General features: G+C 43.3%; 1 protein-coding gene and 1 long non-coding RNA gene across 4 annotated transcripts; one reads left to right on the top strand and one right to left on the bottom strand.

Moving 5' to 3' along the window:
* Positions 1-861: 861 nt before the first annotated feature.
* Positions 862-5204, bottom strand: LOC307220624. The gene is made up of 3 exons (XR_013841002.1): positions 5188-5204; positions 1116-1239; positions 862-873 (listed from the first exon to the last, which is right to left on the bottom strand). It is a non-coding gene; the product is annotated as an uncharacterized lncRNA (long non-coding RNA).
* A 142-nt stretch (positions 5205-5346) lies between these two features.
* Positions 5347-56970, top strand: CYRIB (CYFIP related Rac1 interactor B). Of its 3 annotated transcripts, none has more exons than XM_079984484.1 (13): positions 5347-5496; positions 34940-35016; positions 37903-37936; positions 47333-47415; positions 49721-49842; positions 51158-51263; positions 51679-51815; positions 52492-52569; positions 52685-52801; positions 53400-53479; positions 55156-55282; positions 55713-55783; positions 56124-56970. In XM_079984484.1, exons 4-13 carry the CDS (start codon positions 47343-47345, stop codon positions 56185-56187), a joined length of 975 nt encoding a protein of 324 aa, XP_079840610.1. In that variant the 5' UTR covers positions 5347-5496; positions 34940-35016; positions 37903-37936; positions 47333-47342; the 3' UTR covers positions 56188-56970. The 3 variants fall into 3 exon arrangements, with proteins under 3 accessions (XP_079840610.1, XP_079840611.1, XP_079840612.1); XM_079984485.1 differs by lacking the exon at positions 5347-5496 and adding an exon at positions 5921-6085; XM_079984486.1 differs by lacking the exon at positions 5347-5496 and adding an exon at positions 20318-20414.
* The last annotated feature ends 3978 nt before the right edge of the window (positions 56971-60948 follow it).

The raw sequence follows: 60948 nt of genomic DNA, 5'->3' as shown, positions 1-60948 counted from the left end.
GGCACACTGCCCAGGCTTGTGCCCCAGAGGCTTGCTGACTTCACCCCAGGAGGCACACTCCATTGTCTCTCGAGACAGATGGATGCCAACAACTGGTAGCAAAATTGGAACATATCCATCGGGTTTCGTAGCCATTCATAGCCTGGTCCTCCCTGATTCTGCCCAGTCCTCTTTTAAAGCCGTCCAAGGTGGCGCTGCCTCATCTTGTGGGATTAAATTCCATAGATTTATTTGGAAGTGCTTCCTTTTCTCTGGCTTGAATCTCCTACTACAGTCACAAAAGGTAAAGGGACCCCTGACCATTAGGTCCAGTCATGACCGACTCTGGGGTTGCAGCGATCATCTCGCTTCGCAGGCCGAGGGAGCCAGCATAACTAAGCCCCTTCAGGCGAACCAGAGCAGCACACGGAAACGCTGTTCACCTTCCTGCTGGAGCGGTACCTATTTATCTACTTGCACTTGGACGTGCTTTCAAACTGCTAGGTGGGCAGTAGCTGGGACCGAGCAACGGGAGATCACCCCGCCGCGGGGATTCGAACCGCCGACCTTCTGATCAGCAAGTCCTAGGTTCTGTGGTTTAACCCACAGCGCCACCCATGTCCTTATACTACAGTCATACCTCGGGTTAAATATGCTTCGGGATGAATATTTCCGGGTTGCGCTCCGTGGAAGTAACGGAGCGCATTACTTCCAGGTTTCGCCGCTCGCGCATGCGCAGATGCTCAAAATGACATCACACACATGCACAGAAGCGACGACCTGCGCAGACACGGGTTGCATTCGCTTCAGGATGTGAACGGGGCTGCAGAACGGATCCTGTTCGCATCCAGAGATAGCACTGTATTCTTCTTCATTGGATAACCTCGGGTTGTACTATTATCCGAGACAGAAAAATGTCCATCTCACCATTTTTTAAAAGACAAACCCAACAAACAAGAAAGTCACCCAAACTGTCCTTTTAAGGGACTTGATCCAGCCTTGATAGTTTTGGTTGCCCACTTTTGAGATATAAACTACAACTCTCGTCGTCCCAGACCATTGGGCATGCTGACCGGGGCGGAGGCTGATGAGAGTTGGAGTCCAGTGACACCTGGAGGGCCACAGGCCACCCACACCTGGTTTAGAAATGTCAAGCTCAGCTCCTCGGATTGTGCCATGTCGCTGGTAAGCTGCACAGTCTCGTTTCCGGACGCCGTTGGGTGGGTTTCATCATTGTGACCTAGTTGTAGCTTCTGCAAACTGGCTGAACATGGAGAGTAAGGGATGAGGAGATCAAGGCTTAGCCTTGAGGGCATCTTGCAAGTTCATGGCTGGGGTGAAATTTGAACGGGTGTGGAGAGGGATTCCATGCCCCTGCAGTTAGCATCTCTGCTGCACCAGTTCTCTCATTAAGTGCAGAAAAGCTCTAGAAGGCAGCCCAAGCCCCAGTGGGACTACTTTCCTAATGCCATATATGTTGGAGACAAGAGCGATCTTACAGAGATCAAAGAGACTGACTAATCAAACCTTGGAGGTATAAAATGAAACGAAATAATGCTGAGCCTGTCAGCTGCTTCTGCATAGTAGGTTTCCTTCCTTTCTTTCTAGAACAGGTTGCGTTTCCTCACTTGTTCTTGCAGTCATAAAGCTCAATTTCCCTCTCTCTCTCTCTCTCCCCTTTTATAACAGCCAGTAATGTTCATAACAACCAACAAGTTTCCTCTGTTCCCTTTTACTTATGCATTGGGGACAATGAGAGCGTCCCCATTAACCACTGTCCAGGCACAACAATACGCCAGATTTGCAGTTGCTCTGTAGTAATAATAATAATAATAATAATAATAATAATAATAATTTATTATTTATACCCCGCCCATCTGGCTGAGTCTCCCCAGCCACTCTGGGCGGCTCCCAATCGAGTGTTAAAAACAATACAGCATTAAATATTAAAAACTTCCCTAAACAGGGCTGCCTTCAGATGTCTTTTAAAGATAGGATAGCTGCTTATTTCCTTCACATCTGAAGGGAGGGTGTTCCACAGGGCGGGCGCCACTACTGAGAAGGCCCTCTGTCTGGTTCCCTAGAACCTCACTTCTCACAATGAGGGAACCGCCAGAAGGCCCTCGGCACTGGACCTCAGTGTCCGGGCTGGGCAATGGGGGTGGAAACGCTCCTTCAGGTATAAAGGATCGAGGCCGTTTAGGGCTTTAAAGGTCAGCACCAACACTTTGAATTGTGCTCGGAAACATACTGGGAGCCAATTCAGATCTCTCAGGACCAGTGTTACGTGGTTCCGGCAGCTCTGTAGAAAATATGGATCAGCCTCCCATATACTCACACATAATATCTCCTTATGCTGTGTTTATTTTTGCGGTGCTCCTGGTTGCTGTTCCTTAAGCCAGTGGTATGAAGCCTATGGCCCTCCAGATATTATTGGACTACAGTTCTCATCATGCCTGGTCGTTTGACATGGTGATTGGGCCTGATGGGAATTGGCATCTAACATTTGGAGGGTCACAAGGCCCCTGCCTGTGCCTTTTAACTGCTTTTCAGTTGGAGGGTGGGTTACAGTGATGCATTGCAATTGGTGCCTGGGCCTTCTCTCTCTCTGACCCCGTTTCCAAGTACCGTTGGTGAAATCAGATCGGAAATATCAAATATGCAGTTTGAGCCGGGGGCATCTTTCTGATTGAAAATTGTAGAACTACAAGCTTTCTTGGTGCTGCACCCAGAGAAATCTCCCCGTCTGAAGATAATGAGGTTGCTGGGTCAGTGAAACTATTATCGCCGGCCACTGGTGCGATATTGCACCAGCCATTTGGGATTTGCAAGTTATTAACTGCAGGAGATACAAACCTAGAAAGCATCTTAAAAAGCAGAGACATCACCTTGCCAACAAAGGTCCGTATAGTTAAAGCTATGGTTTTCCCAGTAGTGATGTATGGAAGTGAGAGCTGGAGCATAAAGAAGGCTGATCGACGAAGAATTGATGCTTTTGAATTATGGTGCTGGAGGAGACTCTTGAGAGTCCCATGGACTGCAAGAAGATCAAACCTATCCATTTGGAAGGAAATCAGCCCTGAGTGCTCACTGGAAGGACAGATCGTGAAGCTGAGGCTCCAATACTTTGGCCACCTCATGAGAAGAAAAGACTCCCTGGAAAAGACCCTGATGTTGGGAAAGATTGAGGGCACAAGGAGAAGGGGACGACAGAGGACGAGATGGTTGGACAGTGTTCTCAAAGCTACCAGCATGAGTTTGACCAAACTGCGGGAGGCAGTGGAAGACAGGAGGGCCTGGCGTGCTCGGGTCCATGGAGTCATGAAGAGTCGGACATGACTAAACAACAACAACAACAACTGCAGGAGATGCTTGAGATGCCAGCGGAGGGTTGCCACAGTTTGACTCCTCCATGCCAGAGTTCCTGTGCCGTTATCAGTAGCAGGGTAGGTGGAAATTAAACAGGTGAAGCAATGCTCAGCCTGGCGTTGAAGACATCACCTGTTTGATTTTCCGCCAAGCTCACCTGTCAAAGAAACAGCAGGGATGTGGCAATCCTAAATCAGCCAATGATGCCCTGATTTATTATGTATTCTTGAGATTTATTATTCACCAAAAGGTCTGAGGGTGGGGGCGAAGTATCAAAATACAAATAAAGCCACAATAAAATCACGAGACATAATAACAACAGCGGCAAATCAGTGTGGCACAACGGATGGAGATAATTCATAGACGAGGCAGCCAAGTAAGTACTGTCACTTATTCAGAGACACCCTCTCATGTGGCGCTTTTATAGCAGAAGGGGAAACTCGTGACCCACTAACCAGCATGGCCGATGGTCAGGGATGATGGGAGTCCAATAACATCCAGAGGGCCACCCTATCCTTGGGCTAAAACCAGAGGCTGCTTAATACTGTACCAAACATGCAGATGTGTGGAATAGAGCCCTGGTGCCATTTGATTAAATGAAAAGCTGTTTGGGAGAGAAGTCTGTTTAAAGTTTTGCCAACTGGGCAAGCCTGTGGGAAGGGATGTAGCTTTCGCCTATCTCTCTCTCTCCCCCGCCCGTCTTCTATGTTTGGGGATTCTACCACTCCAAAGCATCCAGCCCTTAGCCCCAGTTCACCTCCTCAGTGAGGACTAGCCCCTTGAAAGACCTACACTGGCTCCCAGTACGTTTCTGAGCACAATTCAAAGTTGGTGTTGACCTTTAAAGGCCTAAACGGCCTCGGTCCAGTATACCTGAAAGAGCATCTCCAGTATATCTTCCCTTGCTGCGAGAAGCCAAGTTACAGGGAACCAGGCAGAGGGCCTTCTCGGTAGTGGCACCCGCCCTGTGGAACGCCCTCCCACCAGATGTCAAAGAGAACAACTACTACCAGACTTTTAGAAGACATCTGAAGGCAGCCCTGTTTAGGGAAGCTTTTTAAGTTTGATGCATTGCTGTATTTTAATATTTTGTTGGAAGCCGCCCAGAGTGGCTGGGGGAAACTCAGCCAGATGGACGGGATATAAATAATAAATTATTATTATTACTTGTTGGGGTTAGTCTTGTGGCTTCAGGTGGCAAAAGGCGCAATGCATCTTCAAGCTGCCCAGAAGAAGCAGGTGAGGGGTCTAGCTGGGGAAGTTTGCCTGGCATGTCAATATCCTCAGAGAGTGAAGTTTTTTTGTTTTGTTTTTCCGACGTTACCTCCTTTTCCAAAACCAAACCAATCATCGGTAGCACTTCTCCTTGGAACATGCCATGAATGAGGCTCCTGGCTGGAAGATGCTGGCAACCCAGGAGACTGCGCCAGCTTTTGCCATGTGCTCTCTGCACAGGCACAGGAACACACGTGTGTGCTCTCCAAACCGTTTGGAAAGAGGGAAAATTCAAGCTATAAATGCAAGATATAGTTACAAAGATTTACCCACACGCGCAATTTTAATTCTATTAATGTTTCAATGGATTTTTTAAAATGATATTTTTTTTGGGGAAAAAAATCTTTTAGCTGTTCTTTAGGCAGTGCATAAATAAATACGAAATATTATTAATTTTAACCATATCGTTCAAATCCTCTCCGTTTCAATCAGGTGTTGGAGGGTGTGTGTGGAAAGCCCCAGGCGATTCCCTCCCGAAATCATCCCGAGATTTAACCGCTTTTAAGAGAAAACGGGTTAGAGGGACTAATCCCGCCCGCCCGAGCCGAGAAACATAAAGATCACCTGCGGGCGCGTTTCTTTTTTATGTTTTAGGTTGCCGCGCCGAGCGAGCATGCGCAGTAGCGTCGGCCGCCGGCGGCGACCCGTTGCTGCCGCCGCCTCCACAGCGAGCCCGCCCTGCCTAGCCCGGTACATCCGGGTCACTGCGCGGAGTGGGCGGGGGGGGGGCCGCGCGCACGCGCGTGACGCACGCCCGGCGGCGGTTGTCGTCTCCTCAGCCGCCTCCTCAGCCTGGTCCCTGCGGGCGCTGCTGCTACCGCCGCCGCCCCATTTCGGTCCCTCCCCTCAGCTTCGGGGGAGGGGGGCAGCGCGGTGAGTATTATCCGTTAACCGTGGGGAGGAAGGGGGGGGAACCCTTCCCTCACAACCGCCCCCCGCCCCCCCGCCGCGCGCGCAACCAACCGCCACCCCCCTCAGTGTGTGAGCTGCGCTCGCTCCTGATTGGCTCGCTTCTCAGGGAACGCTGCGTCCCGCCCCCTCGGCACATGGGCTGGCCCCGCCCACCTTCCCTCCCTGCGCCGATCGCGCGCCTCTTCCTCTGTCTCCATGGAAACCGCCTCCTCGCCCCTCTCCCGCCCTCTCGCTTTCCACGTGGGTCTGTTTCGGATTTTTTTTTTCTCCGCCTCGTGGCTCCGCTCCTCTTCCTTTTCCTCCCCCCCCCCCTTCCAATCCCTGATTTTCTCCTACGCGCTTTCTGCGTTACTACATCCCTTGGCGGGCGGGGGGCATTTCTCAAGCGTACTTGTTCATAGGTTTCCCTTCTAATGGAGGATACTGGAATAAGTTAGTAGAACCTCTGCAGAAGAAAGAGAGTCTTGGAAGCCCAGCCTTCTACCCCCGATGGCTTTTTTAAAATGATGGTTACCTGGGTTTGTGTCAGAGGATCTGAAAGATAAAGGAGGCAAGTGCATAACCGGAATGTGACATCCAATGCTCTTTTAAAATGCGGGTTGTTGTTTTTTGGGGGGTGTTATTGGGTTGTTTTGATTATGTATTTAGTGTTTCTATACAGTGGTGCCTCGCAAGACGAAATTAATTCGTTCCGCAAGTTTTTTCTTCTTGCGAGTTTTTCGTCTTGCAAAGCACGGTTTCCCATAGGAATGCATTGAAAATCAATCAATGCGTTCCTATGGAGACCGTCCGGGGACAGAGGGGAAGGCGCGCGCCTTCCCCTCTCTCCCTGGACCCCTTTTGAACCAAGGGGCGGCAACGGGGAGAAGCGATCTTCTCCCCTCCGCCCCTTGCTTCAAAAGAGGGGACAGAGGGGAAGGCGCGCCTTCGCCTCTGTCCCCTCTTTTGAAGCAAGGGGCAGCAACGGGGAGAAGATCCCCGGAGATTGCGGGGCTGGCAACAGGAAGAAGCGATCTTCTCCCCGCCGCCCCTTGCTTCAAAAGAGGTCCGGGGACAGCGGGGAAGACGCGCTGCGCTTCCCCGCTATCCCCGGAGCTTGCGGGGCAAGCTTCGTTTTGCGAAGCAAGCTCATAGGGAGATGCGTCTTGCGAAGCGGCTAAGAAAACGAAAAACTCCTTCGTCTAGCGAGTTTTTCGTCTTCCGAGGCGTTCGTCTTGCGGGGCACCACTGTATCATGATTTCCACCTGTGAACCGCCCTGAGACCTGCAGGTATTGGGCAGTATACAAATCTATAATAATAATAATAATAATAATGTAATGATAATAACAGCCTGCCCATTCCCTAACTTTGGACAGAACCCTTCCTCCTAGTCTTCTTATATTATCTATATAGGATAACTGCATAGACCCCCCCTCTCATTTTCCTAAGGTCCCTATACACTTCCTCCTCCATATCATTTCTCCTCCTCTCCTCCTGTTACTATTAGGATGTAACCCCTTATCAGTTTACTAGCAAACAAGTCCCATTGAATAAATTGGAGACTACTTTAAAGTAGACATGCTTTGACTGCCTGCTCCCTCCCTCCAGGTAGATCTGATCCCATTTGCCCTCTGCATTCTCCCTATTTTCCAATGCAAAACAATTTCTTATCTCCCTCTTCAACCCCACACACTCCTTTGCATAGATTAAGGTGACAGTATGTACTTTCCCCTCCCAAAATTCAAGTTGTTTCTCCTTCTTTCCCTGTCTCTTGTAGTTGTGTGGCCTGTCTGTATTTCATTTGATTCCCTTCCCTTCCTCTGATAACTGTAGGTGGATCTGACTTTCAACCCCTCTCCTGCTTGTACCCTGCCACACCTGTCATGAAGATAAATCAGCCAGAAATGATAAAGCATTTTGCATACTGGAATGTGTTGTTAGAAATCAATGGTCCCAATACATCTGTCTTCACCCCAGTACTTTAACCCCAGTTTAATGCCAGCAGCTGGCTGTTCAGTGTTGTTAAGAATCTAGGACTCTGAAATGCCTCACCTTGTGCCCTCTATTAATTGCCACATGATTTTATGACTACTAGCTTAGAAGGCTATTAAAGAAGAAGATTAGATAGCTTTACCAGCAGCTATTAGGGGTTGTATAATTCTGTCAGAGGATGAGTGCAAACAGGGAGCGGCTCTTTCCACATCCTTGGGAGAGGCAGCTGGCTAGTATTATTGAGAGTGGTAGACTTGGTAGACTGCTTGTCTGATCCAGAAAGGATATTCCTATGCTCTTACATAGGCACTACCTGTATAATAAAAGTAATGCACTAATTATATTGTAAAGAGAGCTCAGAAAAACCTGGGTGCACAGCTTGAGCACATAGAAATATCTAAAAATTGAATGCCAGTAATATTGATCCCCCCATGTAGTTGTTGCTTAGTTGTTTAGTCGTGTCCAAGTCTCTGTGACCCCATGGACCAGAGCACACCAGGCACTCCTGTCTTCCACTGTCTCCCACAGTTTGGTCAAACTCATGTTAGTATCCCCCATGTAGTACAAGCATCTAACTTTGTACTGTATTACCATTTTAAATGATGCCTTTAAAATAGAAATTCAAGTTGTCACGGTACATCTAGACTTCTGTAATGCTTTCTGGGTTTGCTTGTTATCTTTGTTAAGCTTTTCTGTTGTTTTGTCTAGAGAGGCCTTTATTGAAACTTAACTCTTTCCCATCTACTTAGGATTCTGTGTTTCCTACCTGTGGCTTCTGAATTCATTCTCTTCTTTTGGTGCCTACTTCCCACCAACAGAATTGAGCGAATGCATTGCTTTCTTCCCATATGAACTACTTCAGTTTTCTAATTACTTTTTGCTCTTAATACGTTCAACCTCTTGTGGCCACTCTGAAGAAATATTTCACAAAAAATAATAAATATATGGTTAACTGTCTTGATAACAGAAAAGTCCAGATTTCCTTTTGCCAACAGTGAAGAGCTAATACGAATTCATTACTTCTGTACTGTTTTGAAAGAAGCTAATAAGATACGTGGAGCCACAGGACAGAGATGATCTGAAAGTCATGCAACTCAGCCTCCTGCCCTTGAAAGGGTTTCCCATATCTTAGTCCCATGGCAGATTAACTTTCATCATTTTAAGACTGCTAGGAGTCCAAGCTTTGCAAGGAAGGGTGGGTTCCAAGTGTCAAAATAGATGGCCTGAAAGAAGTAGAATCCCCCACCCCCAATATCCATTCTGATATACAAAGGTAATGTTTATTCAGCACAGGCAGTCAGACAAATGGCTCTTTTCAAACCTGATTCCTTCTTCTTAACTTCATGAAGCTGTTGAGACCTGGGCAGAGGGCCTTCTTCAATTGCAAAACCCTGCATATGGTTTCAACATATTATCTGATTGGTTTTAATTGTGGTGTATTCTTTCTTGCCAATTTTTAATTTTCTTAGGAGTTGTGAATAGGTGGCATACAGAGACTATTAAAAAGTTGCTCTTAGCACAAAAACACAACTTTGTAATAGTAAGCCTTCCTAGGAGTGGTTTTCCTATGTCCTGACTAGTGCAGCAGCTCTGCAGACCACCTGATCAGACAGTCCATGGTACTTTGGGGAAAGTATTTAGTTCACCTATTGCTTTTTGATGTGTACCAGAGGTAGCTGTTAATTTTGTGGTCTGTATCTGATCTTTGTCCAGAGAGCAGGAGAGGATAAAGTGAGGCAAGGGGTGGTGAACTGGTAGGAGGGAGACTTTGCAGACATAGTAAGAATAGTTATTTGAAGGTAGAGAAGCCAGTGTGTTGCCAGATGCAGGAGGAGAACATACCACAAAGGCAGGTGTGAGAGGATAGGACACAGTATGGGGGCTAATTGGTTGGCAAGGTGGAGAAAGTGAATTAGGCAGAGGTGAAGATTTGGAGATCTAGGGGTTTGAAGTTTTACGAGAAGACCAATGAAGAACTAGCATGGGTATTAAAAGAGGGACCCATGATTAGTTAAAATGAACTCTTCTGCAGTTCTTTCAGCTTACATTGATATGTTAAGTTGCTGTGTTTTCCGGTGAAAACTCAGCTTCGCTTCACAAAGTTGTGTTAGCGTCATGAAGTGTCCACTTCTGTTCAAAGTTGTTCACTTCTGTTCAAAGACATTTAATAGAGGGTTTCTAAAAACCTGGCTTTAATATTTTATTTCTATGTGCAAACTCCTGGTGCCTTGCTGTTCCCCTCTCTGACTGTCCCACCCTCCCTTTCGTCTTGTCCTCTTTGTATTGGTTTGGACCATTCCCTTGTTCCAACAACCTTTCCTAGGAACCTCCATAGCCTACATTTTTCTAACTCCTGCCTTTTCCTTTCCTAGGCTTAGTCTGTCTTTGTTGTGTCCTGACTGCCTATGTTATTAAGCTTTATTATCTGAGCACCTAAGCAGGATCACAGCAGCTGATCCAGTAGCAACCCAGAAGCCCCTCTGACCACCCAACCACAGCTAATCAATCCCCCTACGCTTCATCATAATGAATGCCACATTAAAATGTTAGTACATTATTATATATTTTTATCTTCTGGACACTTTGTTTTTTCAACATTGGGCTTCTACCTGTGAGACCTGGGAACAGATCCCTGCTGAATCATTAACTCAGAATTGATTTGCCAGCAAATAATTCAATTTTGCCCTCATTTCTCTTCCGTTGCTGAAATGGGGATATGATTAGGGAGAAGCAAAAATTGTGAAGAATGTAAGAGGGACGGTGAAAATGTAAATGATGATAACTAGTAAGCAGCAGAACTTGAGTAAGCTGTTCATTTTATTTTATCACATATTTATGTTGCTTGCTGCTCAGGAGACCACAGCCATATTGGAGGTAATTCATATGGCTTTTATACCTCGCACTTAAGGCCAATTCAGTCTCCAGGAGCTTTTTTGCAGTAGCTCTCGGTCTTTAAATGGATACTGCTTGCAAATTCCACGGGGGATGTGGATGATCTGTTCAGCCCTAAAAATGTATGGATGTTCTCAGCAGTTTAGCTCTATTGCAAGACAAGATGGCATGTAATTGCATACTCCATTAAAGATGCAAAGGAACCTGACTCCACTGCTGCTCAGGAACTGCTCTCCTTAGCTTGAAGTGTTAGTTAACTTAATTCCTCAAGCACAGTATGCTATTTCTGCTGCAAGCTGCTTAAAATTCTGCATCAGGGTCTTTGAAAATTTTTGTCAGTGTTACAGCACTGTGTTGTCTATGCCTGCAGAGAGTAAAAGGAGCTGATTGCACCAGCTGAGTATAATTTTACCTATTCTGTAAATGTAAATTCACCTGGTTATCTATGGCATGTAAGAATCTCCTACATCTCTTAGCCCAGAGATGGAAGGAAGACAAAGTCCCTACCAGAGAAGAATGGCAGACCAAACTGATGGACTGTGCAGAGATGGCGAAAATGACTGGGAAAATCAGAAACTGGGAGGACCAAAATTTCAATAAAGAATGAGGGAAATTTATAGTTTATCTAGGAGACCACTGTGAGCAGTTGAACCCTTTGGCAGGATTTTAGAAACACTTGTAAAGTAACAAGAATGATGGATATAGTGGAGTATTTAAAAAAAATGGTGTGACTTAAAATATGCAGAGGAAAGGTGTTAGTAACGGAACCCGTGGAGGGAAGTCCAAAGATTCGGGGGAATCTTTGTGTATTTCTCTTTATTTCTGGTTATGAATGTAAATTTTAATTTGTAATATCAAATAAGTAAATTATATATAAAAAAGACATAATGGCAGCTGGAGAAAAAAAATCTCCAAGTGACCATACCTGTCAGTGTGCATGCTAGGTGTTCGGATTCTTCTGTCTAGTAAGTAGTCCAAATTCCCAGTCACAAGTGACAGCCCAATGAAGATTGTGTACCCTACTGACATGATTTGCTAGAAATGTAACTTGCCCTGTGTAGTAGTAGTAGTAGTAGTAATAATAATAATAATTTATTGGTACCCTGCCCATCTGACTGGGTTGCTTTTATGTGCAATAAAGCTTTTTGCTTAGACATGTTCTTGCTGCTTCCAGAAGAAACAATTCGGTTGTCTCTTGCATAGCTCCATGGCCCTTCTGTAGCCCAAGTATTTGGAAGTGAGATCTACCAAAACAAGTGAGACATATTCCCAATGTAAACATGATAAGCTTCAGGACAGATGTCCATCTTGAACTTTCATTTATTAACTGCCCTGATTTGAGTTGTTGATGATTTGGTTTGTAGGGCCATGCGGTTATCTTGCAGCAAAACCCCGTCAGTCTCCAAATTGTAATCTCTTAGATAAACAGCGGGTTATTCAGAATCCACAATAAATTAAAGGCAAAACCCATTGATGATTAAGGGATTTTATTAATCTGATTCTCCTGTGTGGATAGACCAGTCCTGAATAATTACCACTGTCAACAGTGAAAACATATCCACATAACATTATTGGCGTTCACTTATTTTGGTTTTACTGGCTGCACAAAGGGGATTTGAAAGTGAAATTACTTTTACTTCCTTCATTTAAGTCACAGTTCTGCCTCCCTTGCATGCGCCGGTTACAGCGATAAAACATATTAGCGTCCCACTGGTGTCCCACTTCACAAATGAGGAAACACTTGCTCCTCACAAACACACTTCAGGATATCAGCAGAAAGTTTCTGATTTCCTCCCTCGCCCCCTGCTCAGTCATCTCCTGATGTAATGTACTTCTGTCTTTTTTTTTAAAAAAAAGTTGCTGATACCATCATGCTTGTGCCTGTCTGTTTTTCTAGATTTCACACACACCCTTTCTGCATTTAAAGCAGCAGGGCTGTGGGTGGTACTGTGGTCTAAACCACTGAGCCTCTTGGGTTTGCAGATCAGAAGGTTGGCAGTTTGAATCTGCGGTACGGGGTGAGCTCCCATTTCTTTGTCCCAGCTCCTGCCAGCCTAGCAGTTTCGAAAGCATACCAGCATGAGTAGATAAATAGGTACTGCTGCAGCGGGAAGGTAAATGGTGTTTCCGTGCACTCTGGCACTCATCACAGTGTCTAGTTGCTCCAGAATCAGTTTAGTCATGCTGGCCGCATGACTTGGAAAGCTGTCTGGGGACAAACTCTGGCTCCCTTGGCCTGAAGAGCGAGATGAGTGCCACACCCCATAGTTACCTTTGACTGGACTTAACCATCCAGGGGTCCTTTACCTTTACCTTTTATATAAAGTAGCATGGACAAGTTACGTTTACGTTTACATCTTAACAGATTTTTATTTTTGCATAGTGTGATGCTTATGAAGCCAAAAATGAATGACTAAGCAGTCTCCAGAATTTTCATTTCCTTAAGGCAGAAATCTTTAGATAGTGATTACTATCAGAAACATCAGAGTCTTGTGGTGCCTTAAAGATTTGGAAATCTCTTGTAATAAAAAGTTTTTTGGGCTCAAGCCCCTTTAAATCAGATGCATTGTCACTGTTTGTCAAGTTGTCCTCAAGTGTAAATTAAGGTGATCATTTTCACTAGTATGGGAACATTGCATTTTTGTATCCATTCTAGTTGTTTTGATGATTTCTAATATCCTTTTTCTTCCTTTTTCCTTTTCTTTTTTTTTTTTTACAACAAGTGGACTTTTGGTAAAGTTCCTTTTTTTTTCTTCATTAATTATGTTCTTCTAGCAGCTGAATGGAATAACTTCATGATGTAACAACAGTCTTTACTCATGCCATTTTATAAATAGCCTTCCAAACATTTAAAGAACTTACTTCAACAAAGGCTCTTCCACCTTAGGCGTGTAAAATTGGCCCCATGGGATCAAAACATTTCCAGCAATTATAAAATGAGCCCAGAAGATTTTATTTCTCCTTATCAACCCTGAAATACCACAGGATGTTCTCTTGTAGTCAAAGTCTGTTTAAATATGCTGTGGCCTGCACTGTGAAAGCACAGTCCAACTTCCCTTTTGTTCTCCTTGTGTATGTGGTATGTGGCAGAAGCTGCACCACAGCTCCTCATCCCAGCCTGGTTACTATCATTTCCAGAGTGCCAGCCATCTGAAACAACCTACCTGCATTGCATGTCTGTGCTTCGTCAACATGGTTAGTGTTGAAATATTTGAACACGGAGTGGCTCATATTTAAACATAAACAAGCCTAGTACATTGCAGTGTTCTCTGAATCAGTTTCTGATGGCTGCTTGGCTTGGCCATGAACACTTAATTTGACTCCCTAGCCCAGGCATGTCCCAAGTCTGTTTTGGGGGCCTAATCCGGCCGGCTGGTCGGTTTAATCCGGCCCCTGTGGCAGTTTATTTCCTGGGGTAAAATCCCAAAAAACCCTCGACAACTTCAATCCTAAAAAAACAGTTTCAACCCTAAAAGAAGCTCAAGCACTTCAATCCTAAAATAAGCTCAACAACTTTGGGGTAAAATCATAAAAAAAAGCTCAACAACTTCAATCCTTAAAAAAAGGCAACAACTTTGGCTGGCCCTTTGGTCAGCCCTCACGGCCCTCCACTTCATCAAATCTGGCCCTCTTTGAAAAAAGTTTGGACACCACTGCCTAGCCTAATAAAACAACAAAAAACCTAGGTTGTAAATTGAACTTCAGTTGCTCTGGCAATGGGTAACGTGGCCAGAAAACTGAGGTAGAAAGTTGCAGATACAAATCTGGTGAGTTTCATGGGATGGATTAGGTTGCCTTAGACAATCATCCTTCTGCTCCCAGGCAACAGTTTGGGATAATAATGCTCACCCAGCTTAAGGGTTGGAGTGGGTTTCTAAGGGTTACTAAAGTTGTTATGTGCAGGAAACATGTCGTACTTTCTAAAGTACTATACAAATCGTAGCTACAAAAGTCGTGGGTAACAGGTGACTATGCACTTTTATTCTGATGCCTAGGAATTGGAATTTTCCAGTCCTGTTGTTAATGTCTGTGAGCTTTAGTCTGAAGCCTCAGTGCTGAGCTGGTTATGGCATAGCAGTTCATCATTCAGGTCAGACATAAGGGCACCTTAGTGTGCTGAGTGAGGACATGCTCAGCGTGTTGCTTCTGTTTGAGAAGAGCAGTTTGCTTGCTGCTAGCAAGAACAGATAATTTTAAAGAAAGGGTGGATTTCAGTCTCATGGAAAGCTACTGTGAGCTAGAAGGCAACAAACCCTTCATATTTCTCTGTATCTCTCTCTTTCTCTCTCTTTTAATGTGGATAACAGTTACAGTAAAAAGGTTGGCTACCAAACTGCTGTTGCAGCAGAGACCATGCCTTGTCAGCTGCATCTTGCAGCCAGCTGGAGTCACCCAGAGGCAAAGTTTAGTATGCTTTGTCTCGTTCTTTAAAACGGCACTGAGTCTTTCAAACAAACCACTGCCCTCTTGATTTTTAATATTAAAAATGCTAGTAAAATTCTGGCAAAAGCAATGCTACTTTCCTTGGTTCTACCTGCATCCATCTCACTTGGTTGTGTTCATCAAGTGAGTCCAATGATTTATTGGGGGGTGGCGAAACAACCTTCAGTACATGAGATGTATCACCATCATCATGAGCCTGGTCCGGAAACCTGGTTCAGTGTACTTATGGAATTTCTGGAGAACAAGTACCGTAATTTAGGAATTTGTAGATTGCTTTGCTTGGTCATACCTAATCTAGTCAGGGCCAATCAGAAACTTCTGAGAGCTCAGAAGCAGAACATAAAGTAGAGGGAGCTTTCCCCTATTGTCTGTTCCCTACTACCTGGTATTCAGCAGAATACTGCCCAAGTATATGGAAGCTTCATATATCTATCATGGCAAATAATTAGTAATTTGTCCATGAGTTTGTCTGATGCTTTAAAAAAAATGTCATCCAAGCTAAACGACAACCCTTCTTTATTCCAAGGTCCAGTCCCTGGCATATCCAGGCAAGACTGGGAAAGATGCCAACCTGAAACCCTGGAGAGATATTGCCAGTCAGTATAATACTAATACTAACTCTTGCTTTGTTTAGTCTAACTATGATTTATTTGAATCTATGAACCCAAGCCTGCACACTACCCGTGGTTTGCTTTTTGCCAACAAACTACAGTGTGAAGCCCCAGTTTGTTTGCTTGTCTGTGAACTGACTTATGGTTTGTTGAAGAAACCATGGTTAAAAACAAACCATAACTTAATGAACACAGCCAATATAGACATTACTAAGCTAGATGGACCAATGATACAACCTGATCTAAAGCGGCTTCCTTTGTCCTTTTTCTCTTTCTGTCAGCAGCCTATCAGTGCTTGGATTAAGTTCCAGAGATGCTACTGCTTTTGTGGGATCTTCCGTATGTAGGGACCTCCTAGATCAGAGTGAAGTTACTCTTGTTATGTAAATATCCTTTTATTAAATCATTTGAAAGCTACTGGTGGTGTACAGTATTATTTCCCCCTCTTAAAATTGAAGTTTAAACTCTACAGCAAATGCTGGCAAGACTCCCACGCTCTTTGGCAAAGGTTTCCCTCCCACAACTATTCCAGGCAGATTTTATAACTTCATAGCCATGCTGTGTTGGAAGGCACACTGAAGTAACAGCAGGGACTTCGTTCTGAAAGATTTGCCCTCCCTGCTGTAGGTTTTCAGCAGGTGTAGGCAATTGGTGGTTGGAAACCAGCATTAAGGCTAAATTTGTGCAGCATGGCCTTGTGGATGTGATTAGCAGGGCGAGCATCCTAAATATAGGAGTATTTCCAATGAGCAAGAGTTGTATTTATAAAAGATTCCATTTATACAGTAAATTGCAAGGGAACACAGTGAATTTTGACATATTTCAATTTTTGATCAAGAGTCAGAAAGCAGGATTATTTGTTCTCATTTAACAAATGTAATTGAATGGATTAAAATTGATAGTGATTATCATACAGTGCAAAGAGAGAACAAGCTTGGCAACTTGGTTGTTTGGTATAGCTAACATTTAAAATGCCATAAACAAGCTTTCGATGCGTCTGCAAAATTGTTAGGCTGATATCTACCTAGCTATGAGGGCTGACTTTTGACACCAGGAAGTTAGTAAAGCTCAACATCAGTTCTGAAATCAAATTATTAGATAACTGGCCCAGAAGAGGGTAGAAATCTAAGTGATGAATCAAGGTAGTTCTGGCCTTTGAAGTTGCCTGGGTGGGAGTCTGCATTAGAACCTATGTAAACTGTGTGCTTCCTTTTAGAGAGCTCAGCGTAGTGTGGTCAGAAATAAAGTTACATGCAATGGATTCACCAAGGGAATTGGAGAAAATGCTTCTTTTTTCCAAATTGCAGAAGGTATTGATGGTACTTTAAATGGCCTTGCTGAATTGAACCAAAGTCCATCAATACCAGCATTCTTTTTCCAGCAGTGGCCAGATCTGGGAGCTCACAAGCAGCACAGTGATAATGTTTTGTTTGCCACCAGCATCCAACGCTCTGAACATGTAAGTTCGATTTAGCTGCCATGGCTAATAAGCCTACCCTTCACTGGAAATACCGATTTTCAAACCCATGTCTGCTGGTGATGGCTGCCACATCTTTTGGTTGTGGATTCCAAAACTGCTTCTGTGAAGAAGACCCTCTTCTTCTTGTTAATGGACAGCCTCATGTGGACTGGGAATCTGTAGAAGTTGAGTAGTTCCTCAGGTGCCATTATTTTAAAGTGTTGTGCTTAGATTCTTGGTGAGGGTTCTGTGCAACTTCCACTTCTTTGATACTTTGGGTGAATTCTCTTGGGGTTTTTTTTTTTTAACTACAATGCAAGGAAAGGTAGTATAACTTGTTTGAGAGGGGGATTAAAATGTGCATGTTAAAACAGCACACTGGGCACAAGGTGGGTGTAGATGGCATTAAGAGTAAAAGAGAAGCCTGTCACGCTTAAGCAAATTTATTTCCCTTTGAATTCTGTAGAAACAGTAGACTTCTGAAAGGGGCTGTGGGGCTTACCGTCCTTTATGTTAGCCGCAGCCCCACCTGACAGTGATTCTCATGCCAGGTCTTGAAAAGAAAAATAAATGAATCTCTGTTAGTTAGTATTTCTGTAGGGCTTCTATAGTATGCTTGGAGTAGCAATGTGCTGCATATAACATTTGGACAGTTACAGTCTTAAGACATGGAAAGAAAGGGAGTAGAAGGGAAATGGCAGGTGAGTTTGGGAATTCCAAAACTAAGAGATGGTTTCTTAAACAGGTATTTCAACAGGCCAGTGGACTCTGGGAGGGATAAGAGTTCCAGGTCACTACATTTCATTCTTGTTCTTTTTCTTGGAAGCCAGAATGGACGCTTAACAATGCCTAATGAATCTCCACCTGGCTGCCCCTATTTCCTTTGTTGGAAGGAAGCAAAATAAAAAAAAATCCTTCCAGTAGCACCTTAGAGACCAACTAAGTTTGTTATTGGTATGAGCTTTCGTGTGCATGCACACTTCTTGAGATACACAGGAAGCAGTTCACATATACAGAGGAATGCTTCTTTGGAATGGACGCTCCATTGAGGTGGATGGGGAATCTCTTACAAGCATGAGTGACATAGATGGGACTCTCCATCCTGTCAACTGCATCCAGAGTATCTCGCTTTTTTCTTTCTGTTTGTTAATGCATTGTCTTCATCCAATTCAAGGAGCTTCCATGAATAGTAGAGGCTGAATCGCTAAGGCCAGTTTCATTTTCACATCAAAGGAATATCTACTATGGAAGGATGTGCAGTCATTCATCATGAATTCTATACTAAATCTATGCGGTTTCATTAAATTCACAGTTGGAGTTGCATTTCTTTCAGCATGGCGGAAGGTGGGTTCGTAATTCTGACCCAAGTAGTTTATATGCTGTTACTTCTTGGCCCAGCCTTCCCAGAAAGCAGATACAGAATGCCTTTCCTTCAGCCGCCTTGCTAAATTGCAAGCTGTCATCGCCTTTCATCTGGGATTGGACTGTGCACAGGCATGCATGTGTATCTCTGTTCTGAACTGTTATTCTGTGGGAGCACTGAAAAAGCACAAAATAGAAATATGTGCAGTATTCAGTTCACAGATAGCCCCCACTAAAAACCATGTGTCTGCCCATTTGGACTGCAAAAGATATGCTTAAAAATTTGTAGGCAATGCCTATCAAAATCTTACAAACCAGGGAACTAGCTTGATTCGCAGTGGTCTGGAATGGGGCTTTTATGCCCTGCATAGTTCTTTGTCTCTCTCTCCCATAACTAACAACAGCAGAATAATGTGTGCAAAATGAGAAATTATGCACAGTTTCTGAAGGTACATAATTTGTACAAGGTGCAGTATTCAGGGTGTTTTTTGGAGCAAATCTTTATCATCAGCGTTATTTTGAAGTGAAGAGTATACACGGCACTGTCTATGGATTGTGGATTCAGCGACTACTTAGGAATTTTTTTCACCATTGTTTGAGAAAGCTGAGTATTTGTACAAAGAGTTTGGCAGGCGAAGCAAATTGCGTTCCCATTATTGGGGTCAGAATTGTAAGCAGTGTGCCAAGAACCAGGAAAGGGGGAGGAGCAGGTGAAGGGGCAAACTGAATGAATGAATTTTGTGAGCAGCCTTTGGTCTTTTCTAGTGATACAGAGAGAAATGGAAGAGCATGGTGCTCCCAAGAGCATCCTTGTGGGAGGGGTGCCTCTTTGGGGTGGCCTTTGCTTTGAAGCTGAATGGAAGTGACCTCTCCTATCCCCTTTCAAATTTAACCATTTGAACCCCAAGGATGGATGGCATTTTGGCTGGGTTTCCAGTACACCTGTAATCCTCCCCAGGCCCACATCTTCTTCCGGCCTCCCCCCTCTAGGATAGGGCTTGGCAGACTTGAGTACCTTCCAGCTCCCTACCCAGTTCAATGACGACTGAGCTTGCTTACTATTCAAATTCTTGTATGAACAAAATTCCCCCGTTCTTTCTTTAATAGGAAGTACAAAGATGAATATGATCAGAATGCCAGTTTGCTTCCCAATTATACTTTTCTAAAAATGGAACATTTAATATAGCACTTCATAGAAGAGTGTCTGAGTATAGCCCTTAAAAATAGGATTTGTTTGAAGAAATGAGCACACAGTTCTCACTTCCTCATACAAAGCACACTAATAAGAAACCAGTTTGGCTAAAAAAATAATGTTGCAAAGTCCTTTAAAATGATCATTTGTGTTGCTTCTGTGTTCTCTAATGCTGTGTGGCAATTTAAGTTAAAATTGTAGCTGCTACTGTCTCCCCACCCCACTTTTTAGGAATGCAGGAAGACATTACAGAAGGCTCCAATGTTTGTTTGGTGGATCTTTTGGGACATGTGTAGAAACTTTATCCTCCACTGTAAGCTTTTAGTCATGTTCTCCTATGCCAGCCTTTCCCAACCTGGTGCCCTTCTGATGTTTTGGACTGCAACTCTCCTCAGTCCCAGAAAGCATGGCCAGTGGTCAGGGAAACATTTAGTTAAACCCACTGAATCAGGAATGGGCTTTTTCTCTCCTGGGAGTTTGTTTTAGCACGCCTGGGGCAACAATAGTTAGCGGCAGTCTGGAAAGCCGTTGTGGGACACTGATAAAGAGCATGAGCTGTGCGCCGGAAGGTGCAGTTCAAATTTCTGTCATGAAATCAAGATTTCTCTATTACAGGGATGATAATAATACGAGTCTTGTCTTTTCGAATAGTGCAGTGATGGTTGTGGTAACATACATGAAGCAGCGAAGAAGCGGCCATCTCCCATATAAATGTATGCAGAATTGCAGCCCTTGCCTCTTAACATAGCCTAGTTTCTTTTAAAAAAGGGAAACAAACTGGAGGATGTGACTCAACCCAGTAGAAGGAAGGAAACATTAACTGAATGCAGGCAGAACTTGTGACAAGCCTATTGCGGTGTGCAGTTGCTTCTGAACATAGCTTGTTGATTACAGGACCAAAATCTTTCACTTGCCAGCAGTGTTCAAGATGGTTGTTTAGTGCAGCGGTAGGTAACCTTTCCCAGCCCTGCAAGCCGTATTGAAAATACCTTACGAGCTGCTCTTGCTTCTTTCAGTTGTGTGATTGGCCTAGCTTGTAACTGATAAGACATCACACTTTCAGGGTGTTCTTATTCTAGAAAGGTTAGCCTCAATACAACACACGAGGCAGAGCTTGGGAGATCTTGGAATCTTGATTTGTACATTGTAGCGGTTGCAAACTAGTTAAGCGGAGTTTTATTTCCTCTTTGTGCTTGATCCGTTACTATTTGTAGCATCCTACTTTTAATCCTCTGTGCAACATGAAATTTAGAAACGTGCGCATGTGTGCTTTCGTCTCAAAATTTACATGAAGCGGCAACCATCAAACGCTTTGGATCATAGAATCTTAGAATTGGAAGGGACCCCAAGAGTCATTGTATAGATATATTGTAAAGATGTGTCTTTTTCCTCAGGCTGTCCCTTGACCCTCGTGATTGGGTTGTTTATTTGCTTTTATATGCTTTCCCACCCTTTTATATTACTGTGCTGCTGGTTTTAGGTTTCTATTTGTTTTAATGATACTGATTGCTTTTTCATATTATATGCTGCTTAGAGATTTTTAAAAATATTAAGTTGTCTATAAATGCCTTTCAATATATAAATGAAATGGGGACTTTTGGAATGCTAATGCTTACCTGTAAGCCTAAGCAAATTAGCCTTGGGCTTCACTTTTCGTTGCTCTTTGAGTCCTTTGTTTTGTATTGTTTGCATGTTTTGGTTCCTAAGCATGTGGACTTGTGACCAAAGAACCTATTGTCCAGAGATGCGGTCAAACAAAGTGCAAGCTGCAGTTGCTGTTGTTTAATGAACTGTGAGACTGTATGTATGGTGAGTGCACTCTTAAAAATGCTGGGATATGCTGACGCTGAAGGGTAGTATCTTTTTCCGTGCCGACTAGTTTTCTACTACGTAGAACAGCATGGTTTTGCTACGCTTAGCTTTTCACAGTTGACTGGAGACAATGTATGTGCATGAGAGAAAGAAAGGATAGTGTGTTCTTAACATTTAAAGATCCACCTCAGTTTGTGATTCATACTGGTATTTCTATATAATTTTCCATTGCTCACCATATTTATGATATTCTCTTGTGGGTCTTGGATAGAATGAAATCACGAGGGCCTGTCCTGTGATCATTATTAGTCCAGTATCATGAGGGATTATATTATTATTTTTCATACTGTGATTTCATCTCATTGCTGTTATTATTTTCCTGAGTGCACCGCAGACTATTGCTTGCCTTTCTCCATAGCTGGCTTTTTACCTAGCGATGGCCCCTGGAAGCAAAGCTACAAAGCAATAGTTTAGTAAGAGGAATAAGTCTGTTGCCTGCTGTCCATCAATAGTAGGTAGCTTAAACCAAACACATGAAGCCATCTGGGATCCAAATAGCTGCACACTGTGCCACTTCCTACCACAGCCTTTGTGTCTCTCAAAAACCAGCTTCTCAAAGTTAGAGACCTGCCAGAAGGGCATTTGATGCAGCACAAGGCATTCTAGTCGGAAGAGGAAATCGCAGAGATTTTTGTGCACATATGAATGCATGCATGGAAATTTAAATATTGCTGTTCTGAGATATGGGGCTGTCTCATTAGGTGCACCAAACCTTGTCTTCCAGGCCTGACATGGAATATATTGGCTGTTGAAGCTTGTCATATTTTGTTGGGCTATCTGTTTCCTTGTCTTAACCTAGGATTTGCCAGCATCTGGTTTGTGTGGCTTGTCATGTCATCCAAACCAAGAATCTGCAAGCAAACCACAAGCAATTACCAAGGTTTGGTGATAATAAACCATGAGCCTGGATTTGGAGAAAACTGCATGCCAGACACACTGGGTGACAAGTACCAGGGGTTTGTAGTTTCAGGCATAACCAGTCAGTGGCAATAAAAATATAAAGTGGGTTCCCATTACTTTTTATCAATGTGCTATTAATTGGTAGAAATATAGAATTGTTGAAATATTGACTGTTATATTCAAAAGTGGGAAAGGAATCTTAGTACGCCATTGTTACTTCACAGCAAAATTGAAACCCGATCAAACAAAGCTTACAGGACGTGGGATGCACCTTCAGTGAGAGTGTTAGTCTAAAATTGGAACACGCTAGGGAGGAGGTAGAGTATTTTCAGTGGCATTCAGGAATGTGGTTGCAGAATATAAGGCAGCATTTACTCTGTGTATTCTTCCTGCCTGCCTCCAAAATTTCCATCTCTCATCGATGGCTGTATAAAGGGAAAACTCCACACCCTTGCATTCCACCGCATGTGTGGCCAGGCTTGCTCTTTGAGAAGAGTTGGTAGCTATTATAGGGCAGGCAGCAGTTTGCTGGAAGAAAACATATTTCATTTTTAGGAAACGGGATGTCTTGGATTACACGTACTACAAATCTCTGTTTTTTCCTCCCTTATGAAGGGTGTCCTAACAATTTTGATACCTCTATGGGTCAGCCAGTCAGGGGGACTCAAATATTATTATGTAAAATGTATATTTTTGTTTGTGATGGCTAGTATATTTTAACTTTGAAAATTGAAAGATAAATGAATGTGAGGTGGAAAATAAGGGTTGTGCAAGCAAAGTGCCCATACCATTTCCTTGTGTGATTCTTTTCTTCTGTAGTTGATCATGCACGAAGCTGCGGGTCTTAACACATCAACTTTCCCAGGGCAGCATCTGTGGTTTTCTAAATACGACAGGGTTTACTTTGATTGAGAGGCCTCTCATTTTCCTATCTTGATATTTCTTGCTTGAGTTGTCCAAGACCAAATTCTACTTGGAAAGCATTTTTAGTGCTCCTATAAAGTTGTGATGCTGACTCAGTATTCAGACTATAGGAAAGAGCTCTTACATTTTGCAGGTGTGCCAAAGAGCAATTGAACTGGTTTGCAGTTAAGCAATACAGCAAGTCTTGCACATAATCCACTGCAGTGGTTTCATTTAATTTCCTTGCTACTTCCTCTAATTTTTTTAGGTTCCTTTAAAGTACTCATCTGTGTACAAAAAAAAGTTTTATCTTTGTGTCCTTCTGAAAGTGAGTTATTTCTTGCAGTAGTATGGATTTCTGCAAATGTGGCTGCTGTTGATGATCATTAACTTCTTCTGGCAACCATCGACTTGATTCCATTATGACAAGATGCCTCCCCATGCCTAATTTGTCAGGCACAATTCTACGGGAGCAGTCTTCTATTTTGTACTAAGTGGAAGAGTGACACCTCACCCTTTGTGATCTCATGCGTACAAAGAGGAATAAAAGTTTTGAATACCAGCTGCTGGGAATCGCAAGAGGGGAGAACACTGTTGCATTTAGATCCTGCCTTGGGGCTTCCCATAGGCATCACATTGGCCACTGTGAAAACAGGATTCTGAACTAGATGGGCCTTTGGCCTAATCCAGCAGATCTTCTCTTGTGTTCTTGTGATGGAGTGGCGTCTGGGTGTTTGTGTGTGTGTCCCCTTTTCATTTGGCATCCAAACTTTTCTGGGGGTTTTTATGACAGCAATACACACACACACTCACACACACACTCTGTCTCTGATTCTAATTGCCTTCAAAATTTGGTGTGAATTAATTGAGCTCTTGTGCTCAACTCTTTGAAGGCATTATTAGAGTGTGTGCAGAATGGAAAACTGACCTCTCCCCTCCCCCAAGTCCTTTATGTGTGCTGGAGAATTTGGAAGGGGGCAGACTTGTGACCAGTTACAAATAATGATTGACAACAGAGGTCAGTCAATATTTGTGGGCTCCTGCTCATTTGCATCAATCTTCTTCCAAGGAACTCAAGAGTTGTCAACATATGGTTCCTGGTTAGTTTTCCATCCAGGTAATGTACAAGACCAATCTTGCTTAACTTCAGTCATAGAATGACATCAAGTGTGACTATAGACCATTTTGCTGATCTGCAAAGCAGTTAGGCGAATTTACTAGTTAGGGAAAAATCTCGTCTCCGTAATGGGGTGCTAAAGAAAAATGATTTGTGAGCCAGTGAGTTTTTGTGGTGTTGATGGTTCTTTGATTTAAAATACATTCATTGCTAACATACATGTGCAGTGCTATCCTAGGACATTCCATCTTGTATGGAGTTTCCAGACGCCTGGCAACAAAATCAACTTTCAGAAAGCGGATGTTGCACCAAGCCATCTTTGAAACTGCCACACATTTATTTCAAGTTTGATGAGAAAACTGATTAATGTGAGGGGTTTTTTTCCTTCCTATTTTTGCAGCCATCTACATAGCACATCATGATGTTAGTAATGTGTTGTGGGAGGAGCCTGCTGGGAAATAGCCATTGCCCAGGCAGTGTTGTAATGTTTTGAAGCTAAGGCATGAAACTAAGATCTCAAGGACCGCAACTCCCCATATGAACTGACCCTGCGATCATCATCTGAGGCCCTTCTTCATGCGCCCCTTTCATGAGAGGTCCAGAGGGTGACAACACGAGAACGGGCCTTTTCTGCAGTGTAGGGCTGGGTGGTGTATCAATATGATGTATTGTGAATCACAGTGTGCACGCGCACTATGTTAAAAATCACGATGTGGGGAAAACCGTGAAGCCGGTCACTGCTTCTCTCACAATTCCTGCCGCCTCTCAGCTCTCCCCTGCCTCTTGCAGGGGTCAGTGAACCACAAGAGCAGATGCTGAAGAAAGCAACCTATCTGGGAACTTTCCTAAGTAATATAGACACCCACAAGCTCCTTGTTTTAAATGCAGGCACCAGGCTGGTTGGTGGCAGAGAGAGATGCTAGTCTGAATTTCTTGCTGGGAGCACCTCTCCCCCTTCTGTTCTCTTTGGGCTCTCTTCTGGCAGGGCCCTCCCATGGGTGCCTCCTGATACCCCAGCTCCTCCTGAGACCCAAATCCCACCGGAGCCCCCTCAAGACCAGAAAGCCCTTTCCACCTTGCCTACCAAAATCCCCATGTTGCTGCCCTGTTGTTTTAAAAAAACAACCTTGCCCTGTTGTTTAAACCTCTTTCCTCCCTTCTCCTTTCTTTTTTTTCTTCAATTTTTTTTATTGATTTTCCACATTCATAACAGATATAACATATAAAACACACAAAGAAAAAGACATTACAATACTAAAAAAAGAAACAAAAATATAAACACATATTACTTCTAAGACCCCCTTTAATTTTCATTGTTAACTGACTTCCTCGAATCCTCCCTGAGTTTCATTGAATCACCTTGTAACAGTTCTCCAATATCTTCTTTCTAATAAAATTAACTCCTTCACTTTACTATCTTCTTCTCTTTTCATAATAATCTAAATCCATAAGGTTATACAGTTGATTCTTTCCTCCCTTCTCCTCTCTCTCTCTCTGTGTGTGTGTGTGTCTGTGTCTCCCTCATTTTTATGTCTCCCTTCTCGTTTCTCTCCTTCTCTGTGTTTGTGTCTGTGTCTGTGTGCTGTTTCTACAGAGCCAAATACCCGGCCAACTCCATTAAAAGTAAAAGGGTTGGCAAAAAAAAAAAAAAAAGATTTAGAGGAAGAAGAGGGCCCGGCAGGTGATGGATTAGCACCATTGTCTGTACTGAAAGCAAGAGGAGAGCTTCAAGACTATATGGCTATGCGAAGAGTGAATTTTGATGAATTCCCTCTGATGTGGTAAAAGGCACAAGAGGCATCCTTTCCAATGTTGAAGGCGCTTGCAAAGAGGTTTTTAGCTATCCCAGGAACAAGTGTGCCATGTGAAAGTGTTTTCAGCATGGCTGACAATGTTCTTCAAAAGCAAAAGGTGTTTCTGTTGCTAGAGAATGCTGAAATGCAATTTTTTCTGGCATTTTTAAAAAATTGTCTTAAAAATTTTTTGTTCTGTAAATTTTTATCCATTCTTTGTAGTTTGGCCTGGTATAGAAAATTGACAATCAGTCAAAAGAACTGGTGGTGTGGGATGTATACATGTAGTCAACTAAGACCCGATAGTGAATTATACAGTGGTGCCTCGCAAGACGAAATTAATTCGTTCCGCGAGTTTTTTCGTCTAGCGAATTTTTCATCTTGCGAAGCATGAAATCCCATAGGAATGCATTGAAAATCAATTAATGCGTTCCTATGGTCAAAAAAAGTCCAAACAAAGCCAAATTTGGTACAAAAAGAGTTTATTAACTGCTCTTTAAAGTCACACATACTGTAAAGAGCATTTCAAAAATTGAAGGAACAATAAATTAAGTTTCTAAACATGACAGAAAAACATTTAAAAATCAACAAAGTGTACAGTACATTTTCTAAGACTCTGGGGGACCACTCGAAGAAGGTTCCTCTTCCACTCTTTGCTTCTTGCTGATGAACCTGTCCATGGTCTGTTGCTTCATCCGCCTTTTCAGCACCTCCCTGAAAGGCGACATGACCGTCGTATCAAAAGTGTTCGCAAGGTCATGTGCCACGTGCTTGTCAGGGTGGTGCCGCTGTGCAAAAGCCTGCACATCCATGTCCCTCAGTTCTTTGGAGGACAGCCGTTCCTCAGTTGCTTCCTCCTCTTCCAGCGAGGCCCACTCCTGTGCAACCTCTGCCTGCAGTTCGACCAGCTCCTGGGTGGTCAGCTCGTGGTCGTGCTCCTCCACCAGCTCGCAGACGTCCTCCTCTGTGACCTCCAGGCCCATGGTCCTCCCCAAGGCAACAACGTCCTGCACCACTGTTGACTCTGGTGCATCAGAGTCACTTGGTGCCACACAGTCCGGCCACAGGCTGCACCAAGCACAATTCAAATTTCTCTGGCTGAGCCCATTCCAGGCCGTGGTGATCATTTTCAAGCAGGTGACGATGTCGAAGTGGTCCTTACAGAATTCCCGCAGGGTGATGGTGGTGCAATCAGTCACCTCGAAGCATCGCCTGAAAAGCTCCTTGGTGTAGAGTTTTTTGAAATTGGCGATGACCTGCTGATCCATCGGCTGGAGCAGTGGCGTGGTGTTAGGCGGCAGGAACATGATGTTGATGAAGCTGAACTCCTCCAACAAGTCCACCTCAAGGCCTTTAGGATGAGCAGGAGCATTGTCCATCAGAAGCAAAGCCTTCAGCGGCAGGTCGTTGTCCAGCAGGTACTGTTTGACAGCAGGGCCAAAAGCAAGATTGACCGAGTCCACAAACAGCACACGTGTGACCCAAGCCTTACTGTTGGATCGCCACATGACACTCAGCTGCTCCTTGTCGACCTTGTGTCTCTTGAAGGCCCGTGGGTTCTCCGAGTGGTACACCAGCAGGGGCTTGATCTTCAGGTCGCCGCTTGCGTTGGCACAGAAGAGCAGGGTCAGACGGTCCTTCATGGGCTTGTGGCCAGGCAACTTGGCCTCCTCCTGTGTGATGAAAGTCCTTTTGGGCATCCTCTTCCAAAACAGCCCGGTCTCGTCGCAGTTGAAGACCTGCTGTGGAACGTAGCCCTCCGTCTTCACAACCTCCAGGAACTCTGCTGCAAAGTCTTCAGCCGCAGGAACATCAGAACTGGCAGCCTCTCCATGTTAATTTGTAGCAGTGTCCAAGTGCACAGCAGAATGATGAGGAATACGTGCTCATACTCTATATTGCTTTATTTACATTTCAAAGCTGGTAGATTACAGAAAAACATTTTTGCCTCTGCCGGAGCAGAAATGCATCCTCTCTCCTCTGAAGCACAGAGAGAATCACACTGTGTGAGAACAGTGAAAAACAGGAAACCAGTGTACGTCACATCCAGCCTCCCTTTCCCGTGAGAAAACTCCAACAGTAACTCTGTGGAATGTAAACATTGTCTTGTGACAAGCCTTTCGCTGCACAGTGAAGAGAGCAGAAACCAACATCCTCCCCCTTTCTGTGAACATCACTGGGCAGCGTGTTCGTACAATATCAGTACAAACCCAACTTCTGCACATAGGTACAGTGTTGATCCCTTGATACAATCTTGGACAATACATCAGCAGGAATTTCATTACCTGGCATATAGGACACCGTTACGAGTCCCTTCTGAATACGTTCCCTAGCATGTTGCAACTTCAATTGCAAGTGCTTCGTGCTTTGCTTACAACCTTCAGAATTCAGCAAAGCCAAACATGCTTTGTTGTCCTGGTAAACCTGGATTGGACATTTGACAGGAATTTTCATGTCTTTGCACAATTGTAACAACCATTCACAATCCTTAAGTGAATAAGACAGTGCATTCAGTTCAGCTTCACAAGTACTTAAGCTAACTGTTGTTTGCTTCTTGCATGACCAATCAAATAGACCCTGATTGTACATATAGCAAACTCCAGACGTGCTTTTCCTGTCTGTTGTGTCACTTCCAAAACTTGCATCTGCAAATATCTCAAGACCACCAGACTTCTGATTGTTAAATCTCAGTCTGTAATGCATAGTGCCTTTCAAATACCGCGCTATGCGTTTCAGAGCTTTCCAATCCTTAACAGTAGGATTGTTGACTTGTCTGCTTAGCAAATTACAGCTAATAGCAATGTCTGGTCTTGAACATCTGGCAATGAAGTTTAGCTTGCCTAGCACACTTCTGTACAGTGTAGTGTCAGAAAATGCTTCTTCAGTGTCATCTACCTGATAACCTGTTGTCATCGGTGTGTCTACAGGGTTAGCATCCATCAGGTTTAGTTTGTTTAACACATCAGCAATTTTCCGTGACTGGTGTACTAGAATGTTACCATCTTGATCTCTCTCTATTTCCAGAGATAGGTAGTTGTTTACCTCACCAAGATCTTTCATGTCAAAGTGCTCTTTCAGTTGAGATAGGGCGTTATTGTACATTGTGACATCATCCCAAAAGAATAAGAGATCATCAACATAAAACAAACAATACAGTTTCTTTTGCCCCTCCTCTTTGACAAATACACATGGATCAGCTTTCCCTTGCTTAAAACCTAGAGAAAACAATACCTCAGTGAGTTTTGTGTGCCAACACCGTGCACTTTGTTTGAGACCATAAAGGGACTTTTTCAGAGCACAAACAAATCCCTGTTTTACCTGTACGCCATCAGGTGGAAGCATATAAAGTGATTCATTTAGAGATCCGTACAGAAAAGCTGTATTCACATCATGGTGACTAATGTGTAGATTCTCCTCTGCAGCTAGCTTGAGCATAAGCCTAATGCTCTCATACCTCACTGTGGGTGAGTAGGTCTCGTGATAGTCTTCACCTGGTACCTGTGCAAAACCTCTGGCTACCAATCTGGCTTTGTGTCTGACTATCTTGCCATTTGTTTCCTAGCAGTTTCATTCCTGGAACTACTGGAACAAGTTCCCATGTTTTGTTCCTTTCCAAGGAATCAAGCTCAGCCTTCATGGCATTTAACCATGGCTCAGCTTCCTTTGAATCCAAATCCTGGATTTCTTGGAAATTTGAAGGTTCAAATACCTTCTTGGAGCTTTTAACAGCTGTTATTGCTATCTTAGCAAACTCATCAGCAAATCTCTTTGGAGGTCTGCCTTTTGTTGCTCTTTGTGACCTGCGAATTAGCCTTAGGTCTTCAACACTCTCTTCCTTCTTAGGAGAAAAGCGACCTATTGTGAACAATGGTTCCTCCTTATTCTGTAAGAACCTTTCTCATAACCTAGAAAGATACCATGCAAACCACGCTTCTCTAACTTGGAGTTTTGTGGTGAGTGAACCCACATGTCAGAACCAAAAATTCTCATGTGTTTGATGTATGGCTTTTTTCCAAACATCTTCTCATAGGGGGTACAACCAATCGCTGAAGATAACCTGCGATTATAACTGTAAGTGAAACATGAGAGAGCTTCGGCCCAATAACTCTCTGGAAGATTGGCATCATGCAGCAAGGTTTTTAACCCTTGAAGCAACGTCTGATTTGCCCGTTCCGCAAGCCCATTCTGCCATGGCGAGCGAGGACTAGACAAATCGTGTTGAATTCCTTTCTCAGTCAGAAAAGTTTCAAACTACTGAGAAGTGAATTCTCCCCCGCGATCTGTGAAAAGAATTTTTACCTTCTTACCATGCACATTTTCCAACCAAGCACAGAATTCCTTGAACCTAGGAAAAGCCTCTGATTTCTGCTTGAGATTGTGCACATAAATATACCTGGAAAATGCATCAATGAGAACCATGAAGTACCTATTTCCACCCAAAGAGGGCGCTAGTGGTCCAACCAAATCAGCATGAACAATTTGGTATGGTTCTGTAGCTTGCCTACTAGACACCTTACCTTTTGCAGCCATTTTCACCTTGTTTGCTGCGCATGCCTTGCATTTCATGTGGTACCTGCAGGGTTTAATAGTCATACCTTCAACCAAGGCAGGCATTTTAGATACTGCCTCAAAACCCAAATGACCAAATTTTCGATGAAAATCATGAATACATTCTGCATGCAAACTTTTGTTAGAACCTGCAATGTAACAAGTGTCATCCTGCACAACATCATCATAATACAAAACATATAAACGATCAACATATTCAGCATACAATACATAATCATTTTTCTTTGTGATGATGCACCTTTTGTTCTTAAAGGAAACGTCAATGTTCCGCTCATTCAGCTGTCCAACGCTGAGCAGATTATGTTTGGCATCTGGAACATAAAGTACACTCCCATGGCAGCACAGCTCCTACCTTCGTAAACTCTCTCACACAAAAATAAATAAATCAGTGCTTCACTTCCAAAAAATTCAAAAGCATCCAGCCACCCACCACACAGAAGTTCAAACCCAGAACCAAGCCCCAACCAACCCCAACCCAAAATCCAAAATCCCCCAAAAAAGTTTTAAAAGTTTAACTTACCAAATGGATGCAAAAGAAGTTTTGGAAAAGCTTCAAAAATCACCGAAGTCTTCAAAAACCTCGAATGGCTGCAAAAGAAGTTTTGGAAAAGCTTCAGAAATCACCAAAGTCTTCAAAAACCTCAACTGTTCCCCCAGCCACCCACCCACCAACCACACAGAAATTGCAAACCCCTCCCCAACTGTTGCAAACCCCTCCCCAACTGTTCCCCCACCCACCCACCCACCACACAGAAATTCAAACTCAGAATTTTTTTTTAAAAAAAACAGCATGGCCCAATGGTCACAGAAAATCAGAAAAATGCAGAAAAAACCCCCACAAGCTCCCAGATTCTTGCAAACCCCTCCTCAACTGTTCCCCCAGCCACCCACCACACAGAAATTCAAACTCTGATTTTTTTTTTAAAAAAACAACATGGCCCAATGTTCACAGAAAATCAGAAAAATTAAAAAAAAAACCCCACAAGCTCCCAGATTCTTGCAACCCCCCCCCAACACCAAGTCCTTGAATTCTAAACACCCCAACCCAAAATCCAAAAACCCCCCAAAAAGTTTTAAAAGTTTAACTTACCAAATGGATGCAAAAGAAGTTTTGGAAAAGCTTCAAAAATCAGCAAAGTCCTCAAAAACCTGAAAAAAGGCTACCAAACCGCGTGCTATGAGTTGCTCCTCGAAGTCAAGTCGCAACTGCACCTCTTCAAGCAATGCACCCTGAGTATTAACGGTTTTAAGAAAAAGGAAACAAACTTGCTAGACGTTTTTGTCTTGCGAAGCAAGCCCATAGGGAAATTCGTCTTGCGAAGCAACTCGAAAACGGAAAGCTCTTTCGTCTAGCGAGTTTTTCGTCTTGCGAGGCATTCGTCTTGCGGGGCACCACTGTATTTGAATATCTAAAAGTGTGACACAGAATTGGCTTTTTTCTTGTTTAGTAATGTAATTAATTTTTTAGAAAACATTCTCTCACCTTACCTTTGATATCTACAGCTTTTAAATTTAGAGAAAATGTGCTAATTTAAAAATTATCTGTACATTAAAATAACAGTTGTAGCAATATGTTAAAGATAATTAAAACTTTGTCATTTTTAGTTGCCTAAGTAGTAGCAGTTGCCAGGACATTGTCCCATTCTCCTCTACATAGTTCCATCCTCATTCCATACATTGTGATATATTGGTGTATCACAATATTTACCTGGTGATATATCTCCATGCTGAAAACCAGACATCGCCCACCCTACTGTGGTGGTTCTATATTTGTGGAATGCTCTCCCCAGGAAGGCTAGCCTGGTACTTTTGTTACATATCTTTGGGTGCCAGGCAAAAAGATTCCCCTTCTCTCAGGCCTTTAGCTAATTAAAACAAATTGATGGTCTTTTAAATGGTGTGTGTGTGGGGGGGTTGTTGTTATTTATTACTATATTATGCATTTTTGTGTTTTCATATTGTACACTGCCCTGTGATAACCTCAGCTGAATGGCTGTATAGAAATTTAATTAATAAGAATAATAATGTACTGGGACAGACCAACCTCCTCCTCCTTTCGTTCAAGACATAATGATTTGGGATGGGAAGGGCCTTGGCATCTGTTGTGCCCAGTGCCCATGCCTCTAAAGGAAATCTGCTTTTCAAGTGTTTCCAGAGTGATTACAGACAAATAAATATAGAAAATTGGTAACGTGATATACTTCTCTAGAAGGATCATGTTCCCTCGGTGCAAGACAATGCGAATTGTCAGTTTATACAAAGCTCTTCATGCAGGAGAACAGAATGTCAGTAGACGTCAGATCTGAAATGTCAACACGCTTGATGGAGTCACTAAGCAGTTATTCTGTGGTTTCCTGGGATAGTGGGTAGAGGGGGGGAAATACAGTTCACTTCCTTCTTCGTTTCAGACATTCAAAGTAGTGCTAGTTTGAATGTCTGTATGAAGGCTCTGATGTCCCTCTACCCCTTTATTTTGCATTATTCATCTTTAATGAGGAACAGGGATTTCTTGATTGTGACTCTGGGACTGCAGAATAACTTCAAGTGGTGTGGTTTTGTACCCCAGTCATGGCCTTTTCGGCAGCTAAACAAGACCCATTTGCACAGGGAGGCCTTTGGGCAATAAATGATGAAGACTTTTTCTGAACTGCTTATGATCTAGAATTTGCTTTATGACTATTTTAACATACTGCAGATACTGTTTTAGTTGGCTTTATTGTTCTTGGGATACTTGATTTTTTTAAAAAAAACAACCCTATGGAAATGGAGTTTCCAATGGTGGTGATGGGGAGTGGGGACTTTGGTTGTTGAATTTCAGTATAGGATTGAGTTGGGGCTAGGAAGTTTATCCTAGAAACTGCAGAGTTCAGACCCACCTCTGACCAGAGGCAGCTGTTATCAAAAGTCTGCTGCTGAATCTTTAGCAGACGGGTTCAAACTTTAGTTCAGTTGGTGAAAAGGGTGATTAAGTTCCAGTTGATGTACTTGCTGTTTCCCCTTGGGGTAACCCCAGAAATCTCTGTTAAAAACTGGCTGATGGAATTACAGGGCTGCTACTCATGGCAATGTACTTCTACCTGTGTTGATTTTGGTTTGACTGGTACCTGTTTGTTTCTTTCAAGCCAAGCATTACTAAAGTAGCATAAAAATTTATTGATTATGGCAGAAGCTTTTGTGGACTATACCTTTTAAGGTGCCCCAAGACTCTTTACTGATATACAGTGTATATACTGGTATACAGTGTTAGTCATACTGGGAGTATGTAAGACCTATTGGAATCAATTGACTTGATCCATTGAAATGAATGGCCCTACTCTGTGACTTAGTTGGTTATCACCCTTTGTTGCTTTGCTGCAAGAGACTAACATAGAAATCTGACTTCCAGCCTTTCTTATAAGATTGGTGCCATCTTCTTGTAGGAACTGCAAAGGATGGTGTATGGGTGCTTGGTCACTGCTTACAAAATTCAAAGAGGAGTGTCCACAATTTAATCTTTTATATCTTACAGCTTGGGACCACCTCTTGTCCCAGACAAATTAAACTATATTCAGACTAACTACAACTCCAGATTTGCTCAGCCTCCAGAGGCTGAATTAAATGCTTTTCTAGGTCATGTCTGGCTCATGTATATGTACTGTTTGGCCATCCTTGTGTTGTAAGCATGTTAAGTAATCTTGGGACAAGTGGGCTGGCCTCATGAATCAAATAGTCGGTGGTTAATTTCTCCTGTTATTCTGTTACCTTTTGATGTTTTGTGCCCTTTTCTCTCTCATTTGCACACTGTTTTTTGAATAAATAAACTGATGGCCATGCTTTTTATAATATGTTAAGGAACTCCCTGGCCTTACTTTTTAAAAAACCAGAGTAGAGAAACTGTGATCTGATACGGATGGGCCTATAATGGGTACAGTAGAGCTACATATTTTAATTACTCATTTTTTCCTGCTCATAAAACAGATAAACTAAAAGACACTTCAGCACATGGTGTGTTTAATCCCCACTGGTTGTGGGAATTATACTCTGTGTTTGTGTATCTATTTAAATTTGGGATATCCAACATCACATTAAGACTTCTCTTAATCCCCCTGTGCCCCCATCTGCTGTGGAGGGTTCCCTAACACTGCAAAACAGATTTGGGGAAGGGGAAATCTGTTGTGCAAGGGGGCTGACAATGCCTTATGTCACTCATATATTTCAGTATTTTATTAGATTTAGTCACCTGGAATTGGTTATACTTACTTCTCTGAGAGACAAATACCAGTATGCCTTAGAATGGGTTGTCTAGTTTTTCATATGTTCTATTCTTTCATCTTTTCAGGTTTCACAGATAAGCTGCTACGCCTGCCTTTTAAGGAGTGAGAGTCTACAAAAGTTTCAAGACAATATTGTCACCTGGTAAGCGTTTGTTAGATGTTCTTGCCTATAAATATCTTTCTCCCACTCTTTGTGAGAGACTTTGATTTTTACGGTTCAAAGCTACACATAAGCTTGCTACCTTACTTGCAACCATTCCTTCTATGTGGGGGCTGGATTACTGTTTCCTAAAAGGGAAAAAAGCATGATATATCTTATGTCTAGAATTTAAAGGTATATCTGCCTTCATGCCAATTTAAGAAGCAGGGATTCTTACAAAGAATTCTGGGAAATTTAGGTTGGTGACAATGTAGATTCTGCCTTCCACATATTTTTAGAGTTGTATCAGAAGCTGTATGTGTAGACTTCTGCACATGCAAGAGGACTTTCCTCTTGTCTCCCTGCATGCCCCCAAAATCTGCTCCAGGGGGTTCTTAAGACTAGATTTTTAGGATATGTTGAAGGAGAGAAGGGGGATGTTCTGTAGCATGAATAGAAGTATTGTGCTAGCGGAATGACTAATGTTGGATACAACACTTTATTTCCAGGGTTCCTTGGTGAGAGGATGGACTATTAATTTAGCAATCCTGTTTTGACAGCAGATAGAAACCATAGTTTGCTCTGATCGGATATAATGACAAACTGGTTTCTGTGAAATAGATTACCTACTGGTGAGCTTTCAGACCACCCTCTGGAAACATGTGAAACAGCCCAAAAACCATTTTGTAAAATAGCCAAACTGCCTGGTTGCCTGTGGCAAGTTAAGATTACCTTTGAGCAGCCGAGCAAGAAAGCTCTTGAAAAAATGGAAGAATACACTTTCTTTTTTCTTTCAGGCTATCGGTAATGCCACAGATTACCAACATAGGTTTGTTTGGGCATGCAGACTCATGCATATTCTTATGGGCTAGGAATTTTTGTAGACCTGTTTGTCAAGTGTGGGACGCAGGTGGCGCTGTGGGTTAAAGCCTCAGCGCCTAGGACTTGCCGATCAAAAGGTCGGCGGTTCGAATCCCTGCGGCGGGGTGCGCTCCCGCTGCTCGGTCCCAGCGCCTGCCAACCTAGCAGTTCGAAAGCACCTCCAGGTGCAAGTAGATAAATAGGGACCGCTTACCAGCGGGAAGGTAAACGGCGTTTCCGTGTGCGGCTCTGGCTCGCCAGAGCAGCGATGTCACGCTGGCCACGTGACCCGGAAGTGTCTCCGGACAGCGCTGGCCCCTGGCCTCTTAAGTGAGATGGGCGCACAACCCCAGAGTCTGTCAAGACTGGCCCGTACGGGCAGGGGTACCTTTACCTTTTACCTTGTCAAGTGTGATGAAGAATGGGCACACTCATTCCTCCAAATGTTACAATTTCCAAAACATATTTCCTGGTGATTTGGGAGGTTGATTTTTTTACTCTCAAGTTTTACAGTTGACATGTCCAAATTGGTTGGTGCTTTTCTGACTTAATGATGGGTTTCTGATTGGGCCCACATCACTGAACAGTGGTGAACTGTTAGGTTGTCCTTTCCCCCCTTGTATGTTCAGTTACTTGTTACCATGTAATACTGATTTTTATGTTAAAACCCCACAAGCTAAGATGAAGCATCAGATATGTCAGTTCCCTTAGTCAACAAATTACTTGTAATAGGGCCTCTGATTCCAATTGAGAGGACTTGAAGGTTTGGTAACATTGGCTCCGCCTGTTGACTCACACAAGGTGCTGTTAGGCGGCTCCTGTTAACTAACACTCTCTCTCTCTCTCTCTCTCTCTCTCTCTCTCTCTCTCTCTCACACACACACACACACACACACACACACACACACCGCTATCTGAATAGCAACTGTGGCGTTAGCAGAATTCTTGCCATATGCATTGCAGCTGCTCCCACTTGTTGCATATGTGTTTTGGATTCTACCCAGGAGCGAGCAGCTGAAGTGCATAATAAGGAGAGAACTCCGTTAGAGCCTCTGTTGCAGTTCATTTTGGAAGGGACCGGGTCAATGAGCCCATTGCCTATAGGTTGTTTCTGTGCGATCAAGCACTTCATATGCACAAAGCCCTCACCTCCTTGGGACCTGGGACATTGATCCTCTAGGGTCTGAATTTGGCTACCAGGCCCCACATTTCTTATGCTTATTTGGTGTGTCAGAAAGTGTTCAGGGGCATTAAGGTTGTTCTCTGCTCTTTACTCGGGAGCATTTAGTCACTGGGAAATGTTTTATTAGGAACAGGTTATAGTGATACTTTCAAACTATTTTTTCCCCTTAATTTTTTTAAATACAGAGATGTGGATACTAATGAAAATAGGCTGGTATTTAAGCAGGGGCTTAAATGCACTACAGTGGTACCTCAGGTTACAGGCACTTCAGGTTACAGACTCCACTAACCCGCAAATAGTACCTTGGGTTAAGAACTTTGCTTCAGGATGAGAACAGAAATCGCGTGGCGGCAGCACAGCAGCAGCGGGAGGCCCCATTAGCTAAAGTGGTACCTCAGGTTAAGAACAGTTTCAGGTTAAGAACGGACCTCCAGAATGAATTAAGTTCTTAACCCGAGGCACCACTGTACTTGCTTTCTTTAAGAGCTCTTAAGGATCTTTAATGCACAATTCAATATTGTAGTAGTAGTGCCTCTTCAACCTCTCAGTGGCTTTTGATACCATTGACCATGGTATCCTTCTGGAGTGGCTGTTGAAGTTAGGGGTGGGTGTCACTACTTTGTGGTGCTTCCAGTCCTGCTTGGACGGTTATTTCTGGAGGGTGATGCTGGAGGAGTGCTCTTCAGCTCTGTGCTGTTTCTTCAAATCTTCTCCCTTTTTCTTTAGAGGTGCTTGCATGGGTCTATATCCCCCCCCCTCCCCGCAAGTTGAGAGAGAAAATACATGAACTGTTATGCGAAATTTTAGTGGAGATGGTTTCACATGTTCTTCTTTTATGTTTTTAGATTGGGAACAAAAATAGAGAAGCACTGGCTATAGGTAAGAGTTTCATATTCTCTCTCTCTCTCTGTGTGTGTGTGTGTGTGTGTGTGTGTGTGTGGATCGCACCCAGGTTTTGGCTAAGGCAGCCTTCTCCATCAGGGTGCCCTTTGAATGTTGTTGGGCTACAACATCTGTGACCGTTGACCAACCGTGCTAACTGGGGGCTGGGGGCAGTTGTCGTCCAAAACATGGAGGCCCCCAGGTTCCAAGACTGGCCTAAGGGAACTAAATCACTGTGTATGTTGTTCACAAGACACTTCTATGCATAATGCTAACGTACATTAGAAATCCTTTGGACAGAAACTCCTTTTCAGGAGTTTTCAAGAGCACAGGTGTTCATGTTTTAGTGCTTTGAAGGTATCTTAAAGGGCACACAAATATTTGGTCTGCACAAAAATATTGTCTTCCTAAATACTGATATGAGTTTCACATGAGCTGCAGTCATCTGTGTGTGTAAGTGTCCACTTTATGTTATAGTTTTCTAATGAAGTTTATCACCTAAGAAACAGTCTTGTTTTTGGTAGTAGCCATAAACTAGTATGAGAGAACTTTATAGGATGTCCCTGGTGAAAGAAAGTTTTTTTTTTCTCCTGAGATACTAGACAAGAATACTAAATAAGAAAATGCTCTCTCATTTATTTCATGTCCTTTTTTTCTTTTTCTGTAACGTGCTTTTGAGTAACACAAGTGACCACCCCAATGTAATAGGCCTTACGCTTGAGTAGTTGTGTATAGGATTATTCTGTTCATCAGTCACCTACTTGATAAGACAAGCAGTCTAAATACTGGGTCCAATAAATGTCCCGATGCTGCAGTTATTGCTGAAGATAAGCAACTGTGGGGTGTAATGAGTTACCTGGATTGGAGACCCTGGGGAGACTCAAGAAAAATGGGTTAGGAGTATAGTAATATTTAGTATCTATTTAAATACAGCTTAGATCAGAGCTTTCCAAACTTTTCATGTTGGTGACACACATTTTAGACATGCATCATTTTGTGACAGAGTAATTCAGTTTTACGTACTTGCAAACCGGAGGTTAAACTAACCCCTTTCCAGCCCCAGAAGGAGTACAGGGAGTGTTCTTGTGACACACCTACACACTGCAACCGACACACTGACATGTTGCAATACACAATTTGGAAAGCTGTGGCTTAGATCCATCCGTATGCCCACAAGTCTTTTTCAGTGCTTCAGTTTTGCCTTTAGTTCCCTGCCCCCAGCTGCTTTCATTATTATAAATATTGCACAACATGTTGATATCAATTTCTCCTCACTGTGAAGAGTAGAGTTTCGAAAATGCATTCACTTTTGACAGCTTTTCAGAGAGAACCATTAGGAAGTATTATTCTATTTGCAGCTCTGGCCTCCTAAATTACCGGTATGTATTACTTTGGGCAACATGAGCTGGCATACTTAAAATCGACCACTAGATGTCAGCAGTACAAAAGAGAATGCTGAATGATGGGGTAGGAATGACAAACATGACTCAGAAGAAAATTCATAAAATATTTTTTCATGCTCACAATAAATGTATAATTACGGCAGTTGCATTCTTTCCAGTCTTGTACATGTATAGAAATTAATTTCAGTATCCCCTAAAATCTGTTTCTTATTCATCACTGGTTATGTTGACTTTAGAAAAGAGAATCTGGTGACTTGTTACTCGGTCTCCTGAATAAAAGTGTATGTATAAGATTTTACATTGCCAAAGCAGAGGGTTGGATTAGATTATCCTCATGGCCCCTTCCAACTAAATGATCCTATGAAAAGATCTCATTTATCAATATGCATTAATAGATACAGTCGTACCTCCGCTTACGTATTCCTCTGGATAAGTAAACTTCGAGATGCAAACCCGGCAAACCTGGAAGCATTTTTCCGGGTTTCGCCATGCGCACATGCGCAGAAGCGGTCCTCCGGTTGTGAATTCCTCGGGATGTGGCCGGACCTCCAGAACGGATCCCGTTCGCAACCGGAGATGATGCTGTATATGGAGATTGCTAAACTCAACTCTATGAATAGGAAAGGGAAAAGAAAACAGGTTCTCTTCAGGTGTCCAGTCTTTTCTGCTGTTACATGATGGCCATTGCCGGAGAAGCTTCTGGGAAGGGAGGAAGCAAACAGTGGGTTAGTCCCAGCAAGGCTCCTGTAGGAGGCCTCACTGTCGCAAAGAGCTCTCGTGGAATGGTGGCTGATACGAGTTGTATGTTATGGCTTGAGTAAACTTCTCCAGATCCAAGCTGTTAAATGTTCCTTAGTTTAGCAGAGGCAAAACAGCAGTAAACTAGAATCGGATGTTATTAACTAAAGTGACCCAAAATTTGTAGCATGAGGAGAGAAAAGCAATGCAATTCTAGAACCAGCATGGCATAATGATTGTAGTATCTGACTGGGGCCAGAGAGACACGATTTTAAGTCTCCACTCAGTGATGACGCTCATTAGGTGACAGTAACTAACTCTGGTGAACCTATTTCAAAGGGTGACTGTAAAGATTATTATTACTATTATTATATATTTAATTTATATCCTCCCCTATACCTGGAGATCTCAGGGCGGTTCACAGAACAAAATCTAAATACAGTGGTACCTTGGGTTAAGAACTTAATTCGTTCCGGAGGTCTGTTCTTAACCTGAAACACCACTTTAGCTAATGGGGCCTCCTGTACCGCCACCGTGAGATTTCTGTTCTCATTCTGAAGCAAAGTTCTTAACCCAAGGTGCTATTTCTGGGTTAGCAGAGTCTGTAACCTGAAGCGTCTGTAACCCAAGGTACCACTGTTTTCAGTCAATCCTTTATTAGGCATAGCAAACCACACATTATAAAACCAACACCGTATACAGATGATGGAAAATACGAATTCAGCCTCACAATTTGCATAAATAATACAGTATAACACTACCACATCACCGACCAATCAAGAACCACTAAATCTCTGTATAATGGCCCAGTCTTTTCCACTGTTTAAACGACAAAAATATAATCAAAATAAAAACAACCACCCAATACCCCCCAAACCCCACATTTTCAAAGGGCATAGGATGTTAATCAAATCAGCCAAAGGCCTAGTTAAAAAGGAATGTTTTTGCCTGGTGCCTAAAGGTATATAATGAAGGTGCCACAGATGGGGAGCCCTGCAGAAAAGGCCCTTTCTCAAGTTGCCACCCTCCAGACCTCTCAAGGAGGAAGCACATGAAGAAGGGCCTCAGAAAATGATCTCAGGGTCTGGGAAGGTTCGTAAGGAGAGAGGTGGTCCTGAGCCGTTTAAGGCATTATAGGTCAAAACCAGCACTTTGAATTGGGCCCAGAATTGGGCCCAGTGCAGGATCCGTGTAATATGCTTAAACCATCTTGCTCCAGTGAGCAACCTGGCCGCTGAATTCTGCACTGGCTGAAGTTTCTGAACCGTCTTCAGAGGCAGCCCTGTATATAACGCATTGCAGTAATCTAACCTTGAGGTTACCAGAGCATGGGCACCAGTAGTTAGGCTATCCCTGTCCAGATAGGGGCATAGCTGGGCCACCACCCAAAGCTGATGGAAGGCACTTGAATGTACAGGAGGAGAGCCATATGCGCAGACTTGGGAACCTTTGGAGGAAAGGTGGCATTAAAAGAAAATAATTGTGGTGCATTCTTTGGATTTGACTTACGACACGGTAGTGAAAAAGAAAACCAAAGCCTAGTCACCACCGACTACTGTGGCCCCTGATTCCTAACATTTCCAGGCATTAATCCAACTACAGTACTTACCAGTCAGCATAATAAAATAATGCACACAGTAAGGAGCAAACCAGATGTGACAGGGCCATAGTGATGTATCTTCCCTATTTGCTTATTATTATTAATGTGTGTTTATCTTGCTCTTCCTCCTGAAGGAGCCTAGGGCAGCCATACAACATCTCCATTTTAATTTTTTTTTTAATTGTCTCTCTGTGCGTGTTTCAATCTGCTTTCTTTATCTGAAAAGAAGCATTGGGTGCGAGAACAAACCTCCATTGCTATCTCTTATTGCACACTGCTGCTTTTTAAGCTCATTTTCTCCAGCCCATTTCCAATACTGAGTTGAGGAGGCAAAAAATGACTTAAAAGTTTATTTCTCTTCCCTCCCTTGTGCCCTCCATTTTGTGTAAAGAGTAAACCCTCCCCCTTTTGTATAAGCGTGGAGCAGGCATTGTATGAAAATCCACATGGCTTGCCCTATCACATCCAGTTTGGCCTGGAGATGATGTTTTAGTGTGTTGAGTTTTTATATTCTCTTTGCTATTAGATTCAGCTTCAGCCTCTCCAAATGATTTTTTTTTATCCGGATCTCTTGCTGGAAAAGGAGAGCACTAGTAGCTCACTTTGCAAGACTGCTTTCTGTGCATTGCTTTCATAAGTAGCATGCTTGGATATATAAAGAGAACCAGTTGGCTGCTCAGTTTAGGATGTTGCCTGTTGCTAAGGGCCATTTTACCTGACTAATCTTATTTGTGTTAAGAATCTCTTCTTAGCCTGCAGCTCAGAGTTGTGGCATGCTAAGAGAGGATGTTACCAAATCCTGTTCTCCTTAGATGCCCAGCAATTAGTCCTTTTTATTTCAGTATTAGATTGACTTGCTTGTCTGATGTTCCTGGACATTTCAATGTCATGCAGCCGGCACCTTGGAATTTTGTGCTAAAAATATGCTAAAAACATTTTAAGGAATGCATTATGCAAGTCAAGCAGGTTTGCACAAATTTAAGTTTGCATGCAGTCACTGCCATGTTGTTTCCAGTAGGAGTAAATACTAATCAGTTAATTATTTAGAACTGGAAAAACTGAGTGATAATTGTCGTATGTTTGAAGTTATATATCACCATTCTAACTTGACAGAGCTGTGTAGCTTGAAAGCTACAGAACTGTGGAGCTTGTGTATTGTTAGAACAGAGCCTTATTCCATTTTCACAGATTGTAATATCATAGAATTATAGAGTTGGAAGGGGCACAATGGTCATCTAGTCCAGCCCCCTGCAATGCAGAAATCTTTTTCTGTTGGTACTCAAACCTGTAGCCCTGAGATTAAGAGTCTCATTCTCTACCGACTGAAAGGAAGAGGAAACCACAATAGTGGTGTGTTACCTACGGCCGAACAGTTTTATGCCGCTTTAAAAAAAAAAATTACTCAAAACAGCTAATACAAGTGGCAATAAAAAACATGACAAATGACTAAAAATAACTTTAAAAGCTCCTTGCAACCAAAGCACATCAGTTTAACAAACAACCTCAAACTACTTTTATTAAAACACAGCGTTAGGTGCAAATGGTTGGGTCCATAACTCTCTCAGGATGAGAACTGGATCAGGGCTTTAGTTGCTTTTTTGCAGGGAGGGGAGAATTTGTGTGATTCCAGTTTATTCTGTACAAGTTTTAACAGGATTATCTCCAAACAGACATCTGCTGGCCCAGTGGGAGTTCACCTCCCTCTCCCCGCCTTGCAACCCCCACGACCCTTCAAACTCTGCGCTGGAGGCTGGGGTACCCTCAGACAAATACCGGGGGGCTGCAGTGGGAGGAGAGAAAGGGGAAATCTGCTTTCATAGCATTGGATTTCACTCTTTAGCTTACGTCTCTTGAAACTCTGCTCCTTTGAGAATTAATAAGAAAAAGGCACATTATAGAAGTCATGCCTCCTTCTGTGGTTAGAGAATTAGCTCTAAAATCATGCTATCTTTTCCGGTCTGATTTATCGGGATCTTCTTTTATGGACTTTGATCTTCTGCATTGTTTTTTTTTTCCAAGCGAAAAAGCACAACAGTCCCGTCCCCCCCAAAACAACAACAACAACAACTCGTCAGTTCTTGGCGGTGAGGAATTCTGTATCTCTGCTTGTTCCTCAATAAATATTGAAAACGAGGGAGCGAGGTTACCACTCACTGAGCTGCGAGTCTTGTTCACCAGTTGGGAACAAAATAGTTATTAACCTACTCTTACCCCTGAGGGGAGTCATCTCTGGTTCTTGGGAATTTCTATTACATCCCGTAATTCTCCTTCGTTTTATCTCGACGGAGCCCAAGCTGAAATGTGCCTGGGATGTTTTCAGAATGAAGGCCATGCGTGCCAGTGTTGTTTTGAAAATATGCCTGGGCTTTCCGCCTGTCTGAATTTGACATGGCACTCTGCATCAGACAACCCCATAAGGCTGTAATGGGCAGAGTAATTGTAATCAAATGTGGCATCCCGTATGTCTTATTCTGCGAAAGTAGGTCAAGTTGGAAGCAGCGTTTCTCCGTGATTCCCACAACCTGGTTCCACAGGGCCTGAGAGAGCTGTTTGCTGATACCATAGAAACCACTGGGAGGGATTAGGAGACGCTAAGCAAGGGCAGTCAAGAGTCTTTAGTACACAACCCCTAGAAACCAAAGCTGGCAAAAAGCATTTAAATTTGATGCATTATTTTTAGGCCCTGGAAGGGATCCTCGGTGTAATAATCTGCTCTGACTAGTGGTGTGGCTTCAAACGGCTGCAGGCGTTAAACAGGCTGCAGTTCCTCTATAGAATAGCATCAGATATTGAAAGTGAGCCCAAAGAAATAGACAAAAGCTAAGGATTAAAGTTAAGTAGATACATGTGTTTTGAGCTTAAGGGGTGGGGGGAAGAATAAGCAAGCCTTTTTTGATTTTTTTACAAATAGGAATTATTTACAATCCTTAGAAACTATTCTTTAATATGTGGCATTCACATATTTCCCCCCTCTGTTACTGAACACCAGCAAAGGACTGTTCAACTTGATGAGATATGAAAAGATGTCTCTGCTCATTCTAATTGATTTCTCAAGTGGCATCAAAAAATGATGATACAGTTCATTGCAATTATTTGTACCAGTGCACTGTTTGGTTCCCGTGGTTGCTTGCTTTGTGTGTATGTATGTCTTATGGCCAGAACAAATTGACTTGATAAGCAGAGCAGTCCAAGCTGCCTTCTACTAGCTCTCCTGGCTGAGCCGACCAAGACAGTGTTACTGCCATTGCACACCATCATCTGGGGCGGTATGTGGTACTAGCTGCAGTAATGACAGAAACTATCATAAAATAGAATCTCAAGTCACATAGCAAGAATTGCTGGTCTTTCAAATTAAACATGACAGGTACATTGAATAGCTTTTTAAACTCTTAAGAAGCCACCAGACACAACAACACATCCCCTTCCTCTCCTGCTTTTGCAGCCCGCCATGCCTGTCCCACCTCCCCGAAATCTGGAAATTTATTCTGCAAGGAAGCTGACCCCATTGGATGTTATTCAAGAGCATTAGCTGGCAGGAGATGAAGTGACTGGTATATTATGTTAGTGAGGCTCTTCCCTGCTTTCCCTTCCCCCACTTCAAATAAAGCAGTATTCTTAGGTAGGCTGCATCGCATCTAACAGACATCAGCTGAACTTTAATTTTGCTTCCAAGGGGAACTCATGGGAAGCAGGCTTAGAAAGCGAAATTCTTACAGCTGGATACGAAAATGAATTAAATTGTCATAGCCAGATTATTTTATTTATTAAATTTGTACGCCACCCTTCATCTGAAGATCTCAGGACAATTCACAGCATAAAAATACTGGATAAAAGCACAAAATGCATCCTAAAAGCAAAATGAAGAAGAGAACAAACCAGTAACCCCTCTCCCCTCCCAGACAATTCACGTGTGGACTCTGTTGAATTGGTGGAAGGAAAAAATTGGTGATGCTGTGATGTATTTGGGGAATAAATCTATCTTGGTATGGTATGGCAGTCTTTGTATTGCAGGGCCTTCTGAAATACACACTTCTGCTGTAAAAACATCCAAGCTTACAGCCTTGCCAGTTTTATTGAGGGCCAAGTACTTTATCCTTCACACACACCAGTAATTGCTTTTTGAACAGACGATTTCATGCACCGTTCAAGCCACACTCTGCTGGCTTTCCAAGAATATCTTTCTTTTCAACGTGATACCTTGGAGCACAGACTTGACATCTTGTTAAACTGTCAGCACTTGAGATTCTTAGATCTAAAACGAGGCATTTCTGCAGTGCCATCCATCTTAATGGACCTGTAGCCCTTTTCAAAATGTAATAACATGCTTGCACAAAAATGGCCGCCGACCGTTGCATGGTTGAAGCAGAGCGATTTTTGTAGCGAAGTGTGCAGACTAGATACAACAGAAAACTATGTTTTATCCCATATGTCTCAGGAAATATGAATAAACCTCTAGTGTTTAAACAACAACAACAAAAAAATCCTTCCAGTAGCACCTTAGAGACCAAGGTGCTACTGGAAGGAATTTTTTTATTTTTTGTTTCGACTACGGCAGACCAACACGGCTACCTACCTGTCCCTAGTGTTTAATTTCCTACATGGAAAGAATCCTTTATCAAAAGAAGAGTTTGGTCACGTGGAGCTTGCCTTGCATTCTGAAGAGGTGCAATCTAGATATGCCTTTACTCCCTCGGTGAGAACTAGGCCTGGGTTTTGTGCTGCCATGAATGACTGGGACTTTTGCAGTTCTACTCTTGCTGTATTGTTGTGCTGCGGAGTTCATATGTCTGTGTGGCAGTTACTTTGTGTTCATTGGTTTGCATTCTGCCTCTGCAGCTACATTAGGAGTACCAACTGTCGGCCTCAAGAAACATTTTATTGGCTATAATAAAAGTGCAAACAATCAAATAACAATAGACATGACCCACCTTTCCCTTCCTAGCACACTTTTTTTTTTTTTTTGGGAGGGGGGAGATCCAGGGAAGTAGAACAGGTAGCTGCATATATCAAGAGAAGAGAAGGCGGACTATAGAAGAGAAACGGAAAATGCTTTTTAGGTATTGCTGGGTATCTGAAATGTTCTTATAGACTAGGAATGGGGAACCTGCAGATTCTGGATGTCTCTGAACTTCAACTCCCACAATCACTGACAATTGGCCATGTCGGCTGACTAGAGTCCAACTACGTCTGAATGGCTGCAGGTACCTCACTCCCATTTCAGACTTGGAGTTTTGAATCCATTAAAATGAACTAGAAAAGGCTGTCAAACTTTGCTATCATCCATAGATACTCTGAAGTGAAACAGTGTGAGAAGAGGGTGCCTGCGAAACACAGCCATACAGAATTGGATATTTTGAAATTCTAATTTATGAACAGTGTATTATGGGCATCTGACTTCTATGAGTACAATTGGGGAGCTTCATGGTGTGAGATTTTCTCTTGCTTTCTGATGGATGTTCTTCTGTCTGCTATTGGGTAACCCACTTTTCAGCTGTTGGATGTGTTGGGAAGTTGGAAACAATACTCCATTGCTTGGATCATACAGGAACTTAAAATACAGGAGTACCTGGAAAGTTAATGCATTTCCCCCCTGTTAATCTCCTATTCTTTTTTAAAAGAAATATTCTTTGTCTTTTCTCGTTGTCTCAACAGGTACCTTAGCATGGGGAACCTTCTTAAAGTTTTGACGTGCACAGACCTTGAGCAGGGACCAAATTTTTTCCTTGACTTTGAAAGTGAGAACATTTAAAAAAATATGTATCTTTTATCTTGTGCCCTAAGTAGTCCAAAGAGAGTCTACCAGTTAGACTCACTTTTGCATGTACTTTTATTTGTGTGCATGTTGCTGCCTCTTTGTAAACACAGCATCAAGTTTGGGAGCAACTGCAGAGGTAGCATGTGAATGAAGGGGGTCTAAGTAGTTGTTTTTATAATTTACAATGTTTAATATCAATTTATATTTACTGCTGTGAAAATCAGATGCTGCTGTGCTTCTGGGCCTCCTTTGATGAAGTCATAAAAGAATCTGCCTGTTGCCTTATGCCTTTTGCATCTTAACACCCAGTTCAGAAGTTCGTATCTCATCTTAATAAGCCAAGGGATGCACAAGCCTTTTGTCTCAGATGTAGCTCCTTCATGGCACACCTGGGGGAGCCAGAAAGTCTATAATTAACCACAGTTTCCCCTTTCATCTGAGTGGGGAAACTATGGCTAGCAGCTTCAGGACAAGCCAAGGTCTTAAACCACAGCTTAAACTTTGTTTAAGACTCTGACTTGCCCCCAGTTCAGATGCTACTTCCCAGTTCAGATGAAATTGGAAACTGTGATCATTTATAAGGGGGCATTTGAAGTGTCCGTGTGTTCAGACAAAAGGCCTGTGAATATCAATGGAAATTAAATGAAGCGACAAATGTTTGATTGCAGCCTGTGAGTTTCTAGCTCACACTCAGTTGCATGTAGCTTTAACATTGCTTATTTTAAATGGTCATTAAGATCTGTTTAGAATTGCCTTTCTTTAAAGGAGGTATCCTAATGCCACATGTATTCAATGATGGAACTGTTTTAAAATGGTATCCGACTTAAGTCAGGACTCTGAGCTAGATCTACTGAAGCTAACTTAATTTGATTTCATATGCATTTTATTTCATGATTGCATGAGCTATCTTGTTAGGGCTATGCCCTAAGAAATGGCCTTTTTATAAGGATGCAATAACAGCAACAGCTTTTCCCACCAAAAACATCTCCCTTACGGTAGCAAGTATAATTTTGCTGTTAAATAGAGAAATTTTCTAGAATGGCATGTGAATTCCAGATCTTAAATAAGAGTTGGTATTCAACTAGATTTTACTCAAGAGCAGACTCACTGAAATTAAAATTAGCTTAACCCAAGGGTCTTGTAAAACTTAGCTGAATACCACCCAAGGAATTTTTAATAGAACAGATGCTGTACCAACATGGATTTGAACAGTATTAGTATCTGATTTTGTATTCTACTCCTAAATGCCACTCATGACATCTGACCAAAGGTCTGTGTGCGGCTTTTATCCAGCTAGGCACCTTCTGTTTTTTATCTGGAGCAATGATAAATAGCCCAGTGCCCAGGGCTCACGCCCTGTACACAAATGCCACACAGTCCACATACCTGTTGGTATTATTTCATAGGCGCAAATGAGCCCGCCTTCTGCTGAGCTGGGCCTTTGGTCAATCTAGCTGAGTATTCTGTACCCTAACTGACAGCTGCTCTCCAGCATCTAAGGGTCTTTCCCATCACCTGATGCCTGGGATCCTTTTAATGGAAGATGCCAGAGATTAAACATCAGGTCTTTTTGCGCAAAGCATTTGCTCTGATCTGTGGCGCTTCCCTTCTTGTTTGTTGCACGGCAAGGTTGATTAAAATTGTAGATGCCTATTTATTGATTTTGTATATTAAAAAAGATTACTCAGCTTACTAATTCTCTGCCTCATGTTTTCACACAAAATCAGTATACAGCTGATAAGGAGGTTCCTCACTTGCCCACAGCTGTGATATTACTATCCACATTCTGTGAGCTCTTGCTTCATTTGCACCTCTTCCCAAAGCTAGTAAGCCTATGCTAGGGTTGCCATATTTCAAAAACTGAAAATCCGGACACAAAGGTTTTAGGAAATCAACACTTCTGACATGGGTTGCCATACACCCGGGTTTTCCTGGACATTTCCCCAATTTTCGAAAATTCTTCCCGGACTCTATTTTCGATGTGCAAATCCTGGATATGTCAGCCCTAACCTATGTGTTTCTCTAACCTAGAAGGCTTTTACCATCTAGATTGTGAAAGGCTGAACTGACCAAAGCTGTTTTGACAAACAAGGCTTCTAGATATTCCAGTTGCATTTAGACATAGTGCACAGATTGCAAGTATATTTTGATAGGAAAAAGAAACCCAAACCATGTATATATATTTAAACACTATTTTCAGGAGTATATTCAAGCACATTCAAGATGTTTATATTTGAAAATTGCGTAACTACAAATATGACTTAATATGCTGTCCTGTTGTTTAGATGCTCAACCTACAGAATCAGAAAAAGAAATTTATAATCAGGTAAATGTAGTGTTAAAGGATGCAGAAGGAATCCTGGAAGACTTGCAGTCATACAGAGGAGCCGGTCATGAAATACGAGAGGTAAAAAGCATAATTGGATGGAGTATTTTGTAATCAATTTAGTGATGCTACATGTCATACTTTGCATTAGTGATTATGACCTTAATAAAGGTAAAGGGACCCCTGACCATTAGGTCCAGTCATAACCGACTCTGGGGTTGTGGCACTCATCTTGCTTTATTGGCCGAGGGAGCCGGCATACAGTCATGTGGCCAGCATGACTAAGCCGCTTCTGGCGAACCAGAGCAGTGCATGGAAACACCGTTTACCTTCCCGCCGGAGCGGTACCTATTTATCTACTTGCACTTTGACGTGCTTTCGAACTGCTAGGTTGGTAGGAGCAGTGACCGAACAACGGGAGATCACCCCGTTGCGGGGATTCGAACCGCCGACCTTCTGATCAGCAATTCCTAGGCTCTGTGTTTAACCCACAGCGCCACCGTCCCATATGACCTTAATACAGATCAGTTAAAGGTTCAGTTTCTGCCAGAGTCTCTATAACTTTTAAATAACAGTTTGTGCACTACAAATAGCATGCTCTATGTGCAAGTAATTTTTGCTATCTTGTTTTAACTGCCCTCTCGGCAGTCCTGAAACAGAGGTAATTTTGGACCCTTTCCGGATAATCAGATTTATATTGCAAACATGCAGTGTGAATGTTTCTCACTTGTTGCACCAACAACCACATTTTCTTTCCTTGGTGCCACAATTCTATTTCAGGGTATCTCATTTCCCCTACCTTTTAACCACCTGTAATATTTAGTTGATGGGGGAATCCGTCACCCAGTTAGTGCCTGGCATTCTTCTGATATTGTTGCATGACATGTAGTCGTGCAGGTAGCTTGGGCTAAACCATTGCTCAGCAGTGGAACATGATGACTGCATACAGAAGGCTCCAGATTCAGCCCTTGGCATCTCATGTTAAAAGGATATCAGGCACCATGTCTGGGAGAGACCTCTGCCCTGAGACCTTGAGGAGCAGCTGCCAGTTGGTGGAAGAATGATCTGACAATAGTACGAGTCTCAATAATCAACAGTGCAATTTCCCTTCTTCCCCCCGCTCTTGCCTTTGCCATGAAGTGATCCTCGTTCTCCACGCTGCAGGCTATTGACATGAGAGTGAGACTTGTGTACCGCGAGAGCTTCATCTAGGCTTTTTTTCTCTCTCTGAGCTCCTCTAGGGAATGTGCATGGTCGCACAGAACAATGTCTCTGTTTTGTGGTCTTATGGCTTGGTTGTCCCATGCTTTTATATGGTTTAAATGTAGAGAAAACTATACTGTAAAGCAAACATTATTATAAAGCAAACATCCTTGCTCGTGTTTAATTGTTCCAGGCAATACAGCATCCCACTGATGAGAGGCTCCAGGAGAAGGCATGGGGTGCGGTTGTCCCTCTAGTGGGCAAACTAAAGAAATTCTATGAATTTTCTCAAAGACTTGGTAAGTGTCAGTAGTAACTGATTGATTGATTTGCTCCACAATATTGTATGATCTACCATGTAATTAAGGCCAGGATCCCACGGTGTTAAGTATTTTAGCATGGTAGAATTTGTTGATATTACTTCTAATGACTCGTATTGCTAATTTACTACCAACACCGAAATGTTGACATTTACTGCTAATTTGGTGGGTTTGTTTTTTGTTGTTTGTAATTTCTAGTCTAATGTATCTTGGCACCAATATAAACTGCTTTTGAGGAAGGTTGAAGGACTCTCCTTTTTTTTGGGTAGTCCACTGGCACCTAGGATTTTATAACACCTCGATTGTGGCCTGCTTTTGTAATCATCCAGAACGACAGGACATTCAACACTTTCACACTGTTTTACATAACTGTCCCCCTTGTTCTTGCGTGCAGAAGCTGCATTACGAGGTCTTCTTGGGGCCCTGACAAGCACTCCATATTCTCCCACGCAGCACCTGGAGCGAGAGCAGGCTCTTGCAAAACAGTTTGCGGAAATCCTTCATTTCACACTTCGTTTTGATGAGCTGAAGGTAAGTCCAGAATTATCCCCGCATAGCACTTGTCCAAACTGGACGGTCGCAAAGCAGCTGTGATCCATGTTACAGCGTTGCACAGTGCTTGTTTGTCCATTGATCCGATGTTGCTGTAAACAAATATTGAAATCCCTTTCCATTTCTGCTCCTGGATGGCAGCCAAGGACTGTTAACCCTGATCTTACTGATTGTTCAAGCTCGTCACATCACTAAGGACATAAGAAGACCCCTGCTGGACCAGAACAGAGGAACATCTTAGTCCAATTACCCATTCCTCATACTGGCACAAAATGCTGGAGGTTCTCCATGCAGGGACAGTACGGCCATACCTATAAGCATCCAGGCAGAGCTATCTGTTCTGCTAACAGCAGCGACTAATGCTTGCCCGATTCAGCTGCTACCTATTCCATATTACGGTATTAGGCAACACACACGAAATCACATTATGTCTTCCATAGTATTCTGGATATTTAATAGCCTAGTTATGCAGGATTCCGCCTTGACAAAAATAATATTTAGGATCCTGCCCTAGACCACCGCTTCGGTGCAGGACCTCAAGACGCTGGCCTCATTTCTGAGGTCTTCACAGAACTGAAATCCCTTGCCCCTTCAGAATGAATTAGGGTATGATGCGCACTTGTCACCAATACATCCTCCCTCCCCACCTTTCTAGATGACGAATCCCGCAATTCAGAATGACTTCAGCTACTACAGAAGAACCTTGAGTCGTATGAGGATCAATAATGTTCCAGTAAGTACCCTTCTGTAGAAGCGAAGAAGGTATTTCTTTGTGACCCTTGTACCACTTACTCTGTTTATTCAAAACCAGTGAAGATTGTGATTTTTAAAATTTTATACTTTGGTAGGCAGAAGGAGAAAATGAAGTAAATAACGAATTGGCCAACAGAATGTCTTTATTTTATGCCGAAGCAACGCCAATGTTGAAAACCTTAAGCGATGCCACGACAAAATTCGTTTCAGAGGTATGTGCGTGAATAGACCTCCTTGTTAGGAAAACACAAGTGTGTTGCGTAAAACTGGCTTGTGCTACTGACAAGACTCCATGTTACAGACTTTTGGGTGCATCTTAATGTTGAATTTCACATGTCAGCAGTGTGATTTGAAGGTGTTAAGGGCTGTAGAATTGACTTAGTTATAGAAGAGAGGTTTCGGAATTCAGTAAATCTTGTGACTTGTCATAGAGGGCAGCATCTCAGCGCAACTCAGTAATGCGCAGCTAAAGTTTGCTCCCTCCCTACTCCACAACAACTTGTCTGCCTTTTGCACTTGGCTCCTAAAACTTGTCACTGAAGCTTCTCCACCAAGGGGAAGAATATTACTCTCAACATGATCAGTGTTTCTCAAGCTTGGGTCCCCAGCTGTTGTTGGACTACAACTCCCATCATCCCTACCTAGCAGGAGCAACGACCAGGGATGATGGGAATTGTTTGAGAAACCCTGGTCTATGTCAGTAGGTAGTGGTTCTCCAGGGTTTGAACAGGAGACATTCTCAGTCCTACTTGGAAAAATTGGGTTGCTGCTTGCATTACAGTAACTATGTATTTCTTATGCCAATTACAGAACAAAAATTTGCCTATAGAGAACACCACAGACTGCTTAAGCACCATGGCCAGCGTTTGCCGAGTTATGCTGGAAACCCCGTAAGTATCGAGGCTACTTCAGACATAACTTTTGATCAAAACACCATTTTCTTTATTTGACAAACGTGGGTATCTCCCTAAACAAAGCCTCTTTGTTTTTTACTGAGAAGTTTCAAACGCTAAGAAGGAATCATACTCTGATCACGATAAGCCATAGATAGTAAGTCACAAATTCAGAGTTAATTTGCCGAAGGTATAAACAATTTGAGGAAAACCAGAACCTAGAATTAAGGAAAAATAAGATAAGAACCTGGTAGTTCCTTTCTGGTATGTACCCAAGTGCAGGACTGCAGTCATATTGAACTAGTAAGAAACTTTTGTAATATGGCAGATAGAGGAGGGAAGGGGGTGGAGAGCCTCGGTCATTGAAGACCGTGCATTATACAGAGCAAGGAGTTGGGGCCAAGCCTGGTTTCCTGAATTGGACCATGCTATTTTCCTGACTGAACACATCTTACCCAGATGTTATGGTCCGGTTAGGGTCAGGGAAGGAGCCTGTGACCCACAAGGTGGGCTGTGCAGAGGCGATTCCTTCCGTAACAGTCTCCCAAGTGCATTTTACTTTCTTCCACAGAATTGGCTGCTATTGATAGTGCTCCTTGGAGATGACAGATAGGGAGCTCTCTCTGAGAGGTCTTGACACTTCCAGTTTTGTAGCGCCTTTTTCAGATTAAGCTGGACATGTGCCAGATTGCTAGTTCTTGCGGGAACAGTTCTTTTTAATATTTCAACACCGGAGTGTATCGGAAGGCATCTGTATGCTTTGGGAAATGGTTTGATCTCATGCATAAATCAGGAAGATATAAGAACCTGGAGCGTACTTTGCAGGGTTGACCCCCAGTGCTTGATCACCCTAACCTGCCACAAACGGTTATTGTGCAGCCAGATATCGCGGGTGGTTTTAGCAAGGCGTGTTGCGCTGTTAGGGAAAGGTAGGAACGAAACCCCAGCACCAGGCTTCAGGATTTGCAGTTGGGAAGGAAGAAACTTTACCCTGAGAAGGCTGTTACTTTTGGGGATGGCATTCTGCTGAGACACTTGCTCTCGTTTGGACTACTGCAATGCGCTCTATGGGGCTACCTTTGAAGGTGACCCGGAAACTACAACTAATCCAGAATGCGGCAGCTAGACTGGTGACTGGGAGCGGCTGCCGAGACCATATAACACAGGTCCTGAAAAACCTACATTGGCTCCCAGTACGTTTCTGAGCACAATTCAAAGTGTTGTTGCTGACCTTTAAAGCCCTAAACGGCCTCGGCCCAGTATGCCTGAAGGAGCGTCTCCACCCCCATCGTTCTGCACGGACACTGAGGTCCAGTGCCAAGGGCCTTCTGGCGGTTCCCTCGCTGCGAGAAGCAAAGCTACAGGGAACCAGGCAGAGGGCCTTCTTGGTAGTGGCACCCGCCCTGTGGAATGCACTCCCACCAGATGTCAAAGTGAAAAATAACTACCAAACTTTTAGAAAACATCTGAAGGCAGCCCTGTTTAGGGAAGCTTTTAATGTTTAATAGGTTATTGTATTTTAGTGTTTTGCTGGAAATCACCCAGAGTGGCTGGGGAAACCCAAACCCAGCCAGATGAGCGGGGTATAAATAATAAATTATTATTATTATTATTATTTAGAATTCAGCTTTGGATAATCAAGTGTTTACTGCCGTGTCTTGTTAAAATCCCAGGGAATACAGAAGCAGGTTCACCAACGAGCAAACGGTATCATTCTGTCTGAGGGTGATGGTGGGCGTCATCATTCTCTATGACCACGTGCATCCAGTAGGCGCGTTTGCTAAAACGTCAAAAATTGATGTAAGTTCTGGGGCTGAGTGAATTACGCTTCCTTGTGGTGGGCCAGCTCTGTGGGGTGGAGGCAAGAAGGAAACACAGAAGATAGTCATTTTTAAAATATGTATTTTTTAGCACATCTGCATGTCAATAAAAATGATGCGGATGATTCAGTGCAAGTTCCCATATTATGCCAGCTAGGCTGCACTTGTGTGAAAATGCTATTTATATGAATCATGGGCGGTGTATCTATGGCTGCCTTGGCTTCCTTCGAGGGCTGTTGTTTTTAAAGTCATTGCTGTCCCACTGATTGAGCTAATCGCATTGACATGAGGGGCTGGATCCTTTCTGAAAAGTGAAGTTGCAGGTTGTGTCATGGTTACATCCAACGCCGGTTTGTTGTGAATTAACGTGTGTTTCCTCTCTCCCCAAATCCTTTTGTATTGATTTCCAGATGAAAGGATGCATCAAAGTTCTCAAAGACCAGCCTCCAAACAGTGTAGAAGGCCTTCTAAATGCTCTCAGGTATCTAGCTTTTGAACATGGAATCACTGTAAGTGCCAACTCTTCTTTCTTGGAAAACAGTGGTTAGCACTGGTAAATAGGGACCACTGATACAGTGTGAATGCAGGTACAGCATTTTAGAATTTTTCAAATGCCTACGTACATGGGGATTCAGCAGGAACACCCAGCCCAGAGCTTCCCTCCACTGCACTGCCCCAGGAATGCCCTTTTGTTCCCAAAATAGTCTTTTTTAAGGATCAGACTGTCAGAGACGTACAAGGCCATAGAATCATAGAGTCCAACCCCTTGCAGTGCAGACATAAGTGCATGGTTTTTACACACTTTTATTTTTCCTTTTTAGGTACACAACAAAACATTTGAATGATGAGACTACCTCGAAGCAAATTAAATCTATGTTGCAATAACAGTTACCTGGAAATTATGCTCTGCTGTAAACAGTATTCTGCAATGACGGAGATGCACAGATCTTTTTTCTTTTTTTTAAGTGATTGCAACTACTATCTTGTTCAGTCTTGCTTTTGATTTTTCTCCTCTTCTTGTCTTCTCCATTAAAAAAAAAATCACGTTCTTGTTCTTGAGTAAGCTGATAACTTCTTTTCTGTGCCAAAATCATCGAAAATTTTATCAACCCTGGGAGGTGATTTTTTATTTTATTTTATATTTTGCCTTTCAGAATGGCCATTCTGTGGCAGCTAATTCTGCATTGCGTTTTGGATTTCTCTGGACTGGAGAAAGTTCTGTGACTTGAACTAAATATTTTTAAACGTGGTTTTTTTTCCTTTTTTTGAAAAACTAATATTTAATATTGCTTCTTGTGCATGGCGAAACTGCCTATTTCTGCTATTTAAAAAGAAAGAAAGAAACTCTCAGTGACTTCATTTTGTATTGCAGCTTTTTTATGTGCAACCATGAGGAAACTTAAGAGCAGATTTGTTTAAATTAACTGTGTTTGTACAAATGGTACCCAACACACAAAGGTTTTTTTTAAGAAAAAAAAATAAATGAGTAAAACTGTTTGTTTTAAAAAGTTAAGTTTGCATTTTGACTCATTTTTGTAAGGATGTCTGTTGTATGTTTAATAACTAACGTTTAAAAAGAAAAGTGGTGTGTGCGTAGCCAGATTACGTATGCATGTTCGTGTCAAATGATTGGCTGTGGAGACAACAATAAAAAACGGCTTTCATTTTTCTAAGTGTGATTTGTTTTACCAGTGTTGTTGAGAAGCCTGTGGTCAGTAGCTTTTTGCTAGGTTCCTGAGCTTTAAAAATGAACCCCCGTGGAACTGGGCCCTCTGCGTGTTTTCTCAGAAATAAGTGTTGATGTAGTGGGTGCTACTTACTCCCAGGTAAGCAGGTAAGCGCTGCTCTGTTCCAGAGAAAGTTAGTCATAACAAAGTCCCCTTGAAACCAAAGCAGCATGTTAGACGTTCCTAATTGCTTTCTATGGAACTTAGTTATGGATGGTTAGAGTGTGGTGCTGATAACACCAAGGTTGCAGGTTCGATCCCTGCAAGGTACAGCTGCATATTCCTGCATTTCAGGGGGTTGGACTGGATGATCCTCAGGGTCCTTTCCAACTCGTATGATCCTATGATTACCACCTTTAATAAACCTTTGTGCCTGGGCTTATTTCACTGTATAAATTGCCTCGAGGTTTTCATCCTTGATATGACAATGAGATTTTCTATCCACTTGATTGCAAAGCTTCGAAAAGCTGTTTGCAAACATTTATACCTTAGGTGCTTAGCAAAGGTTGCTTTAGTATGTTGGGGAATCCATCCTTCAGCTGGTCAGCTCCTAAACTCCTATCTGAACACCTTCTCTCTTTTTTTCTCTCTCTCTTAAAAAGGTATTTTCTTTCCTAAACTTAGTCTCCTAGAACTTTGCCAGCCTACTATAAGGTAAAAGGAAAAGGTGAAGGACCCTTGGGACAGTTAAGTCCAGTCAAAGTCAAAGGGTTGTGGCGCTCGTCTCACTTTCAGGCCAAGGGAGCTGGCGTTTGTCCACAGACAGCTTTCCAGGTCATGTTGCCAGCATGACCAAACCACTTTTGGTGCAACAGGACATCGTGATGGAAGCCAGAGCGCACGGAAACACTGTTTACCTTTCTGCCCCAGTGGTACCTATTTATCTACTTGCACTGGCATACATTTGAACGGCTAGGTTGGCAGGAGCTGGGACAGAGCAACGGGAGCTCACTCCGTCGTGGGGATTTGAACCGCCGACCTTCCAATCGGCAAGCCTAAAAGGGTCAGTGGTTTAGACCAGGGGTCAGCAAGGTTTATATTGCCTGGGCCGGATCGGTCCCACGGAGATCCCTCCGTGGGCTGGATTGTGATTTTTGGCACCGCGGAAGCGAGTCCCTGCGCCGCGTTGCACTGGTTTTAGTGCAGCGCATGAGCTGGCAGCTTGGTTCAGGGGGTGGCTCGTGGGCTGGTCAAATGACCACCGCAGGCCGCTTCCGGCCCATGGGCCTTAGGTTGCTGACCCCTGGTTTAGACCACAGCGCCACCCATGTCCCTGTTCAGCCTATCATAGGGAGCCTGTGGGTCCCATATGCCATTGGACTCCAGCTCCCATCATCCTTGACTGTTGGTCATGCTGGCTGGGGGTGATGGGCAGTGGACGTCAGCAACATCTAGGGAGCCCATGGTTCTCCATCCCTGCCCTAAGTGGTTTGCAAGTTTGCATCTCTATAGTTGGACCATCCCTCTTTGTACAGCAACTGATAGTCTCTGTTATGAGAGGGTGTGTTTCTTCCTGGAGCCATCCTGGGCCTGGCTTCTTGTAACTGGTGCTTTGTAGGCTTGCCCTGGAGTTGAACTCTGTTAAACTACCCCATGCAAAGAATTGTCTTCCTTCAGACCCATTGTTTCAGCCAAAGATAATTCCCCCATAGTCATGCAGCTCTTTGAAAGGCAATAATCTTTGCAAGACAGAAGGGGCCATCCATTTTTTATTCGGGGCTGTTGCTGAGTCAAGGTTGCTTGCTCCCGGCGTCTCGTGTGTTCTCGTGTCTTTGGAGGGAGCAGGGCTCTTAAGCCATTGACAGCTTCTCATTGACTGCAGCTTTGTAGGATGGTTCTAGCGACAACCTTTCGGGCGGCTGCATGGATGTGCCATATTCCGGGGCAGTAAACACCTGAATATCGATCGCTGGTGGGCACCCATATCTGAGGGCTGTGGAGGGCAAGGTATGGTGTATCTTTGGCTGAATCGGGGTTAGGGACCGACTGCTGGCCAAGCCAGGAAATTGCTGAGTGGGCCTGAGATGCATTGCATCCTAAGCTGCTTATCTCGGTGGATTGCTTCCTGACACACTAAACTATAACAACACAGCAGATAAAAGCACCAAGAGCAGAGATTAAAATGCCTGGGTAAATAAAAATATTTTTGTCTGGTTCCGATGGCACGTTTGGCCGGCTTGTGGCAATGACAGGAGTTCGTCATGAAAATAATAGCATGTTGGAGAGCTCAGCCTCCAAGAAGGCCTGTGTATGCTTGTCTGGATTTTAATTTGCCGCTCGGCACACAAAGACTCCTTCTACTGCCACCTGGTTTGTCATCCTTTGCACTTGGGATAACTGGCCACCTTCCATATTGCTGCACATGTCGAAGTTATCAGTTCAGGACTGCAAGCAAAACTGCCTGCAAAGCACTGGAAGAAACTCCCGGCCTCTCTTTGGGATATTCTCTCTCCTGAGCAAACGGTTGCTTATCACAGTGTCGAGCCAGCAATGCTGATAGAAGACCCTTTACTCCTTTCTCTGAAAATGCCTACGCAAAATGCCTGTTAGGGCCACACCTTCCTCCCCAGCGTGCCTGTTCTGTGAATTAACCACTTGGCTGAGTTATCTCCTTCAGCCCAGAAGAGTCCTGGGCTGAAGGAAACGGGGCTGACAAGCAGGGCTGTGGCTCGGCAGTAGAGCATCAGCCGTGCATGTGGAAAGCTGCAGGTTCAATCTCCGACACCTCCTGGTAAGGCGGGGAATTTGTGCTGCCTGAAACCTTGGAGAGCTGCTGTCAGTCGCTGTAGATTATACAGATATGGCGTCCAAGGTGGCTTCCAGGTGGTGTGAGGGCTGTTATCACTGTGCAAAGTATTTGAGCACAAGATGAACCCTGTTGGATCAAACTTAAGGATCCATACACACTATACATTTTGGGTAACATTGTTGTTTAGTTGTTTAGTCACGTCCGACTCTTCGTGACCCCATGGACCAGAGCACGCCAGGCACTCCTGTCTTCCACTGCCTCCCGCAGTTTGGTCAAACTCATGCTGGTAGCTTCAATAACACTGTCCAACCATCTCGTCCTCTGTCGTCCCCTTCTCCTTGTGCCCTCCATCTTTCCCAACATCAGGGTCTTTTCCAGGAAGACTTCTCTTCTCATGAGGTGGCCAAAGTCTTGGAGCCTCAGCTTCAGGATCTGTCCTTCCAGTGAGCACTCAGGGCTGATTTCCTTAAGAATGGATAGGTTTGCTCATCTTGCAGTCCACGGGACTGTCTTGAGTAACATTGGGTAACATTACACCACTTTAAACCATCATGGCTTCCCAGGGTAACGGTTTCAACTGGCCGGCTAAACCAGGTAAAGGGTAGCCGCCAAGGGGTCTCAAAACCTGGGTGAGTTATGCATGCAGACTGGCCCTGGGGAATTGAGCGGATGAGACCAACAGTGGGTCCAACGACCCAGAAGGCAGTTTCTGCACTTGCTGTATTGATTCTCATCCACCTGGAAAGGTAGCCCATCTAGGAGAAAGAAAACTGGTTCTAAACCTCCGATGCCTTGTAGGACATCTTCAGAAGGAGAAAAGGCTAAGGAGTAAACCCTACACAAATCCAGGGTGGGGACCCAAAGATGACTGGATGATGCCAGGGAGCATTGTAAAGGGTGCCGAGAGTTGGTAAAGGTAAAGGGACCCCTGACCATTAGGTCCAGTCGTGGCCAACTCTGGGGTTGCGGTGCTCATCTTGCTTTATTGGCCAAGGCGTACAGCTTCTGGGTCATGTGGCCAGCATGACTAAGCTGCTTCTGGCGAACCAGAGCAGGTGGCGCTGTGGGTTAAACCACAGAGCCTAGGACTTGCCGATCAGAAGGTCGGCGGTTTGAATCCCTGCGACGGGGTGAGCTCCCGTTGCTCGGTCCCTGCTCTTGCCAACCTAG

This window comes from Podarcis cretensis (genome assembly GCF_951804945.1).
Source record: "Podarcis cretensis genome assembly, chromosome: 7".
Lineage (NCBI taxonomy): Eukaryota > Metazoa > Chordata > Lepidosauria > Squamata > Lacertidae > Podarcis > Podarcis cretensis.
This window is presented reverse-complemented; position numbering and strand designations above follow the sequence as displayed.

Excerpts from the sequence above, each read along its gene's own strand:
- CYRIB (XM_079984484.1), top strand. The coding sequence starts at position 47,343 with ATGGGGAACCTTCTTAAAGTTTTGACGTGCACAGACCTTGAGCAGGGA. Across the intron at positions 53,480-55,155 it reads CGAGTTATGCTGGAAACCCC|GGAATACAGAAGCAGGTTCA; the intron begins GTAAGTATCGAG and ends TTAAAATCCCAG. Across the intron at positions 55,283-55,712 it reads CTAAAACGTCAAAAATTGAT|ATGAAAGGATGCATCAAAGT; the intron begins GTAAGTTCTGGG and ends ATTGATTTCCAG.